The sequence below is a fragment of the Cucumis melo genome, chromosome 9 (genome assembly GCF_025177605.1).
Source record: "Cucumis melo cultivar AY chromosome 9, USDA_Cmelo_AY_1.0, whole genome shotgun sequence".
Lineage (NCBI taxonomy): Eukaryota > Viridiplantae > Streptophyta > Magnoliopsida > Cucurbitales > Cucurbitaceae > Cucumis > Cucumis melo.
Window position 1 is genome coordinate 15791117 of NC_066865.1, and position 72089 is coordinate 15863205.

Below are 72089 nucleotides of genomic sequence, written 5' to 3' on the forward strand. Positions count from 1 at the left end.
AATAATATATATATACACACAAACTCACCGTGGGTTATAACTCACATAAATTAAATTTTATTTTATTTTTTTGTTTTAAAAGATAATAAGTGAATTAATATAGTAACGAAGAATTAAAGGAATTAAAATCAAATAAAAGGACTGACCCAACAATGTTCTAGTTTCCATCAAGTTGAAACTTAAGGATAAGCTTACCATCTCACTCTCCCTATTTCAAAAGTCATTGTTAAACTTAGACATAAACTCAGCAATTTCACCGCCTCGGTCCTTCCAAGGTCATTGTTGAACATAAACTTAAAATTAGAAATATTTTTGCAGTAATAAATAATTAACTGGTGAACAAATGATAAACGAGATGTCTACTAGAAAAGCTAGCAAAGTACCCGTAAAGCAAGGTTTAATCCACCAAATTCTTCGTGATCAAAATACATTTACTATAAAAGAAAATTGAATGAATTTTTTTTTAAATAATTAATTCAAGATGAAATAGACAAACTTCATTATATTCTTTGCCAATCTAAAATAGTTATAAACCGTATAATTCAGTAATCATTAAAGTTGAAAAGGTGAAAATGTGGTAAAAGCATGAAAGTCAACATAATCAAGGTAAAAGACAAAATATCTCAAAAAAATTTCAAAAAATAAATATTTAGCTAAATACTTCTCCTGACAAACACTAATGATATTTTAGAGAATTATTATAGGAGTTAAGACCTTACATTTGCTTTTATCAGGTGATTGAACTCGGCAAACAAGTTCACCTTGTGTTTCCTCTTCGCTAATCATCATAGAATAAAAATGAGCACATTGTTTCTCAACCTATAAAAATTACATAAACCTATATAAGCATTCGTTGAATATGAAAAGTTGGAACCAATCACAAATTGCCATGTCATTTACTAAAATATTTGTATTTGGGATTAACTAAAAATTGACATGCGTTCTAAATTAAATTTAAAGACAAATTGGACAATTCTAATGATGTCACATGTCTTTATTATGACAATTGGATCAAATTAATTATTTTGGTTCAATTAAATATTATTTACTTTAGCTAAAATTCAATTGAGTCAAAAAAATAAGCTCTCTATAAATAAAGAAATTCTCTTCATTTGTGAGAGTGAGAAATTTTTTACTCTAGAAGGTCTAGAGAGAATTCTCCCAAAGAGCTAGAAGACTCCCCAATTGCTGAAGTCGACCACCCTCGAAAATTGAAGCTCCTTTAAAGATACAAGATTTATTCCAAAACTCCAACTTCAAGAACATCACGTGCTCCACTCGTTTCCTCAAATCAAAGCATAAGCGTCCAGCCGAGAGAGAACCAGAGGATCAAAATCTAGAGATCGAACCACATCACATCAAATTAACATAAATACAATATCAACACACGTTCAACTCCACGAATCAAATTTCTCCAGAAATCTCGTGTGAACAAATTGGCACGTCCAGTGGGACATATCTACCTCTCATCTCTCTCATCATCCAAATCTACAAAAAAATCAATGGCATCAAAGAAGGTTGCATCCAAATCTTTTGTTGCAAACGAGTCTTACATAGAACCTATCACCCTCAGTCGTTTTAAAGGAATCACCCAGGAGCAGGATCAAGGTTCTGCCATCGCGCAGAGCATTCTTAAGCAATTGATGGAGTCTCCTAAAGCTGAGATTGTCATTAAGAAAAATCCTTTGCATGGTAATTCTGATTCTACCTCTAGCAAGTCAAAGAAGGAAGCACACCCTAACGTGATATATGTCATAATGGTTGATATAACGACCGAGGCTGCCATGGAGTAGATGGAGAGAAAAATTACCCTCACGATGAAGGTTATGGAGGAGCGAGACCATGAAATCACAGCTTTAAGAGAGCAGATGCGGATTCATGAAACAATTGAGTCGAGTCAAACTCCTATTGTTAAAGCCAGTGATAAAGAGAAGAATGTGGTGCAAGAAAACCAACCACAACAACAATCAACATCTGTTGCTTCTCTCTAAGTTCAGCAGCTACAGGATATGATCGCGAGTTCTATTAAAGCTCAGTATGGAGGACGGCCGCAAATTTCTTTCATGTACCCTAAGCCGTACACCAATAGAATCGATAAGTTGAGAATGTCGCTTGGGTACCAACCTACTAAATTTCAGCAGTTCGAGGGAAAAGGCAACCCAAAGCAGCAGATTACCCACTTCGTCGAAACATGCAAGAATGCTGGATCAAAAGGAGACCATCTTGTCAGATAGTTCGTTTGGAGTCTGAAAGAAAATGCTTTCGAACGGTACACCGACCTAGAGCCGAAAGTCATTGATAGGTGGAAACAACTAGAAAATGAGTTTCTCAACCGTTTCTACATGACCAGATGCACCATAACCATGATGAAGCTTATAAACACGAAACAACGAAAGGGAGAGCTAGTCATCGACTACATCAGCCGATGGAGGGCTCTGAGTCTTAACTGCAAAGAGTGACTCACCGAACTGTCGACTATAGAAATGTGCACCCAAGGCATGAACTAGGGACTCCTTTACATTTTGCAAGAAATAAAGCCACGCACATTTGAAGAGTTAGCAACTCTCGCTCATATGATATGGAATTGAGCATTGCCAGTAGAGGAGCTAAGGATTTTTCCGTTCCTGAAGTAAGAAAAGATAAGAAGGAGACCAGGGGTGCTGACAAGACAGTGAAGAGCACCGTGAAGGAATCTATGGTCGTAAACACGACCCCACTGAAGTTCTCTAAAAGAAAAGAAGTGAGAGCTGAAAAGAAGAATGATGGAAGCAAGAGACGACGTCTGACTTTAAAAGAAAGACAAGAAAAATTTTACCCGTTTCCTGATTCAGATATTGCAGACATGCTAGAGCAACTGATCCAACTGCTAAAATGTAAGCAACCTAAGCAAGTAGGAAAGGTACGTAGATGATCCCAACTTCTGCAAGTATCATTGACTTATCAGTCACCCAAAAGAGAAATGTTTTATGTTGAAAGAGCTAATTCTAAGCTTAGCTCGTGAGAAAAAGATAGAGCTGACTTGGAGGAGGTGGCTAAAAAAAATCATGGTGCATTGACGATAATGTTAGAGGCTCCTTCATCAAGATTGATTTTTAAGCAAAGGGAAAGCTTGGTTCAGTTCGGGACCTTTGAGCCTATAGTTGTCCAATTCTATCAGGAAGTTGCACTCGAGGATTCTCATGTAAAAGAAAGATCAATCGAAGAAGACAATGAAGGGTGGATCGTTGTGACACGTCGAATGAAAAGAAAGTCGACTCTTACCCAAAAAGAGTCCTCCTTCTATAGAAATTATAGAAGACGAAATAAGGCTCAAAAGAATAAGAAGAAGAAGAAGACTCGAAAGCCTAAGCTCGTGCACGAGGAAGACAAGGATTTCCCTCAACCTCAGCGTTTAGTAACCATGGCAGACTTGTTTCCAACAAGATTCCTTTGTGATCATCAGGATGAAAACCCAGAAGTCATTACATGTCATACTATTAACGCGACAGAGGAGGAAAGCATCCCATCAAGATCACTAGAGGAGGAGGGAATGTCAAAAAATCTATCGAGGTTCAATATGGATGATCTGCTATCACTTCCTCAAGAAACCAAAACCATCCTTATTAATGCATTGTTAAATTCAGGAGCATCAAGTTCGAGTACTCCAACTGTGGCATACGAGAGTACTCCTTATTGCATGTCCATAGACTTCTCATATGAGGATTTACTGTTGGGATCTAAACTTCATAATAGACCCTTGTATGTTTCTGGATATTGTTGAGAACAGAGAGTCGACCAGATTCTCATCAATAATAGATCAGCTGTCAACATAATGTCGAAGTCGACAATGAGGTAATTAGGCATCTTGATGGACGAACTCTCAAAGAGCAAGCTGTAATCCAAAGTTTCAACTAGGGCAACCAAAGAGTAATAGGTATGATACGCTTAAAACTCATAATTGGTGACCTAAAGGCTAGCGCATTGTTTCATGTTATTGATTCAAGGACCACTTATAAGTTGTTACTCGGTCGTTCTTGGATTCATGGAAATTGAGTAGTAACATCAACACTGCATCAGTGCTTTAAATTTTATCAAGATGACGTAAAGAAGGTTGAAGCCAACTCTAACCCGTTCTTAGAGGTTGAGTCTCACTTTGCAGATGCAAAGTTTTATTTGAAGAATGATAATACCCTATAAGTCGTGCCTGTAGAAATTCCTCTTGTAAACAAAGAAGATAATTTACAGCTGAAATTACTTGCAAGCAAGGAACCACATAAAAGTACATGAACCTGTAACTCTAGAAGGGGTGAGGCATCCATGAGCACCATAAAAAGTATGATCTTGATGGATGAGAAGATGATCTTGATGGATGAGAAGACTTCAAACCTACCGATTTTGCATTATGTCCTTTTGTCGAGACGCAAGAAAGACGAGTTACCATTCGTAGAGTCCCTAAAAGGCTTGAAGGTTGGTGATATCGAAGTTCTAAGAGAAAACTTCACTACACCGCTTACCAAAATAACAAAGCAAGAAATAAAGATAGACTTGATGGAAGCAAACTTGCCCCAAAGGTGGACGTAAGACGGATTCGACCCTAGGGCTTACAAATTGATGGTAAAAGCAGGTTATGACTTCACAGCTTACACTAAGTTTAAAAGCTTGAAAATTCACGAACAACCTGAGCTCTCATCATCCCAAAAGAAGATGTTACGAGAAGGACATGTTATACCCGTGTCAAGAAAATGACTCGGATACAAGTCGTCAGAGCCAATCCGTATAACTAGAAAGGGGAAAGAAAAAGTGGTTGACAGCAACCATATAACTATAGAGAAGGTTGATAATATGGAAGAAAAAGAAGGTGACAGTTAGATAACCTCAGCATTTGACCAAATTAGACCGCATGTTTCACGCACCTTAGTATTTGAAAGACTAAGCATGATAGAGATAGAAAGAAAATGTCACCAGTCAACATCTAGCCCTGATCGACGATTGGCCTTTCAAAGGCTAACTACAACCTTTAGAAAAGAGAAAAGCACATGTCAAGCCCTGACGACTACAAGACCATCAGCCTTCGAAAGGCTAAGCGTGGTTAAAAAGAAAAATGTACAAACACCCCATGCTCTAATTTTTAATCGCCATGGGGATGGAGGCCCACATGTCAAGACTAGTTCTAGTATAGATACAAAGAAGGAATCAACATCTCGCGTGTCATTTTGTCACCGCATTAAGCATACAAACGTCGAGAATTACCATGGTAGGAGTTTCCTTGTGAGGTAAAGGGAGAGAGAGAAATTCGTAGCAAGGTTCCTTCCCAAATGAAAAGAAAAACTTTTGTTACTCTTAATACAAGTCAAGGTTCATTAAAGGTGAAAAGGCACGATGTTATACTAACTAATCTTGAAAAGGAAAGCTCATAACAAGGAGAAGGTGAAACCTCATATCATCACATCACCATTATTGAGGAATCAGAGATTGAAACTCCTGAAGAAGATGCGGAAGATGTCCCACAAAGTTTAGAGGATGGTGGCTAATCTACCGTAGATGAGCTAAAAGAGGTAAACATTGGTACAATAGAGGAACCATGCCCAACTTTCATTAGTGCATCTCTCTCTAGTGAAGAGAAGGATAAGTACATGAGTTTTCTCACAGAATACAAGTAAATGCCAGGACTTGATCCAAAAGTAGCAGTCTATCATCTCGCAATCAAACCAGGGTATCGGCCGATTAAGCAAGCGCAACGACATTTTCAATTAGAGCTTATTCCCTAGATCGAGGTTGAAGTCAACAAGTTGATTGAAGTAGGATTTATTCATGAGGTCAAATATCTAACATGGATAAGAAACATTGTCCCTGTTAGAAAAAAGAACGGGCAGCTTCGTGTTTGTGTAGACTTTCGTGACCTAAATAATGCATGCCCTAAGGATGATTTTCCTTTGTCCATCACATAAATCATGGTTGATGTAACTATTGGACACGAGGCACTGTCCTTTCTAGATGGGTCGTCTGGATATAACCAAATACGAATGGCCTTTTCAGATGAAGAAATGACAGCTTTCAAGACTCTAAAGGGAATATATGGTTACAAGGTGATGCCCTTTGGATTGAAAAATGTTGGTTCCACTTATCAACGTGCTATGCAAAAAGTGTTTGATGATATGCTACATAAGTATGTCGAGTGCTATGTTAATGACCTTGTGGTCAAATCAAAGAGACGACAAGACCATTTGAAAGATCTAAAAATTGTGTTTGACCACTTGCGAAAATATCAACTGAGGATGAACCCTCTCAAATGCACGTTCGGTGTGACTTCAGAAAAGTTTCTTGGCTTCATTGATGGAAAGGTTTGACTGTGTGATGCTGGAGCATGTCCCTAGAACAGAAAATAAGAGGGCGAATGCATTGACAAATTTGGTCACTACCTTGACAATGCCAGATGACGTAACTCTGAATATACCACTTTGTCAACGATAGATTATGCTTCCAATTGTGTCAAAATGTCAAGAAGTGAACATGACGAAATCTCATTTGATTGATGAAGAAGATTGGTGTCAATCCATTATAGAATATCTTAAACATGAAAAGCTTCCAAAGGATTCTCGTCATAAAATTGAGGTACGAAGAAGAGCTTCACACTTTATTTATTACAAAGGAACCTTATATCATCGTTCTCTTGAAGGACTCTTTCTTCGATGTCTTAGAAAGGAAGAATCAATAAAAGCTCTAAAGGAAGCGCATACAGTCGTCTATGGAGCACATCAATCGAGACCAAAGCTTCAATTTTAGTTGAGAAGAATGGGCTATTATTGACCTAAGCTGGTTCAAGATTTAATAGACTATGCAAAGAAATGCGAGGCTTGTCAATACCATGCAAACTTCATACATCAACCTCTAGAGCCTCTACATCCAACTGTGACTTCCTGGTCGTTCGAGGCTTGGGGACTTGATCTGGTTAGCTCTATTACACCAAAATCATCAACAGGACATTCTTATATCCTTACAGTAATAGATTATTTCTCAAAGTGGGCTGAGACCATTTCCTTGAGAGAGACCAAGAAAGAGAACTTGGCAGACTTTATTTGTACACACATCATCTATCGATACGATATTTCTCATTGGATTGTGACAGATAATGGAAGGAAATTCTCCAATAGCATGATATAAAAATTATGTGAAAAATTAAAGTTCAAGCAATACAAGTCATCCATGTACAACACAACTACGAATGACCTAGCAAAAGCATTCAACAAAACATTGTGCAATCTTTTGAAAAACAATTATCTTCAAGTCGAAGAGGGATTGACAAAAAAGGATCGATGAAGCATTGTGGGTTTATCTAAGTTTTTGGTAAATTAGAAAATATAGAGGAAATGGTGGGTCTATAAGTTCCTAGTAGAAAATGCATACCTCAAGAGGTGAAATGAAAAGATTGTATCAATAACTCATGTATATGTGCTTCAAATTATAAAATAAATCAATATATGCAGACCTTATTCATCATGCCAAATACAGAGAACCTGTAATAAGAAATATTATTGGTTTAGTTTCCTTCAGAGCAACACTGATGTGTAAGTTCTTAAGTCACCCGTTTTTTTTTTTTTTTTTTTTTTTTTTGCTCTTCCATTGTCCATATTGCAAATGATGTTTAGCTAATGATTCAAACAACAAAAGAAAATAAATATTAAACAGATAAATATAGATCGTTTTGCAGTACCTTATCCACATGAAAAAGACAAGAAAATGGAAAAAGTAACTCTAGAAAATGAGAAAACTTGGATGATTCATCTACTATTTATTTTAATAAATTATGTGGTAATGCACAATAAAATACTCAAATAGTATCATATTTAATTAATGTTTTCTTGTTCATTCGATAATCAATTAACCAAGTTAATATGTTCACAGAATCACATGTTGAAATAGTTTGAAAACGAGAAGTAGAATCACCATCTCTGCAGGCTCTAAGTCTTCTTACAATACATAATTGAACTTGTAGCTATAAATATAAGAGATGCAAAAAAAGTGAGAAAAATTTGTATAAGTTATCAAGTAACATAACAAATTCTCTCTTTGATGTTTAATCCATCATCCACTCATGTTACTCGTTGGTATATACCAGTCTGCATAGCAAGAGATTGAGGGTAAACCAATAAATGAACTACTGTACTTAGAGAGTCAAAAGAGTTGGGATCAAAGTAGCCTGTTTAGAACTAAAAGTTTTTCCTTATCCTAAAGAATGAAGATTGCAACATTCAAACATTTTCCATAGTTAATGAAAATCAAACAATAGTTTTGTGCTTGATACCTGTGCCAATCCTATTCATAGTTGAAAATCAAACAACAATATTCAAATATTTTTGTATATATAACTCACATTGATATATAAGTATATAATACCAAAAATCAAATAGCAATCACAACGTAAGTACTACTTAATCTCTAGCCAAAATATAAACTAAGGAAACCCAAATTCAAACTCATGTGGATAAATCTTTACACTCCTCGATCTCTTCAAATTCCAATAAAATCACATCATGAGCTAATGGAAGCTAATAGAATCAAATCCTATATTTAATTTTCTGGCACAAACAAATATAAATATTATGTACATCTCGTTGATGGAATGTGATAGCATATAATCTAATAAATTGATAAAACTTTCATCACCAAAATCATATTTATCATTGCAATCATAAGCATAAGCAATTTCATTACCAAAATCATCTTTTATCATTTCGCTCGAGAAATAAGCAAGAACTCCCAAAGATTTTCAAGCTTTCGTAATTCTTGCATCCTCAAATTTGAAGAACCCATCCTCGAATTAAATTGGCCAAGGTGAATTACTTTGAACGATTCCATAGTTTAGGTCTTAGTTTTTAGTTTAATTTTTTAGTTTTTAAGTTCAAAATTTGAGGTGGATGGAAAACTCTAAGTTTTGATGCTCTGATTTAGTTATTGTTAAGTTAATTTGGAATGGTTTTAAAGTTTTCATGAACTCTTTGAAAAATCTCAACTTTTTCATGAATCTTGGTCCGTGCAGATGATGAATCCCGATCGAGATTTATGACTTTGTCCCGAACTTCGTTGAAGGAGTTCTAAGATCATATGAGTTTCACATGCATTTTGCAGGGTAATCTCGGGACAGATTTTCCTTAAGATTTAACAGAGATTACAACACAGAATGGATGCAAAACCCTAATCTCATGGTATCCCGATGCAATCTTGGCTGAGTTTTATTACTTATTCATGTAATCTCGCTCAAGACTGCCACAAGATTTTTCCGAGATTCATCACAAATACTGATTTACATGTGTTTTATTTTTCTTGCAGATGTCTCTTGTCACAAAGATCAATTCTAAGGACTTTTTCTTGGCTAACCTCATATGTTGTTCGCACTTAGCAAAGACAGTGTCGAACATAAAAAATAAGCTTACATCTAAGCAATTATACATGTTCAAGAAAAACATTTTTGGGTGATGAGGACGAAGTGTATTGAGTGACGGGGCCAGTGAACATGAAACAACATTTGGATGATGTTTGCAATGGACATCAAGCATTGCAAGATGAACATCTTTGACTCTATGCCCAACTACATTAACAATTCCATTGTTGCCCCATCCTCCTTACCATTGCGCATGTCATTCTCTCCCTTTGTATAGCGATTGGTCTAGCAAGCACCAAATCACATTTCAAGAATCGACTTTGGAGAATGAAAAGGAGCAAGGAAGTTCTACAAAGTGGGAAGTCCTTGGATTGTGTAATTTTTTGCGCCAAGTTCGTTGAATGTGTTGCAGTTGATGGTCCACTTAGTTGTTTAAATAAAAAGCACATGACACTGTTTAGACAACAATACGTCGTCGAGTTATGGGCGAATAATTTTTTTTGGATTGATTAATTTTTTTTACATGTGTTTCTGAATATGTTGTAAATTTATTGTAACCAATTGAACCTTCTAATTCTTTCATTCTTGTGATGAAATAAAGCACGTGTTGTAATAAATGAGTCTCTTAAATTCATTCTTCTTAAATTTATTCATCCAATCAATGACCATATTAAATTCATTCTTGCAATTACTACCTATTAAAATGCCTTGTACATAATCTCAGAATGCATATCTCGTTGCAATGGTAACCCGAGAAACTTGCATCAAGATCTATTATTTATTGCTTTAGAGTATATAACTCGTGGCATCGTTGTCTAGAGATGCCTCGAGTTTAGACAACGATGCCACGAGTTTTAAATAAGGAATTCATAGAAATCATTTCTATAAGATTACTTTAGAGTATACAACTCAGACAACATTGCTCTAGGATGCTACAAGATTAGGATTTCACATGTATTTTGTGTGGTAATCTCGCTACCGATCTTGGGAAATCGATTTGAAAAATTCCTACAAAATTCTGGTGAAACTCATCAGATATCGAAACTTCTTCAACGAATTTCAGGGAAAATTTATGAATCGGTCAACATTTATCATCTGCACTTACCAAGATTCATGAAACAAGCTGAGATTCTTTAAGGATTTCACAATAAGCAATAACATAAACCTAAATTAACCCAACACCTCAATAATAACTACATCAGATTTTTCATTTGTCTCAAATTTCAACCTAAAAATCTATAAACATAAACTAAACAACTAAGAACATAAAATAAAAAACTAAAAACAAAGTAACTCACCTTGTTTTGAATTTTGAGAAGTAAGAATCAGGAAAATTCAAAAATTTTGGGAGGGTTCTTGCTTAGTTCTCTGCTGAAATGAGAAACATTTTGAGGGTTTAGCGTGTTTTGTGAGAATATCAAACGGTTGGTATCTCAAGGGTATTTCAATCATTTGCTATATCACTTTATTTTCAAATTTTAAATAAAAAATGCACTATCTCGATGATGCACTCGGCCAAGAGAGACCGAAAAATTTCATTGAAATATATTTTCAAATTTTGAAAAGAATCTCGGGGATTGATCTTGACTGAGATTGACCAAGAAAAACAAAATTACGTGTTTTCAAAATCGTGCTATTTTTGAAATATAAAACCAAAATGATGCTAGTTTTGTCAATTTTCCATGGAAAACCAATGTATCTATAGATTTTGTACCATACAAAGTTCAAACTTTGGAAAACGAAACGTTCGTGAGGAAGAAGCATTGATGAGTTAAAACCATTCAGTGCAAAATACTATTATGTACATTGTATAGACTTTGGTACTACAAATGACTGGAGAAGGAGAAGCGTCAATATGGCCGCTTTGTATGGTTGGCTTGGTTTTATTAAATGATACTATTCAGCTTCGTTGATCGTCAAACTGCATCCGAGCATACGAACCGAGTCCAAAACGAACCACACCTATTGCTTTCGAGCGATTTAATCGATTTGGTTAGGTTTTACTTGCACCCCTACCTCAACGTGGATAGGGAAGAGAGCCAATTTGTTTATGTCATATAATTAATTCCTTCTCAATTATTCAAATATGAAAACCATAATTAATTATAATACAAAAATAAAATTGAAAACAAATTTAGAAGAAAACTACACAGTGAATTGAAAAAAAAAATAAATTAAAAGAAGATCCAGAATAAAACAAACCCAATCAATTTTAAATCCAGTTCTATTATTAATTAAACCATTTTTTTTTCAAATCTTCTATATATATATATATATATATATATATATATATATATATACCCAATATTCCAATTGAATTATCTTAAAATAATTACTCAATTTAGCATTTAAAATCGTTTGATATAACCTAAATAATTCAAGATAATCAAAGTCAGAATTACCTTAAAATTTGGGATGTCACAATATCAAAATAAAAAAGATCGGTCTAAATAGAAAAAAGCAGCTAAAGCCAAATATAGCTCACTATAAAAAATAGTGTGAAGTCACATGATATAAAGTGAGACTTGTTGCACAGAGATTCTCGCAAAGACCTATAGTAATTGTAAGTAGATATATACATTGTCTCATAGTGGATGCAAGAACATCGAGATATCTAATTGGTGATGCTATTTATGAAAAACTTGATCTACAATTTATAGATGTAGTCACAAAATATTTATACGTATATCTAGATAATGACATTTATATGAGGATCCTCGAATGACTAAAGATACCAAAATCATATAATTTAGATGTTAAAGAATCATATAATTTAGATGTTAAAGAATTATATTCGCTTAAATTACAGGATCCTTGTATAGATAAAAAAAAAAGTCCATACAAATATGGTAAAATTGTCTCAGTGAATTTTTGTTGAAAGATTGGGCATAAAAATAACCAAATTTGTCCATGTAATTTCGTAAGAAAATCATAGTTAATGTTTGTATTGTTGTTGTATATATTGATGACTTATTAATGTAACTATCATAAAGAGCTCTTAAATGCAGAATAAAATCTTTCGAAAGAATTTGAGAAGAAAGGTTTCAATTTTTTTTTTTTTTTTTGTCTTAGACTATAAATTTAGTATTTAACATATGAGATATTTATTTATCAGTCAAGTTATATATAGAAGATTTTAAAAGATCATACATCGACAAAGCACACAAATCATTTTAATGAGGTAGTTTGATCATTGGATGTGGAAGGAAAAAAAACACATCTTGACATTGAGAAGAGAATGGAAGGACTACTTGAGGATGTACTGTATATGCTACCACCTACTTTCGTATGTCCTTATTTAAAATAAAAAGTTAGGAAAATTACATCAGATGAAAAAAAAATTAGAAAAAAAGCAATCTATAACACTTTTTTTTTTTTTTTTTTTGCATATTGCAAATATGAAAAGTAATTAGATATATCATACGTCTATCCGAGGGCTATCAAAGGGCAATCAGAGGGTTGTTCACTTTTAAATCTGCTACTTTTGCAATTTAGAAAATGTAGTGACATTGGCCTACTACCATAAATTTTTTTGTTATTTTTGCAAACGCCCCATAAATTTAATTATTAGTTTAATTTTAGGGAAATTTTCATAAATATAACAAATCACTAAAATACTTACGACCCGTGTAACAAAGCCTATGAAATTAACCATTTTTAAATATTCCAAGTTTGCTTTCCATATTCTCATATTCGCTGCGATTTCTTTATATCATCTTTCTTCTTTTTCTTCCTTTGCGATTTCTTCCATCGCCTTTATTATTTTCTTCTTCTTTTTTTACGTCTTCTTTTTCTCTTCTTTTTTTTCCGTCGTTTAGGTTTGGGTAACCAAATCCAAACGATCGTGTACAAATAATAGTCAAATCTAAAAGATTGTATTTCTAAATTCTTGAAAAAAATCGTTTAGATTAGAGAAGCCAAATCTAAATGATCGTGTAAAAAAAATAAACGATCGTGTAGACAAATCTAAACGATCATGTATAAAAGAATTAAAAATCGTTTAGCCAAATTTAAACGATTGTGTACCAAAGAATATTGAAAATATAAACAAGCGTGTACTAAAATAATAGCTAAATCTAAATGATTGTATTCGAAATATATTACGCACATTATTGACGAACATTTTTGGTATTTAGAATTGTGGACCTATGGGCTTTTTCTCGAAATTGTTAAATATTTTTTTTCTTTGTTATATTTTTTAGGAAACCTCTTAATTTTATCCTAATTTTGCTAATTTTAATTTCTATGACTTTTTACCTTCATTAATTTTTTAAAAATAAATGTTTGTTAAACAATTTTTTTTTTTTTACTTTTTCTGGGCAATTTACTTGAAAGTAACTAAATTGATGAGTTAGAATAATTAGTTTAGTTTTAAAAAATAGAAAATAAATTTAAAAAATAAGAATTAGAATTAGGTTATATTTTTAAATTTGGTTCATTTTTTCTGAATTTTTTTAAATAATGTAATTTTAAAAACTAATGTTAAAAATAAGTTTATTCGAAAAGTATTGTAAAAACTAGATAAGTACATGACTTCGCTAAATCGTGGACCGGGTCTATGACTTTGCTCAAATCGTAGATCGAGTCTACAACTTCGGGTCGGAGTCGTGTACCAAGTCTACGACTTGTGACTGGAGTCGTGTAACGGGTACACGACTTTCGTACCTGACGAACCAGATGGCAGTCAATAGTAACGTTGATTGCCAATTTTGTCGTCTAGCGCAAAAGTCGTGTTCCAGGTACACGACTTCCCCTCTTTAATAACCCTAGTTTTCTCCCATTCTACCTCATTCTTCCAAAAATTTTCCCTTCCTTTCTGTTCTCCTCTCTTCTCTTCGACCGACTCCATCTCCTTCCCTTGCTCCTCTTATCTTCTCTTCTCTGCTTCATCTTAAACTCCATTTTCTTCAGCCCATTCTTCCACTCTATTTTCATTCTATTAAACTCCATTTTATCCACCTTGTTCTTCTTCTACTATATTTTCATTCTCTTCAACTCCATCTCCATTTATCTTCAACTTGTCATTTTAGTTAGGTATATTTATTTAATTTTATTTAATTTTTATTATGTTGTTTTTTTTTTTGTTAAATTTCTTTTGATTTTGGTTGCTGTTGGTTTCCCCAAATCCTCCATTTTTCCTTTGTCACAAAGGTACATATAAATTTACTAAACCTATTGGGTTATATTTGTTATTTACTTTTATTATTTTTAGAAAAATTATTTAAATTTAGGTATATTATTTAAATTTAGATATAATAATTAGATGTTTATGTTTTTAGGTTGGTAAGGGACAAATAACCAAAATAATGTTCTTTTTCAAACTTATTACCAAAATACTGTTCTTTTCAAACTTATTACCAAAATGTGGCTTTTAAAAATAGAAAAGAGGGCGAGTTTTCAAGACTCGCCCTCATGTATTTAAATAAAAAAAAAGGAAAAAAAGAAAAGAGGGCGAGTTTTGAAACTCGCCCTCATAAAAGAAATAATTGAGGAGCCCTTTTGTATTTAGAAAAGAAAAAACGAAAATAGGGCAAGTCTTTCAAGACTCACCCATCTAGCTCCCCGTGACCCCTGCTGCGCGCCAGAAAAAGGAGGGGTGGAGATGGATCGTGGCAGAAAAAGGAGGGGTGGAGGTGATGGTGGGCAGAAAAATCGACGGTAGAGATGATTCCCATGACAATTTAAATTGGTGATTTTTCTTCTTCTCCTTCGCATATCCTCCATTCTTCTTCTACAAAAAAAAAAATATCCTCTCTTCTTCTCCTCTCAACTTCCTCTCGGGTGTTTTAGAAAAGAATTCATCTTATCAAATATATTTCATTCTCCATCATATCTTTCATTATCTTCCTCTTCCACAAATCTAGGTATGTAATTTATTTGTAAATGTAACTTTTATTTGAATATATTATTGTATTATATTATCAAATTTTGTGTTATTGTTGAATTTATTTAATATGTATGTTTAGTTTACCAAAATCATTAACTTGATATTTTTATCCCCTAAAACAAAAGCATACTTGCATTAATCAAATACGGTGCCACGTAGGCTAAAATTAAATAAATAGGATAATCCTTCTATGTTAAACGTAACAACCAAATTGGCATATTCCTAGAGAAAGAAAATGAGATGTCTTGAAGACAGATTTTTTAACAAATAATCCTAAATCTCAGATACGCACTTCAGAAAATATTAAAATGGTCTGTAAGATCCAATAAGCATGAAGTACAATCATATGATCGATCTGAAGACGTATTTCATGTAAAAACTGGACGTCACAAATTAAATTCTAAAGGAGGAAATATCTAAATATTGAGGCTAAGTGCTTCTGAGCGGTACTGTTAGTGTAACAAGTGGCAAACCTTTGGTATTCCATGCTCGCATTTTATGGCGGTTTGTTAACGGTTTAACATGAACTATGAAGACTTTGTTGAGGACTATTATAAAATATCAACTTACGTTGCATGCTATGCGCCTCAGTTTCAACCTGTACCGCATGAAGATTATTGGATCACACCTACAAGTATGCCTGTCTTACTGCCAGATCCATCGTTGTTGAGAAAATCAGGTAGACCAAAGACTTCACGTTATCACAACGAGATGGATTGGACAGAACAAAGTGCTCAACAACGATGCTCATTTAGTAGCCAACTTGGTCATAACCGACGGTCGTGTACTTTGTTAAGGAGACAAGCACCTGATAGTTAGACATCTTTCTTTAATGCCATTGATTTGTACTTTTTTTGTGTAGATAATGGCATTAAACCGAGGACCAATTGATCCGGACGTTTTATATGATCAGAACATTCACCAATTAGAAACTGTGTGGGATGATCGTAATACGCCCGAGATAAACTGTAGACGACGTGAGGCAGTTGTCCAACGTACTATCCCACTACACCGCAACATACTTCCACTGCTACGTGCTTCAAGATTTTATGGGCTTGCCAGATTGGGGTTCATCCAGTTAGACTGGCATTTGATCACTGCACTTCTGGAGAGATGGAGACCGGAGACGCATACATTTCACATGCCAGTTGGAGAGTGCATAATTACGTTGCAGGATGTAGAAGTTTTGGTGGGATTACCAGCTGATAACGAGCCCGTTATCGGTCAGATGCATGATGATTGGTTGCATGTTTGTCAAGAGTTACTTGTTGTGATCCCACCTCCTGAACAAATTAGGGGGCAGAGATTGAGTTTAACATGGTTGGGGGCAGAGTTTCATGAATTGGCTAACGATGTCGATGAGGAAACTATCACACGTTATGCACGGGCATATATTTTACAGTTGATGGGTGGGAGTATTTTCGCAGATAAATCAACTCGTTATGTGCACATAATGTTCCTACCATTCTTAGCTAATCTATACCACACGGGGCGATATTCTTAGGGTGGAGCCTGTTTGGCATGGTTGTATAGACAATTATGCAAGGCATCCAAACAAGGTGTTCGTGAAATAGCTGAGCCACTAATATTATTACAAATATGGGCTTGGGAACGATTCCCAATAGTGGCTCCGCAACTCCTACATGTCAATGCTAATCAATTACACGGTCGAGCTTATGGTTCAAGGTATGCTATTTCAATTTAATTTAGATTAACAGTAACTTTTTATACGTAGTTCAATTAAAATCTAAAATATTAGTTCAACAATACAGATGGAGAGATCAATTTTGTGTGGCAAGATCGGCTACACATGTAGTCTCTCAGTATAGGTACATGTTTGATCTTCTTCAACCTAGTCAGGTACGTCATCCTGAACTTCAAATTCAAGTTCCATATTTTTTTTAAGTTCTCAGTATAGGTACGTTATTTGTTTCATACAATTTGTTTCATATTGTCTGGGAGCCGTACAAAACTGTCATAGATAGCTTGCCACATTTTTGTACAAACGGTCACGACATATGGCGGACGATTAGTCCTCTCATATGTTTCTACATTGGTGAGTTGCATCATCCTGATAGAGTACTTAGACAGTTCAATATTCAATAAGCTGTTCCACGTGACTGTAATACTAAACCACTGTTGCACAACATTGACCTGAGGACTGCTGATTGGTCAGATAGAGTTGCTCATTTAGTGATGCGATGGCATAATCGCAGAAGGTTTACTGCTACGGGACCTCCAATTGAGCTATTTGATATGAATGTAACTCAAGAATACATCCATTGGTACAAAAACATTAGCAAGCTCTATATCACTCAACCGGGAGCTGCTATGAGTCATCTGGTATACATTTAAAAATTGTATAGTTGTTTTTAGTGAAAATTTATTTTCAATGATTTCTAATTCATTTTAATATTTTACAGAGATCGAACAATATTAGACTTTGAAATGTTGCAGATGATCCACAATAGGTTCTAAAAATATGCAACGATAACGAGCAGTACATGGAGAACATCCACTATATGTACGATGTCCCTATTGTACCTGCTCCAGTTCAGAGGAGACGTCCTTTAGTGCAAGAGCCCGATCAATTGGAAGAAGTTGACCAACACGGGAAAGAAGTGCCTCCCATGACACAGACACAGACACAAAGCGAGCATAGTTATGTTAGTCCAGTAATGATGATGGCAACATTTGGAACGACATATTATGATTCAGGAGTCGGTCAATCGTCAGACTTTGGAATAGAATATTACAATTCAGAGGCAGGTCAATCATCAACGGACTTTGGGCAACAATATTATGATTTAGGAAGTTATCCATCGTCTTCATACATGCATGGTCACGGGCGTGGTCGTGGAGAACATAATGAATATTTGTACTCCGAAGTGCCTGCAGCGATACCCGAGTAATCAGATGAGCAACAACAACAAGAGAATCATGAGGAAATACAACAACAAAGAGTTCAAAGTCGACGACGACAACAGCTAGAAATCGTCGACGTCCAGGTTGTGGAACACATTGATTTTTTTTTTTTTTTTAATGAAAATTGTTAAATTATTGTATTAAACATTTTGATTCATATTAAATTATTTTACAATCAAAAGCACTTACTATAAATTTATGGCCTCCAATTAATAGACAAATATATTTTGATTTTTTGTATGGTGAAGAGATACATGCAGAGTATACCAGATCATCTAAGTTTATAATACGAAATCCAAAACGAGCCAAAAAAGAATTAGAAATTTCCAAGGTTTTGATTAATTTCTAATTCTTCAAGGTTTTCATTCATATGTTGAACGATAAAAATATATATTTTTCTATTGAATATATACATATGTATGGTGCAATTAATAATAATTTATAATTTTGACTTAATTGGATGAGCTAATAATAGACACAATCCACTTGTTGATTGGCAAAATAAAAGTGCTATATATTCATTACAATGTTCCAAATATTAATTCTAACATACATCAATTCTCATATTCTCACGTATTATTCTTTTTATATATCTCCACTTTTTCAAATCACGTATTTTCTACCTTTTTTTTTTTAACTATACAAGGGTGGGTTTTGAAGACTCGCCCTAGTGTGCAAATTTTTTTTTTAATATACAAAGACTCGCCCTAGTGCTCAATTTTTTTTTTAATATACAAGGGCGAGTCTTAAGATCTTAAGACTCGCCCTTGGCCTTAAAATCATGAGGGCGAGTTTTAAATCATGAGGGCGAGTTTTTAAAAAAAATTAAAAAAAGGCATATTTTGGTAATAAGTTTGAAAAGAACAGTATTTTGGTAATAAGTTTGAAAAAGAACATTGTTTTGGTTATTTGTCCGTTGGTAAGTAGGTAGTTGGTTTATAATAATGAGTTGGTTTAATAATAATAATTGTGTGTTAAGATTTTAATTCAAAGCAACCAAAAATGATTATAATAATTTGTTTCATGAAATGATATTTTTATTAGTTATGTACTGTTTTAATTAATGTTCTATATATAATGAAAACACATTAGAATATTATTGGAATAGTTTGATATGTAATTCCAATGATAAAAAAGAAAAAGAACTTTTTGGTTTCTTTTTGGTTTAATAATAATAATAAAAATAATAAACATAAGCATAAACATAAACATAATAATAATAATAATTGGGGTGATGTATTTCTGATGGTGATATTCATATTTAACAACTAATTAAATATGTCGTTGCGACCTGAAGTTTTAGTTATTCTTAAACTTGTTAATCATGGAGATAGTGATATAGATGAAGAAGTTGATGAACTATTTGGTAATGAAGAAAATATGGAAGAAGAGAATGAAAGGATCCCTTCTGAGATATTTACACAGATAGATTGGGACATTGCAAATTCTGTTTGTGAACAAGGGTCTACATTGGCAAATGGGGATGAATCTGTAGACACATCCCGTTTAATTCAGAAGGAAATGTTATTTGACTACAAGGAAGATCTTCAGTTAGCCGTAAAAAAGTATTGTGTGACACAACACTACGAAATTGTTGTAGTCGAATCGAACTAGAATATTTGGTCTATTTGATGTAAACAATGGAGTAATGGTCGTAACTAGAGGTTACATAGAAGTAGGTGTAAGAGTCACGGATTGTTTGAAATCAGTTGGTTGGAAGGAGAGCACTCATGTATATACTCAAACCTAATACAAGATCACTCATAGCTAGATTCTAATTTCATGAGTGTCGAAATTCAAAACATAATAAGAGCTTATCCTAGTGTCATTGTGTCTGTGCTTGTGGAAATGATAAAACAACAGTACGGTTACATTGTTAAGTACAGACGGGTGTAGCAAGCGAAGAGGAAAGCCCTGATTGTCGTTTTTGGTGATTGAGAGAAATTGTACAACAAGCTCCCATATTGGTTGAGTGTCGTAGTACATTATAATTTGAGAACTCGAGTTGATTGTTTTTTCTTCCATCTAATGTACCAGGGACAACCATTTTTGGAAGAGTTTTCTGCATTGGTCCTACAACAGAAGGGTTCAAATATTGTAGGTCATTAATTCAGATCGACGAAACCCATTTGTATGGAAAGTATAAAGGCAAAATGTTAACTGCCCTATCTATCGATGTAAATGGTCATATATTTCCTCTTGCATTTGCTATTGTGAAAGGGAAAAATACGTCCAATTGGTCATAGTTTCTTTATGCATTACGCCAGTACATTACTAATCGAGATGGTATTTGCTTGATCTCCAACAAGCATAGGGCATTCTTTCTGCCATTAATAATGAGGAGATAGGTTGGAGTGAACTCAAGCATTCCATCGATATTGTCTTCGTCATGTTGCTAGCAACTTCAATAATAAATACAAATCGAAACAACTAAAAGATTTGGTGTTTAGGGCAGGTAATCAACACCAAAGGCGTAAATTTATAAGAACCATAAAAGAACTAAAGCAATTGAACCCAGAGTTTCTTGAGTTCTTTGAAGATATTGACCTACAAAAATGAACTCAATCTCACGATAATGGGTATCAATATGGTTGGATGACAAGTAACGCAGCTGAATGTATGAATGAGGTATTTAAAAGAAGCTCGTATGTTACCCATCACTTCTTTGGTTAGATTAACATTTTATCACACAATTCTGTATTTCGAACATCGAAGAGATGAGATAAGTGAAGTAGTTGAACGTGGCGAATTTATACAGAATATGGAAGGGAAAGCTAAGGATGTGGGAAAAACGGGTTTCTGTACATTCAGTGACATCGATTAATAGAGAAACCCAAAGGTTTGAAGTTCACACGGGTATGAGTATGACTTCTCCATATAAAGGCCAGCATACACAGGTAGTGAGTTTGATGGAAAAGACCTATTCATTCAACAAGAGGCAATCATTTAAGATACCATGCTCCCATGTAATTGCCGTTTGTAATTACATGCACTTGACGTATGCAGCATACATTGATGAATGCTACTTGATGTCGAACTTAAAAGGATGTTATGCCGGTCGATTCCATCCAATCCAACACCCAGACAATTGGCCCGAGTTATCATTCATCGAAGTTCGCCCAAATGCAGACTTACTTAAAGGACTCGGTCAACCAAGAACTACCAGGATCCATAATGAAATGGATTGGAAATAGTCTAGTCAATCACTTAGATGCACTCTTTATAAAGTAGGACACAACAGACGTACTTGTTCTCAACGTGCATCTTCTTCTTCAAAACATTGATTTGTATATTCTTAGACTTTAGGAAGGTTTAATTAACTGCTTTTATGTAAATTGTTTGATCTAATTTTAGGAACATTTGTTGTTTTAGGATGTATTATAGGATTTTATGATGTAATTGTTTGATGTAATAGCTTCTATGTAATTTCATGAAGGTTTAATGAACTACTTCTATATTTTTATATATACGTTTGTATAGACATTGATAATAAATGTAAACATTATGACTAAAATTGTAGTGGATTCATGTATACTAAATTAGGGTTTAATGTATATTTTTGTTTTAGTGCATTTATATAATTATATAATGGTCTTACTTTTCTTCTTCATGTAATTAACGAAATCTTTTTTATATTATTTACATAATGGATCCTGGTCCAGTTGATGATAGTCATCTATATCTACAGGTGACCCATAGATCACAGACTATATGGGATACCTCCTCCACCGTCGTGTTGAGTTGTCGAAGGAGAGAGGCAGCATCTCAACGCACCATCCCCTTCAACCAGCGTATTGCACCATACTAAAGGCTGCTGGATTCCTAGGGTTTTCCAGGTTGGGTCCATGCAGTTAGATTGGCATTTGATTACTGCACTGGTCGAGCATTGGAGACCAGAGACCCACACATTTCTCATGCCTTGTGGGGAGTGCACGATCACGCTGAAGGATGTTGAAGTGAAGTTGAGGCTACCAGTGGATGGGAAGCCTCTGACAGGATCATTAAGGTATAACTGGAAGGTTATCTACGAGGATTTATTGGGAGTTGTACTGCCTAATATGAAGGGTCATCGATTGAGTCTTCCCATGGTTGGCAAAATAGTTTGAAGAATTTCCACCAGATGCTGACGTTGTGAGCGTTTAGAGATACGCTCGTGCGTACATCATGCAGTTGATTGGGGGGCTTTCTTTTTGTCGATAAGTCAAACACCTTGGCCCATTGTATGTTTCTTCAATTCATATTCGATTTCGACTAGGCTGGTACGTATGCGTGGGGCGCTGCGACCTTCGCATGGTTGTATAGGAAACTCTGTCAAGCGAGTCATGCACAGTCCTTAAAGATCGCTGGCCTATTAATGCTGCTACAGGTATGAGCATACGGCAGATTCCCCATTATAGCACCACAGAGAATGCTGCAGCATTCAGATGGTCGACCTTTGAGTTTCAAGTACTATTTCATATACATGTTGTTTTTTTAATAAAATTTCTACTATCTATAATTTATTAATGGTTTATTTCACAAATGGATGAAGTGGTGCTCTATATGCATCTGAACAGTCAGCAAATATGTTACTGACATATCAATGGACATTTGATCGGGTGAGGTAGTCTCAGGTAGTAAAATATTATACAAACGTTCTATAGTTCTATTTTTTGTTGCCTACTAAAATTTGTTTTTTCAACAGATTAATTGGACACCGTACACGTCCAACATTATGGCATCGCTTCCTCTTAGATGTCGTAGTGGTCAAGCGGTGTAGACTTACATGAGTCCATTGATTTGTTTTCATCTGGTCGAGAAGCATCAACCAGATCGCGTGTTGCGACAATTTAATATGTTGCAAATTCCACCAACGATTGGTTTCACAGATCCAAGCCTGCATCAAATAGATTTGAAGGGTAGCATGATCAGGATTGGTGTTGGATTCACTGAAACATATCGGGATGTGGAATTTGCGATATAATTTTTGAGTTAAAGCACCCATCACAGGCCAACTGATGGTATTAGAGAACTATTTTCTCTGGGACAAGTCGATTACCAGACGCTTCATCACCCAAGAGGGCACTTTCTATGATTACATGGTAAGAATTTAATATTCTTTATTTTATACATTTAATAATAATAAAACATTAATTTGGTTTGTATTACTTGCAATCTTTCAGTATCATTTTGTTGACGAAGTACAAGCTTTCTCCGTGGAACACGATATAGAAGCTTTGGAAAACATATGTGACAGAACTACAGGAGTCGTAGAACAAATTATTCAACAAACCTGACGACTCAATGTTGTCGACACAGATCGTAGACGCATGCGACGCAGTTGACAATGACAAGGCGATGATGTCGTAGAGGGTGATGAAGATAATTGAAAGTTTGTAAATTAATTTCGAATTCTTGTTAATTTCAATTTAAAATGTGTAAGACATTGTTAATTAATTACTTAAATGTCTAACTTTTTTTTAAAGTATGACAGTTTTTTTACTAAGAAATTAGATACTTATAATTATAATATGAGTTTCGAAAGAAAAAAACATACACTTATTTGAAATTAAAACTCTTGATAACTTACACCTTACACGAACAATTTCTCTCAATCCAATTGAAATTTAGAACATATCGTTTATGGACTTCTCGATGCATCAATTACACCAAGATTATATTAAAATCTTGATAAAGAAAATTAACATACATTTTTCTAAACATAATTGATTTTGAAAAAAAAATTGTAAACATACAAGATTCAGTTTTTATATACTAATAATAATAAGAAGAAGAAGAATCATCAAAACATAATAATAATAATAATAATTATTATTATAATAACTAAAGAAGTCGTGTACCTAGTATACGACTTCCATACACTCATTCCACGTCGGACGGTCAAATGGTCCAAGTGTTGATGTGGAAGTCGTGTACCCAAATCACCTTATTTTTTACAATAGTTTGCCCAAAGACTTTATATTTGTCATTTCTTCCCAACCTACTCTATTTTTGTCAATAGTTTGAAAACAATTATATTTTTAAAAATTACCTCCTTTTTTCTTTGAGCTAATTTTTGGGTTTTTGAAGAAACTTTTTGTCAATTGATTTACCAAAATTTCTTGGTTACTCTTCAACAAGAGACCGATGATTAGCTAAAAGAAAGTATATATATAATAAATAAATAAATAATAAACAAATGCATCTCTTTCAAGAAACTCACTTCTATAATATAATTAGATTCAAACTAACCATTTAAACTTTTCTTTAATATCAACATTTCTGAACATTTATTTTTAATAATGTATTTTTAAAAAATATTGTTAAAATTCGGTTTGAAGGTAAACTATTGACAAAAATAGAGCAATTTGGGCAAAATCGTGTACCCAGTACATGATTTTGCTTGGAAGTCGTAGACGGGGTCCACGACTTCAATGCGTGGACCCTATAGTTTTCTTTTCTTCCATTATTTAATATATATATATATATATATATATATATATATATATATATATATATATATATATATATATATATATATATATTTAATATAGTATGGACCCACACCTTTTTAACATATTTAATATATATATAAATTCAATATTTAATATATTGTGGACCCCATACCTTATTTTTAAAATAATTAATATATATATATATATATATATATATATATATTTAATAATTAATATATATTAAATATTCAAATATTCAAATTTCAATTTTATCTTTTTTATTAAATATTTTTTAAAATTCTAATTTTCAATTTTTAAAAATAAATTTTTTCATTAATTATCTTTCCAAATTTCAAATAGCAACCTTCAATTTTTTTAAAAAGGATATATATTAACAAAATATGTTATTAAATATTTAAATTCCCAAATTTCAATTTTAAAAAATATCTTTCCTTATTAAATATTTCAAAATTCTAATTTTCAATTTTAAAAAATGGTCTTTCCAATTTTCAAATTCCAATCTCTATAAATTCTTATATATTTTCGATCTCTAAATATATTTTTGAAAATTAAAATTTGAAGATTTAAATATTTATTAACATATTTTGTTAATATATATCTTTTTTAAAAAAATTGAAGATTGGTATTTGAAATTGGAAAGATATTAAATAAGAAAATGTATTTTTAAAAGTTGAAAATTGGAATTTGAAAAAATATTTAATAAAAAATATATTTTTTAAAATTGAAATTTGAAATTTTGAATATTTAATATATATATATATATATATATATATATATATATATTAATGATTAAATATATATATTAATTATCTTAAAAATAAAATGTGGGATCCACAATATATTAAATATTAAATTTATATATATATTAAATATGTTAAAAAGGTGTGGGGTCCCCGCTATATTAAATAATTGGAGAAAAGAAAGCTGTGGAGTGCTCGAATTAAGCAAAGTCGTGTGTACGGGTACACGATTTTGCCCAAATTACTCTATTTTTGTCAATAGTTTGCCTTCAACCCTATTTTTGACAATATTTTCGAAATATACATTATTAAAAAAAAAAAGATTCCAACATTTCTCTAATTCTCTTTTGAAATCTGACCTTATTTTTGAACCAAATATTTTAATATTATCTACTTAAATCAAACAACAATTAATGATCAAAATAAATTCATTAACTAAGCTGTTTTAAATTATTATTATTAAAAAATATAGCTAAAACAATTGTGTGGACTATTGAAATGTGCTAAAATTATAATTAAAAACATAAAAGTAATTAGTAAAGATATGGTCCAAGAAGAAGGGGAGGATCATAAGGATTATACATAGAAAGCATAGATAGTGTTAGCCATGTCGTTAACAAAATCTTTGTACTGTATCCAGCTCTTAATTTTGGTCTTCCATCTCTTTTCTGGATATTAATTGTTAACATTCTTGTCTTTTTCTTATCTTTATATTTGAAAATTCCCCTATTTAATTAATATTTCTTCCCAAATATTTTAACAAATCACAACACAATGGACAAAGATAAACACATTTTTAACTTCTACTTAATTCATTCCATCTTTGTTAAATTTCCTTTTTCCATACAAAGAAGTTATTAAAAAATTATATCAATTTACAACTATATTTTTAATTATATCAATTAAAATAGTAAACATCAGACATAGTTTAATTAAGCAATTTCCTTTAATGGAAAATAAATTTTTAGTTGCATAATTTAAAAAATAGTTCTAAATGATTTATATGTTAAATGTGATCATTAGTTGACTAACGAAAAAATGACGTGACACTAAAATAGCAATTATTCTAATAATTTTGTATTCATTTATGTTGCTTTATTTTATTTTCTTTCGTCTTTCTTTTCCAACTCTCTATTTTAAAGGTTTCTTAATTCTTCTCCTACATCTATCTATTTTTGTTGTATGTTTAGATCTTTTTTAGATAACAAACAACATTTGGTGATACTAAGATTATGGTTTTAGAAAAATATAACACAAAGATAAAAGTAGGTTTGATAAAAGAAGATAAGAAATATCAAAATATCCATGGAAGACGAAGCAGTGAAGGAAAGTTAACATCTTTACAATCTCAGTTATGTATTCTCAATCTCAACTTAATGACAATTTTCTTCAAAATTCATAGGTAAATTGAAATCTAAATACTTATATCATAAAGTGATAAAAATAGCTGGGCAGCAACTCTAAGCATGCAACAAAAATGGTACCAGTTCAAAATATATCTACACAGAGGAGAAGGAATCTTTGGGACCATTTAAAACTATTTTCCAAACCTTGGAGGCGCTCAAGTATCACATTTGAAATCTTGCGGACCAAATAGACAATAACAAACTTTAGATATCAAAAATGCATTTTGCCCTTTCTTTTATAGAGGTTGGAGGTTCGGTCTCTCACTTCATAATTGTTGTACTAGAAAAAAAGTAAATAAAATAAATTAACTACTAATTGTATCTATCTAATCCTTCTAAATTTTAAGATAAAAAATGATATGCACAAATTACAAAAATCGCCCCTAAGTAGGGTGATAGTTACAATTACATCCTCAAATTACGCTCTCTAACTTAAATGTAAATTGGGTAAATTTGGGTAAACTTAAATGTTACAAAAATCACCCCTAAGGGCAATGTTTTCAATGGTCCTTTTGAAAGTTAGAAAAACCGTTTTTGTTTTGGATCGTCGGCAAAATGCACGTGTAGGTGCAGCACGTGCATGTTATTTTATAAAATACCAAAATACTCACATTCGCGGACTATAATTATTCCAATATATGCACTCTTATCAGAAGTCTCTCAAATATGATTAATTTGTATTATGCATTTATAAATCTATAATTCATTTTAATGTATTAGAGAGATATAGCAAATCTCTATCGTAACATCTTCCTAATATGTCGAGACCTAACAAATTGGCCGAAGATTTTAACAATTTTATTCAATTTTTTTAATTTCATAATAAACATACTATTATTTTTTACTTGTCGCTAAATTTCAACCTTTGTTTTTATTTCAAAATAACATTAATTGGTTGAATCTCATCTCTTAATAATTTAGAAATTAAAATTAGTTTCATATTAGATCTTAATTTATTTTTTAAATTTGAATTTCTAACTCATAGTCAATCTGTCTTTATCTCGTCGACTGATCAATATATTGTAATGAACCCTAAAATTTTAAGAGTCTTGTTCAATGGTAGACGGGATGATAACAACCTTTATCATAACTTCCATTTAATTGATTGAAGTGTATGTTTCATTGAACACATCTTTCAACTAGTTTGTTTATTTAATTAAATCTTAACTTTTTTTCCTCTTTCGGATATTTAATTTGTCAACTTACATTGTATCGTGATGGTTGCAGCAACACTAATGTTATTACTGTTGTCGAAGACAAATATGTGTCATAGTTGTTGATGTCCTTTCTTTCCGATTCCTCCGATGATGATGTTTTTGTTGTCATTGACCATGTTCCATCTTGTTCCTCAAATCCAATATAATTTAAAGGTATGTACAAATCCGATACCTCATTAGGCTTGATTATTTTTTTTTTTTATTACCATTTTAGCTAGATTTTTCTTTTGGAATATTCATGAATTTTTTGTGGCAATACTTATGATGAAGGAAGGAAGAAAAATGGAAGAGGGAGAATCGAAAAACAAAAATAAAAAATAAAGATCACTGTAGCGGGTTTGAAAAATGGAGATGAAGGTTCTGATTTTGATTGAACAATTATGTAGACATAATTATGTTTCATCATTTATTAAAGTCTAATTATATTTTATTTTAGTTCAAGAAAGTAGCATGGACTCTATGTATATAGGAGTGTTTTTTGTTTTTGCAAATGCTTATATATTGTATTTTTTTTTCGTTTTGCTATTTTTGAAAAAAGAACGGTTTTGCTATTTCTAAAAATGACAACTCTAAAAATGTTATTCTCCTGGTTGAACTAAAAATTTAGGTCAAATTGGACCTTTAAACTTGTTCAAAAGCCCAATCATTACGGTTGAATGTTTGAAGAGTATAATTGTAACAATGATTATACTTTTGCCTTGGTTGAATCGTTATACTTTTATCTTGGTTTTTACGATTCACCCAAAAATATTTACAACTTCGATTAAATTTAGGAGGATTCTTTGAACGTATGTTTTCAAAAGAAATTTTCATTGAGAATTGAAATAAAATGTTTTATTGATAAAATTATTAGCTGAAACAGTTACTTGTCCAAACCAAACATAATGTATAATAGAGTAAAATAGCATCAACTATTATGATTAGTTCATCGCACTTGAAATATAGTAGGTTAAATTTCTAAGATCCTTCCCAATAAACTTTTACCATAAAATTTAAAATTTAAAAATAGTTGTATGGAAAACTAAGAGATGCTTGATTATTTAAATCTACATACCGATGGTACTAAAAAAACTGAAATGAAAGAGAGTTCAAAATGTAGGCCAAGGAATAATCTTCGATACAACCAAAGTCAATAACAACAATACACAAACAATGACTTGGTGAATCTTTGAAACACAACCAACAACATGGTTTTCAATTACAAAGAAACAAAGAATACTCGTAATCCACAATCCAATGTGAAATTTAAAATGATGGATGCAAAGCCAAGGTAATTTATAACAGAGATATAAATTCAATGAATCAAGAATTTTATGTTCAAACTAGTTCTATAATAAGCTGTCAGCATTTCTTCTTGATAAACTTGCCAGATTCAAGGTGGAAGAGGAACCATGATTGAATCAGCTGAGTAAAATTGCTGAGAAACACTACTCTCCACATCATAAAACTTGTCATTGCTCATCTCTTGATCTTTAAGTAAAATCAAATGATATATTTCGTTGATCCGACTTGTCACCTTCCCCATTGAAGGTCGACTATCCGGGTGTGGCGCTGTACATAACATGGCAAGATGCAGAAGTTGAACCATTTCATCCAAGCCATTCTTGTATTCTAACAGCTCCTCGTCGAACACTTCAGCAGTCTTCTTCTCCTCGACTTTCGAGTGCACCCATCGTGGTAGGTCTACGCCATCGTCGTTGAACATTGCCGAGTTCGGAGCCTTCCCTGTTAGAAGCTCTAGAATTACTATGCCAAAACTGTAAACATCTGCTTTAAGGGACACTTTTCGAGGATCAGTGACTTCAGGGGCACGGTAGGTTGCAACATGGTTTGGAGTGGATGCAGGACTTGCAATCTGAATGAGACCGAAGTCAGAGACACAAGCTGTATGGGACCTGTTGAGGAGAATGTTTGAAGACTTTATATTGCCATGAGAGGTTGGAGGTCGTCGAGAATGTAGATACGTAATCCCCTGAGCAGCAGCAAGCGCAATGCCAGCCCTTGCTTCCCATTTTAATGAAGTCCTACTAGGATCTTTGTTGCCTGTCCATATACATTATAAACAAGCTATCAACCAAAAGCACTAAGTTGCATCAGAAAGAAAGCCAGCAAAAGATAATCAGCAGACATACAAAAAAACATCTTGTGAAAAGTATTGGTGTGATTTAATCAAAACTTTTACAATCTACACTAATTTGGAACCAACGTTATGTTTATAAAGGACAATGAAAACTTAATTTTGATAAGAAAAAATGTTAACAGTAAGGATTAAATCATTACAAATTGTAAAGTATAAACAGTAAATCATTGCTTATAAAAGTTTAGTAACTAAATCATTTCGAAGTAGTCAGCACCAAAAAGAGTTTTTTCTAACCAAAGTTGCTGAAAAGTAAAACAATAGTTAATGTGCAAATGCCCAAATGGAAGCCTAATGTTTGTAATTTCCCAGAGATAGAGAAAAGAAAAGAAACTGACCATGTAAATGTACAGATAAGCTTCCCATGGAGATATGATCAGAAAGCAGAAGCTTCTCATCTCTGCCATAATAGTAACCCTTAATAGGAACTAAGTTTTGATGATTCATCATCCCCAAGCTTTCAATCTTCTCCTTGAATTCCTCTTCTGAAACTTTGACATCTCTTAACCTCTTAACCACCACAGTTATCCCCACATCCAAAGCTGCCTTATAAGTAGACCCAAAACTCCCTTTCCCCAACACCTCTGCTGAAGCTTTCAACAGTTCTTCCAAGTCAAACACCATTTCTCCTTTCCTACAGAATACCAAGTTCCTCTCATTCCCGCCTCCTTTATTTCCTCCCACCACAGTCTCCACCTCCGACGACAGTCTCCCCGAGGTTGTCGCCGTCGTCTGAGCATCATTCGGCCGATTAATCCTAATCGCCCTTCGACACAAATAGAACAAAATCAGAACAATGATAAAAAATGCAATCAAACTTCCAATGACAATACCGGCGATTGTTCCAGCAGATAATTTCTTCTTCTCGCCACCGTCGCAAGGGCTCAGTGGCTTCCCGCAGAGGGAGTTGCCGTTGAAGGCACTGGCTGGTTGATTGGAAAATTGAGAAGGGATTGAGCCGTTGAGACCATTGAAAGAAACATTGAGAGCGTTGAGTGAGGGAATGTTCAAATCAGGAATAAATCCCTCGAGTTGATTCTCTTCCAAATTGAGAACCTGTAAGTTCGTGAGATTATTGAAACCTAATGGAACCGGCCCAACGAACTTGTTGTGGGCCAAATTCAGACGAACAAGACTACGAATACTGAACAGAACCGGAGGAATCTCGCCGGAAAATGAATTCCATTGCAAGTACAGATTCCGGAGGGAGCGGAGGTTTGCAAAATCAGAGGGAATAGAACCTGAAAGCATGTTAGAACGAAGAGATAGGATTTGAAGTTGAGTCAAATTTCCCAGCCCTAACGGAAGTTGCCCGACAAGACCAACGCCAGGAAGCCGCAGTTCAGTAACCCTCCCGCCGCCGCAAGTAACACCAAGCCATGAACATGGATTATTATCAGAGAGGTTCCAATAGCGAGTCCGGCTCAAAACACCCATGGCCTTCTGAAGCGCCACCAACGCCGCCATGTCGGAGGCAAGGTCAAGCTCTGCTTCTGCTACAGAAAAGAAGATTAAAACAAGAAACAGCATGGATGAAAAACAGAGCCGGTGGTGATTCCGGCGCGCCATTGACGGCGAAGAAGAAGAAAATAGAGGGTAATCCGTGGAAATCGAAGATGAGAAGAAAAGGGGTAGATGGGTTTTGTGAAATGAAGATAATGAAGAGGAATATGGAAGTCAACAAGGGAATCAGAGAGAAGAAGGGTGAGCACCATTGTACAAAAACGTGTTGGGGTTGAAGTTGAAGGGTACAAAGACATTGGTTGACTGAGTAAAAATGGAAATTCAGAGAGAAAGATGATATGAAGAAGATTCTCAGGCATTTATGGAAACATCACAGATTTCTTCCAAAGGTGGGCCTCTCCGATCAAACAACATTGTCGTCCAATATATAACCTACGCTTTAGGGCCTTTAGGCTGACCATTCTTTTCTTCAAATATCAATTTATATCTTTTAATTTTGAGTATAACAATTTCTTTCATGTCTTACCCAAAATTTCTTTCAAATTTTTTAGTGTTCGGACTAGCTTGAACATATCTTAATTAACCTTTGCTTAGATATATCTCAATTAACCTTCTAAAGAGATTGAGCTAATTTCACTTGGTTTGAGATATAGAAGTCCTAAAACTTGATACCTTAGACAATATATGCAAATATGTTGACAAAACCAGTCATATGCTCAAAATTCAGAAATGCTTCGTGCTTATCGGCTTTGGCCTAGCAGAAAAAGCTTATTGGCTTTCAAGGTGGAGATTTGTAGATTTTGAAATCAACAATTTAAAATCAAATATTATACATTTTTCTTTTGAGTGTTGTAACTAAATCTTCCTCCGTATATAAAAAGAGATTTAGGAGAGATTTGTTTGAAGATAGTGATTTAGAGAGAAATTGTAATCATCTGCGATTTTCTTCAAGATTCATCTCTTTCCAATAGATGTAGGCTACTATTGGCCAAACCACATAAAATCCATCATGTTCTTCCTTCTCCTTTGCATGTTATTTTTCATTTTTTGAGAATTGGCTGCCATTAGAGAGAGTTTGAGAGTTTGAGAGCTTAGTGGGGTACTTTGCTTCTTTTGAAAATACAGAAAGTGGAAGTGACTGAGAGAAAAGATCATTACCTTGCGTGTACCAATTCCTCAAGTACGTGTGGCCTTTTCAAAATCACTGCCATTTGGTATGCTTAGATTATATTATATTCTTTTGGCCTATTTTAAGTTCAATAAAAGCTCAACAAGTTTTGTGTGTTTTAAATCCAGAATTTTATTCAACTTATTGTTTTTAATATGAAATAACAAAGATGGTGGATATATGTCAGAGAAAAATAAAAAACCAGTCGAAGAAAATTTGAAGATTGGGTGTGGGGCTAAATTTGAAAGGAGGGGTTTTTGTTGGAGACGAGCAATGTGTAAACGAAAGCGAAAGAGAGATACCGATGAATGAAAAGAGAAGGTGACGGGAGTAAGAGGACAGAGAGAGAAAGAAATTACTTCTCTGAGGAAGCAAATAAGGGCATGTTGTTTCTGTTTTGCCTTTTTTTTTTTTTAAGAAATTGCGGTGGTCCGTAACTTTCTTGTTTGTTGTTCAAAAAAAGAGTAGAAATGGAGCATTTTATAAGGAATTATTGGGAACAAAAGTTTCTTCTTTCCGTTTCTCAATTATTTCTATTCATTTTTTTTTCCTTAATCATTTTTACAGTTTTTCTAAATTATTTTTATTAGTCTCCTTTTCTTTTTTTCAATTATTTTTATTAGTTTCCGCTTCCTTTTTCTCAATTATTTTTTTATGGGTTTCCTTTTTCTTTTTCTCAACTCCCAACATGTCTTCCTCTTTCTCTCATCATCTTTTTCGACACGTCGTCTTCCTCTTTGCCATCCTTTCCAAGCCAAACTCTTCCTCTTCGCCAGATCCAAAGTTTTTGCCTGTCCTCTTCCCTGGATCCATAGTTTTAGTCTTCCATTTTGTACGGATTTGGGTTTTCGTTGTGGATTTTTCTCTAAAGTATCATAGATAATAGAGTTAAATGTTAACTTATGTTTTGTTTTGTTTATTTTAATTCTGAATATCGAGAACATAATAACTTGCTCTAAAATTAATATTACATTTTAGATGTCACAAATATCCATGAAGTTGAAATTGATGGATTAAGAAGCGAGTTGACACCATCTAAGAAAAATAGTCCGACGATAAATGATATTGTCAATCAAATTTGGACAACATTTAAAGAATAGATACAATTTTATGTTTATGTTATTATTTTTATTTGTTCACCGATACTTTTTTGTTTTAAATGAATAATGTTTTGATAATTTTACTTTTTATGTTTAATGAAGGACATATTTTTTTTAATGTGAATAAAATAACATAAGTAAAATAGAAAATAAATCTCGAAGAAAATCAGGTAACAAGAAACAGTTATCAAACACATATTTTGTTTCGGTATCTTTTTTTTTTCAAGAAACAAGAAACAAAAATAGTTATCAAACACATTCTTGTTTCTTGTTCTAAGAAAGAAGAAATAGAAAAAAGGAAACAAGAACGTTACCAAACGGGCCCTAAGTGAATAAGAGATAGAATGAGGAGAGAACGGGAAGAGGAGAGAAAACAGAGATGGAGAGGAGAGATAAAAGAAAGTATTAAAAATTAAAAGTTTTTCCACGTCATTTGCCACGTCAGTAGTTATTATTCTTTTTATTTAAATGTAAGGGATCTTTTCAAAAATATAACAAAGTGAGAAAATATTTACACTGTATATAACAATTCTAAAAACGAAAAAAGTCCACGAGCCTATAATGAAAAATACTAAAAATGCTCTGTCAATAATATATTTGGTACAACGTGTGTAATATATTTGGTACACGATCGTTTAGATTTGACTATTTTTTCAATTATATCGTTTAATTTAGATTTGACTATTTTTTCAATTATATCGTTTAATTTAGTTAGACGATTGTTTAATTGGGTTACACGGTCGTTTAGATTTGGTTACACAATCGTCCAAATCTAAATGATTTTTTTTTTCAAAATTTGGTATACGATCGTTTAGATTTTGCTAAAAGATTTTTTTCAATGTTCTTTTGGTACACGATCGTTTAAATTTGTTTAGTTTATTTTTTTCAAGATTCTTTGGTACCCAATTGTTTAGATTTGGCTAAACGTTTTTTTTATAATTCTTTTAGAATGATTTTTTTTTAAGATTCACACAGTGAAATCCCCAAATCTAAACGAGGAGGAAAAGAAGAAAGAAGATGCACGCAGCGAAAAATAAAAAAGAAAGACGAAGAAAGAAATCAGATTTGATTATCCAAATCCAAACGACATTAAAAAAGAGAAGAAAAAGAAGAAAGACTATGCACACAGCGAAAAAAAGAGAAAAAAAGAAGACGATAGAAAGAAGTCAGATTTGGGACGTAAAAAAGAAGAAGAAAATAAGAAAGACGATTCGCAGAAAAAAAAAAAAGAACAATAAAAGAAGAAAGACGATGAGAAGAAAAATGAAAGGACAAACCTGAAATATTTAAAAAATGGCTAACTGTATAGACTTTGTTATAATAACTAAATATTTTAATAATTTGTTATATTTATGAAAGTTTCCCTAAATTCAATGAAAGCGAGACCTTTTTATTATGAAAATTTTAAATTAAAATTGAATATTATTAAATGTTCATAACCTTTCTAGATTACAAATTCATCCATTAACCTTCCTATCAATCTCCATAATTTTCTTGTCCCTTCTTTATTTTTTATTTTCTAACTATTATTCTTATAACCTATAAACAGAGGTTGTAAAGATCATTTGTGAACAAACAACAGTTGAGTTCAATTGTCTTTTTTACTTCCTCTTTTCTTTTTTTTGTTTTGTTTCTTTGTTCTTTATTTTATAATATGTTATCAACATGAGTCTAACCACTTTAAAAATTGATTTTGATTCATGTTAAAGACCCACCAGAATCTTCTCTACAGTTTTGAGGTATTTAGAATTTCGTTCAAATACGTTGAGTATTTTAATTTTGGTGATTCTGTCCTATGTATGTATTTGGTGTATTCACCATTTATCTTCTCCCCACCATCATTCATCTTTCTTGAATTTAAACATAAAGTTCAAAGAATGTGGGTACTATATATATTTTAATCATATATGTAAGTTATGTATTTGCAAATTGATTGTTAAAATATATTTAATATTATACTTTACATTTGACTTAATCAAATTGTAAAACTCATTTAACATTTTATGTGAGCATTGCAACTAAAATCTTGAGTTGTGGATTGAAAGGCGAAAATCTTTTTAGAATTGTTACTTTGTATTTAAGTGAATTAGACCTTTATTTGTCTCCAAGTTTCTCAATCATATTGAATTTTTTTTTGGTATATTCTTGTTTGGATTCCAAACCTCATTCTCTTAAAATTTACTTTTTATTAATCAAGCTTATTGACATATTTGTGTGGGTCTTCATCACAATCATTTTGGATTGATGATAAGCATTTCATGAATTATAAATAATAGCATTTCATGAATTATGGATAATATATATATATATATATATATATATATATATTTATTTATTGTTGAGGAATAAAATTTATGAAACTGAAAATAGCCTTACTTTGAGTGATCCAAAATAGAAAATATATTGAAAATTAAGTATTTCTTGACTTTAAGTTTAGTTAAATCTTATAGATGTCAAATATGCTATATCATTTTAGATGTGTGTTTTAAATAATGTTATTTATAAGATTAAGGTAGTAAATCATGCCATATTTTTAAATATATAATTCTCATATTTAAAATATTTGATTGAGATGTTTTATGCTTATTATATATATTGAAAGTAAAGTTAGGATATTTGTTTTCTTACTTGAATTGTATTTTCTTAGCAAAATTTGTGGTAATATTTCTTTCATTTTTTAAACATGAGAATAAATATTCAATACTATCTTTAATTTTATTTGTTTGTTATGCTTATATATTGAAATTTATTTGATTTTTTAATATTTAAGTTGTTCTCATGGAGCTTTGTGAGTCTTAAATTTTTTTTATATATACTGATTATATATATTTGATTAAATTTTTTTTTATATATACTGATTATATATATTTGATTAAATTCCCCCATGTTAAAGTTTATGAAAGTTATATATAATAGTTAATTACTTCTTAAACTCAATTTTGATTTATATAATACACCTAAAGTTGTATAATCAATTAGTGTTCATTGTTTTTGTCTTGCATTTGTAGTTGCACATATCAAAACATATTTGCTCTTGCAACAACAATTTGAGAGACAAAATTTGAACCATTGTATTAGATATTGAGCATATGTTTCTGTAAAAAAAAAATGATAGATTTCGATCAAATAATTTAATAACATTCCTCAAAGTGAATGTTACAATATTTAGTAAGATCAAAATTATGATAAAGAAGATGTGTATTTATTAGATTACAAGAACCATACATATTTATATGAGAATTTTATTTTTCAAATGTGCAATGCAAAAGATACAATAATCTTGTACTTTTCATACACTAAGAGTCAATTTGAAAAATTAAAATCCTTAGTGATGAAAAGGAGAACGATGTATGAAATCAAACTTTGTGAACTTATAATTTGTATCTCCCGAAGAGATCATAAATTTCATTTTAACCTTTGGAATATGATATTATTTGGATGTCACAAATTACTTACAATCTTCTTAATAGATGATTATATTTTTTTATGCATTTGTATATGAATGAAATATTTGGATTTCTTTTGAATCTCTTGAAGAGAATAAGAATAATTAATATTTATGTGTTGCATATAGTACATCTACATATATTATACTTAAAAGTAAAGTCTCGATTAAAGATTTTGGAAAAAAATTATTATTTTACCCAAAGGAACAAAATTTACAATTGATATACTTTACTATCTTTGTAAATTTAACAAAGAGAAGTTTAGAAAATTGGGAAGATATAGGTTGTATTTGATATCATCTAGAGAGATAATAAGAATAATATATGATATGCATAGATTATATATAATCTTCAGTAGGTAGTGCATATAAAAAATTTGTCTACTTTTACTTTTAAATTATATTACACACACATTCGTGTAATTGATATGTATATTTAACAATGAACCTAAAGCTCATTGGTCCAAATATAATTTTAATTAACATGAGAGTTATTTTGGGTCAATAATGAAATTAATGATTGAAAATATAAATTGAGATCTATTGAAGAACTAGAAGATTCTTTCATGTAATAAATTGTCAAGGTCTCTTGTTATCAAGAGGTTAATTATCAAACTCTCACTAATGAAATTTGAAATTTTTTCATGCTTTTGGAAGATATTCATGGTTTATTAATTCTTGTTGGCACATTTTGTTGATGGTCAAAGATATACTTACTATTCTGTTTTGAGAGTGCCAGTGAGTTTGCATCCCAAACATTGATAATTGATGGAGATAAGTGAATAAACATCTTGTAGCTTATGTCTGAATAGAAAAGCTTCTAAATCTGTATGAGATCATGTTAAGATGATGGAACAATTAAACCTCGAATGGATGATATATTTACTATGCACTTTGTTAGTTATCATTAATAAAATAATGTTTCCAGCATTAGTGGAGAAATTAAGGAAATGTTGGAAAAATAAATTGAATGAAATACATAAGTGTTAGAAATAGTGGGTTTAGACCTTGATGAAAGCCCATGGTAGTTAAGATTTTACTTTGCCTTATTTTTTTATTCTTTTAATTAGGCTTGTGTTGCCTATAAATTTTTCCACTTTTGTACCTTTATGATTATCAAAAAATAGTAGAACAAAATATCGTAGTTTTTCTTTCAATACTTGGGTTTTCACGTAAATTTGAGTGTTCTTTGTCTCTACTTTCAATATGGTAACAGAGTGAGACATTAAACAAATCCTAGACAACATAATTAGTAATGAAAATCAAATAGAGGAGATAGCTGTCAGTTTTAATGTCATCGTTGTCGCGCACTATCGATACTCGGATCAGTGTTGCCGTGGATGAATGGTTCAGCTGCCTTCAGATGATGCTAACCAATGCAATCCTATTGATTCTATCGTCATTCGCATGGCCATGCATCACTGTCAAACCTACATGCGCCGATCCATCCTTATTAGATAGTGCCTACCATCCCATCTATGCAACCCTCTTCTTCATCCGCGACCTCTATTGCTCCCCATGCCCTAATTCATGTACTGCCACCACCACTTCTATCGTCTAATCTGTATGCCCTACCACCAAATGACCTTAGTTATCATCCTGATATTAAGAATCTTCAAATTCATTCAACATTTGAGGTTGGTAAATCTTCAGCACATTCCAACCCTAACGTGCAAGCTTCCTCGGGAATAGCTCAATAGTAACTGAAAGGGATTCAACAACAGATTGCAGTAATTGAGGCTACCTTAGGGACGACATCTAACACTCCTTTACCAATATTTGTTAAGAATTCAGTAACTTCATACCCCACTTTATCCTCTTCTTATGTGACTAATACAGTGTCACAGTTTATAGGATATCATCTTTTAGGGAGAAAGTTGAATGACAATAATTGTTTCTCATAGTTTTAGTCAGTGAAAATGGTCCTTGAAGGATGACATAAATTTGATTTTCTGACAAGGAAAATACCTCATCCTCTACTGGGCGACCCACAAGAACGATACTGGAAGATAGAGGACTCTCTTTGTCAATTGATATTGATCAACAGTATAGAACCTCAGATTAGCAAGCCATTACTATATGCTACAACAACCAAAGATATTTGGGACACGACCCAAACACCCTACTCCAAAATTCAAAATGACTCTCTCCTATACATGCTAAGGAAGTAGGTTCATGAATGCAAGCAGGGAATCATGGATGTCACATCCATTTTTAATAAGCTTTCTCTTATTTGACATGAAATGAATTTATACAAAGAACTAATATGGAGCAGTCCCAGTGATGGTTTGCAATACTCTAGAATTGAAGAGATTGACGGGATTTATGACTTTCTTCCTGGTATTAATCCTAAGTTTGATGTAGTTCATGGGATGTATATTAGGCCAAACGAATTCCTCCCTGATGGAAGTCTGTTTTGATATTCGCCTCGACGAGGATCGCACAAATGCTACGAGTATTTTGACAACTCCTACTGTTAACTCTACTACTTTTAATGTGAGTTCCTCTATCAATAGCATTGACGAGCATAATGGAAATCCAATTCCTATCTGTGAGCATTGTAAAAAATAATGGCATACCGAAGAACAGTGTTGGAAGTTACATGGTCGTCCCATAGGAGATAAGAAACACCCTCCCAACAACAAACAAAGCATAGATCAGGCATATGTGAGTGAGTCTACTGGACATTCTCAACCACCTGATCCACATGGAAAGCAGACTGATCCCAATTAGGTATACCTTATCCCTTTGATCTTATTTTTGTTAATGAGAAGAACCCCTAGATTATGGATTCTGGCACTACATAGCATTTAACTAGTTCCTCTAAACATTTTGTGTCTTATATTTTATGTGTTGGCAATGAAATAATTAGAATTGCAGAGGGCTCTTTGGTCCCTATTGCTGGGAAGGGAAAGATTTCTTCTTGTGCAGGACTTTCCTTATATAATATTTTACATGTGCTCAGAATTTCTTATGATTTGCTTTCTATAAGCAAGATTACTCATAAATTGAATTGCAAATCAGTGTACTTATCTAATTTTGTCTCTTTTCATGACTTGAGTTAGGGGAAGATGATTGACACTACCCAACATAGTAGGGGACTTTACCTCTTTGTGAAGACACCTCTTCTAGCAACATTTCTAGGTCTAATATTTTATCTTCCTATTTTACTACTTTTGAACAAGATGTATGAGGTTTGATAGAGAAACCTAGACGAATTAATACATAAGAATAATATTTAGTGACATCCATTGATAGAGAAACCTAGACGTTTGAGGTCCACACGAGTATAAGTATGATTTCTCCGTACAAAGGCCAAAACACACAGGTTGTAAGTTTAATGGAAGAGACTTGTTCTTGCAACAAGTGACAGTAATTTAAGATTCCATGTTCACATATAATTGTAGTTGGTAATTACATGCATTTGACATACATACCTTATATTGATAAATGCTATTTGTTGTCGAACTTCAAGCATTGTTATGACGGTCGATTCCATCCGATCAAACACCTAGACTATTGGCCAAAGTTATCATTCACTGAAGTTTGCCCAAATGTGGACTTACTTAAAGGACTCGGTCGACCAAGAACTACTAGGATCCATAATAAAATGGATCGAAAAGATTTTGGTCAATCACTTAGATGCACGCTCTGTAAAGTAGGACATAATAGACGTACTTGTTCTCAACGTGCTTCTTCTTCTTCAAGACACTGATGTGTATATTTTAGAGAATTGGAATTATTAATGTACTACTTTTATGTAATTATTTGATTTTATTGTTTGATGGATATCTTAGGGTTTGATGTATACTTTAGTTTTAGTGGATTGATATGTAAATTTGAAAGCTAAATTCGTACTATTGTATTGTGTAATTAAATAATTTTATGCTTTTGAAATTTTGTTTCATAAATTGACATGTAATAATTTTTATTCATTACTTTTATGTAGTTGAACTTTCTTTTTCATGTTATTACTGAAATACATCTATGTTATTAGTGAAATAATTTTTAGGTTATTTGCACAATGGACACGGTCAGATTGATCCTATCCAGCTATACCTACAACTGTCCCATCACTCACAGTATGTGTGGGATACCTCCTCCACAATTGTCTTGAGTTGTTAGAGGAGAGAGGCAGTTGTCCAATGCTTAATCCTTTCCGATCAGTGGATTATGCCATACTTAGAGGCTGGTGGATTTCTTGGGGTTTTCCAGATAGGATTCATGCAGTTGGATTGTCACTTGATCACTATTTTGGTCAGTGTTAGAGACTTGAGACCCACATCTTTCATATGCCTTGTGGGGAATGGACGATCATATTACAAGATGTTGCAATCCAATTGGGGTTTACCAGTGGATGGTGAGTTTACTAGGATTGTTGGCTTATAACTAGAAGAAAGTTTGGGAAGATTTCTTAAAAGTTTTACCGTCTGACATGAAAGGTCAACGGTTGAGTCTTCCATGGTTGGCAGAACAATTCACAGAATTACCACCAGATGCTGATGTTATGAGTATTCAAAGATACGCTCGTGCATACATTAAGCTGCTAATTGGAGGCAATCTGTTTACTAACAAATCAAACACCCTGGTCCATTGTATGTTTATTTCGCTTTTAAGCAATTTCGACCGTACGTATGCTTGGGGAGTTGCATGCCTCACATGGTTGTATAGGAAATTGTGTTGAGCTAGTAATGCACAGTTTTTAGAGATTGCTGGCCCATTAATGTTGCTGCAAGTGTGGGCATATGACAGATTCCATATTGTTGCACCATAAATAGCACTATAGATTCCATTGGTCAGCCTTTGAGTTTTAGGTATTATTTTATGTATATATTATTTTTTAAATAAAATTTGCACTATCTATAACTTATTATTAATTTCTTTCACATATTAGACGGAGCGATACTCTACCTTTATCAAAAACAGGTAGAAATATGTTGTTGACGTACCAAATGATATTTGATCGACTGATACACTCTCAGGTAGTAAAATATTATACGAATGTTGTCTAGGTATATTTTTTGTTGCTTACTTATGTTTGTTTTTTTAACAGATTAATTGGACATCATACACGACCGACATTATGACATTGCTTCATGATCGATGTCATAATGGTCAAGTGGTGGAGACTTACGTAGGTCCTATGATTTACTTTCATATCGTTGAGAAGCATCGGCCAAACCATGTGTTGCATGCAAAAGTTTGGTATGCTGCAAATGCTATCAGATTTTAGCTTCACAGGCCTGACCCTACACCAAATTGATTTAAGAGGCAAGCACAATCAAGATTGGCATAGGATTCATGCAGACCATATAGAAATGTGGCATTTGCGAAATAATTTTCGTGTAGAAGCAATAGCAACATACAAGACGACATAACTATTTTCCCTAATATTCGTTGACTATTAGACGCTTATTATTATTGCATGGTAAGAATTTTAGTATCATTTGTTTTATAAATTTAATACAAGCATGCACACTTTTTAGTTAAATTATTTGCAATCGTTCAGAATAATTTTGTTCAAGACGTACATGCTTACTCCATGGAAAACAATTTACAAGATTTGAGCTCAATGTGTGACCAAACCATGGAAAATATAGAACAAATTATTCAACAGACTCGACGACTCAATGTTGCCGACACAAGTCGTAGATGCATTCGACATAGAAGACGACGACAAGACGATGATGTCGTAGAAGGAGATGAAGAAAATCCTTAGTTTGTAAATCAAAAATTTAATTCGTATAAATTTCAATTTTAAATATAGAATTATATGAAAATGCACTTTTATTTGCACAAAAGCTATGACTATACTACAAACTTAAGTAATGCTTCAAAGTTTAATAAATTTATAAGTGTAATAAACTTATCCATTCCAAAAAAAAAAAAGAATATTGAAGGTGTTAAGAACTTATTGGACACAAAACACAAAATTAAAAGTTCAATAATCAATTAGATATACCTTTTAAACTTCAAAAAACTTATAGAATACAATTGTAAAAGGCGAGCGTGCGTGTGTATAAGAGAACTTATTGGACACAAAATTATAGGTGTTAATAGGAGAAGTTCCAAATTCATATAGTTCAATGCATTTTATGGAAGGAGATGATGAAATTTCATCATGGACACACCTATTTGTGCGTGTATATAAAGAAAAAAGATACTTCAATGAGGATAAATTATGAGAATAATGCTTTTTTTCAAACAATTTACCAAAATAATGTTCTTTCAAAACTTATTACGAAAATGTTGTTGTTTTTTTTTTTTTTTAATAGGGCGAGTCTTCAAGACTCGCCCTTCTATATTTTTTTTTTATAAAAGACAGAGGGTGAGACAGAGGGCGAGTCTTCAAAAAGAAAAAAGTAGAAAAGAGGGCGAGTCTTGAAAACTCGCCCTCATTCATTTTTTTTTAAAAAAAAAAAGAAAAGAGTGCATGCAACCCGTGACCAAAGTGGCAGGAAAAGCATGTCACGCCACGCCACGCCACGCCAGAGAACACTGAGAAGAAGGATGGTCACCTGAAAAAGGAGGAAAAGAAGGAGAAAAATGAAGGGTTGAGATTGGATGGTGGCAGAAAATCCTATGGTGTAGAGGATTTTGCTAACCATTTAAATCTACCATTCTTCTTCTTCTTCTTCACATATCCTCCCTTCTTCTTCTCCTTCACGAAAAATTTCTCCCTTCTTCTTCTCCTCTCAACCTCCTTTCGGGTATTACTTCAACAATACAGATGGAGAGATCAATTTTGTGTGACAAGATCGGCTACACATGTAGTCTCTCAGTATAGGTACATGTTTGATCTTCTTCAACCTAGTCAGGTACGTCATGCTGAACTTCAATTTCAAGTTCCATATTTTTTTAAGTTCTCAGTATAGGTACGTTATTTGTTTCATACAATTTGTTTCAGATTGTCTGGGAGCCATACAAAACTGTCATAGATAGTTTGCCACATTTTTGTACAAACGGTCACAACATATGGCGGACGATTAGTCCTCTCATATGTTTCTACATTGGTGAGTGGCATCATCCTGATAGAGTACTTAGACAGTTCGGTATTCAACAAGTTGTTCCACGTGACTGTAATACTGAACCACTGTTGCACAACATTGACCTGAGGACTGCTGATTGGTCAGATAGAGTTGCTCATTTAGTGATGTGATGGCATAATCGCAGAAGGTTTACTGCTACGGGACCTCCAATTGAGCAGTTTGATATGGATGTAACTCAAGAAAACATCCATTGGTACAAAAACATTAGCAAGCTCTATATCACCCAACCGGGAGCTGCTATGAGTCATCTGGTATACATTTAAAAATTGTATAGTTGTTTTTAGTGTTAATTTATTTTCAATGATTTCTAATTCATTTTAATATTTTACAGAGATCAAACAATATTAGACTTCGGAATGTTGCAGATGATCCACAACAGGTTCTAAATATATGCAACGATAACGAGCAGTATATGGAGAACATCCACTATATGTACGATGTCCCTATTGTACCTGCTCCTGTTCAGAGGAGACGTCCTCTAGTGCAAGAGCCCGATCAATTGGAAGAAGTTGACCAACACGGGGAAGAAGTGCCTCCAATGACACAGGCACAAAGCGAGCATAATTACATTAGTCCAGTAATGATGATGCCAACATTTGGAACGACATATTATGATTCAGGAGTCGGTCAATCGTCAGACTTTGGAAGAGGATATTACAATTCAGAGGCAGGTCAATCATCAACGGACTTTGGGCAACAATACTATGATTTAGGGTGCGATCCATCGTCTTCATACATGCATGGTCACGGGCGTGGTCGTGGAGAACATAATGAATATTTGTACTACGAAGTGCCTGCAGCGGTACCCGAGCAATTAAATGAGCTACAGCAACAAGAGAATGCAGCAGTACCCGGGCAATCAGATGAGCAACAACAACAAGAGAATCAGGAGGAAATACAACAACAGAGAGTTCAAAGTCGACGACGACAACCAGCTAGAAATCGTCGACGTCCAGGTTGTGGAACACATTGATTTTTTTTCCTTTGAATGAAAATTGTTAAATTATTGTATTAAACATTTTGATTCATATTTAATTATTTTACAATCAAAAGTACTTACTACAAATTTACGGCCTCCAATTAATAGAAAAATATATTTTAATTTTTTGTATGGTGAAGAGTGCATGGAGAGTATACCAGATCATCTAAGTTTATAATACGAAATCCAAAACGAGCCAAAAAAGAATTATAAATTTTCAAGGTTTTGATTAAATCCTAATTCTTCAAGATTTTCATTCACATGTTGAACGACAAATATATATTTTTCTATTGAATATATACATATGTAAGATTCAATTAATAACGATTTATAATTTTGACTTAATTGAATGGGCTAAATAATAGACACAACCCACTTGTTGAATAGCAATAAAAAGTTCTATTTATTCATTACAATCTTCCAAATATTAATTCCAACATACATACCAAATTTTCTACATTTTTTTAGCCTTTTTTTAGCCGAGTCTTGTGCAATTTTTTCTTTTTTTTTTTTTGATATAGGGCGAGTCTTAAGACTCGCCCTACTTGAATTTTTTTTTAAAAATATAGAAGGGCGAGTCTTGAAGACTCGCCCTACTTGAACTTCTTACTAAAACAACAAGTGAAGACTCGCCCTATTAAAAAAAATTAAAAAAAAAAAAAGAGCAACAATTTGGTAATAAGTTTGCAAACAACCTTATTTTGGTAATAAGTTTGCAAAATAACATTATTTTGGTTAATGGTCCCTTCAATGAAAGGTTAGTATGTGAGAAACTCATAATAAAATTATAAAAAAGTTAATTAATTAATTAAAATCAACAGAGAAAGTGTTGTAATTTGTAAAAAATAAAAAACTTTGTGTGAAACCGTAGGATTTGAAAGGATTTCAAATCAATTGTGATTTTAAATAAATTTCCAGGTTTGGATGTAAAACAAAATCAATGAATTTAAAATCAATTATAATTTCAAATCTCGTAATTTTGATTAAAAAAAATTCTCATTTCTAATTTAGTCGGGTTTGTTGGAATTTCAAAGCTTCGTTAATTCAGTTTTTTTTAAAATATGTTTCTTTTTTAAATTTAAAAAAGTCTGTGTAATGAGTACACAACTTCATTAATCTAAGTCACATTCAACGTGGATCAAACTGGTCAAAATAGGCTGACATAAATGAATGGAAGTCTGGTATCCAATACACGACTTCTTTCTTTGCCCATTTACCCCATTTATATCATTTCTTTCCAAACTACACTATTTTTATAAATATTTTTCAAAAATACCATATTTGTGAAATAGATCTAATTTTAGAAAAAAGAAAAAAAAATATGGCAACGAAAAGTATTCTCATATTTGGAGAATTTCAAGAGTTGGAAACATAATCCCTAGACCCTATTATTATATTCTTAACTTCTACGCCCATTGCACTTTGTTCTTTTTCCTAATCATCTTCTCACATTAAATACTCAATTCATTTTTCTTTTAAAATTAATTGAGTTTATAAGTTAGCTTTTATAAACTCATTCTAAGTGTGGTGGCCTATCTTTTCGTTCTTAACATCACAACCAAATGCACATATTCTTACAAACTTCAACAAAGACCTTAATTTTTCCCAAATCATAGTCATTTGGTATTGAAATTTATATAATTTTATGGTTAATTATGATTTTTTTTGCTATTCTACATAAAAAAGACTTTATTTGAGAAATGACAACATAGTAGTAAGTAAAAGTTCGGATATTTGGCCCAATAAAATAGAAATTATTAGGAAGTTGTGAACTTCACTTTTTGTTTGGTCTAAAAAGTTTGTGGGTCTTTTCGTTGAAAACATCGATTTTATACCTTATGAACCAAAAAAAAAAAAAAAAAACAATAAAACTTATACTTTGGGTCCTAGGGACTTCATAATTTGGTTGGAGCTTATTATTCCACTTTTAATTACAAATAACCAAATAGATATTATTTCAACCATACGATATATCTATCTTTTTATCATAATTGACACGTTATAGGTGAAATATTGCTAACAAATGAACTCAAAATAATTATAATAATTAGCACTTATCACATTAGAATAACTTTTCAAATTAAAATTTATAATTTCTTAAACAAGACACGTGTACAAATAAATAAATTGAGGCATGGTCTTGTGAATTTAAATTTTTTAGTATAATAATTATAAAGATAAGATTGGTCATATTAATTATAAAATATGAATTGTTATTTGATTCATAAACATGATATTAAAAAGTAAAGAAATAAGAGAGGTACAGAAATTCTCATGAATCTCCTTTGGATTGATCCAATTAATTAAGCCTCAAATTCAGTGTTGGGAAAGCAATTCCAAGATTTGGTTCTCATTAGACGGAAACTTGGCTCTCTAGGAATTGTCAATGGTCTTTTTGATCTGTAAAAAAAAAAATTGAAATAGAATATTAAAAACTAGGTATATTTTCATTCAACTTTCTAAATTAAATGGAGATGCACCTTATCTTCAAATTTTGTATATTTACTTCTATTCATATAGATGAAAATAAAATTCTTTTTCTACTTTTTTTTCTAGTACAAATTGATCAAATGTGGAGATTTGATTTCTAGACCTAGTATTTTGATCTCAACGTACATTGACGTCAGTTGAATTAAAATTTTGTTGATATAACTTGAATTCAAAATAAAAAACAATTCAAATCTATCAATAATTTAAAAAAAATTAAATAATTCATTTAATTTTAGTTTATTTTGATATTATTTTTATTTCATCACGTTGATTCTATATATACTTTCATTTTCATTTTTATTTTTCAACTTTTCTTCGTACATGATTTACACAAAATTGACCTTGATGCACATGTTGTTGACTAGTATAAGTTGTACCACGAAACTCGTGGATATGGCACATTATTTTATGTTCTAAGTTTGTCATAAATTTTAAATATAAAAAATATTTTAAATAATGTTTTCTAATTTGGCTTATTTTGTACATGTAATTTGAAAAATCAATTCAAATAAGGAAGAAAATTGAAACATAGAATTTGGAAAATCATCCAAAATTATTTGCAAAAATAGTTCGAAATTTTAACAATTTCAATTCACCTAAATTATTCACATGTTTGTTAGTTTGAAATTGAAAAATCCTTTTATGCATCAAATGTCTACCTTCATGCAAAATTCGAAGTAGGATTTTACCATTTTCAACAACAACATTAAAATAATATTACTTCTATATAATGGTATATATTTCAAACTAAGGTAAAAGAGAAGTATATATATATATATATATATAAGAAAAAATGAAGGTGTAGAAAATGGAGAAAAAGAAAGAATAAGAGGATGGAGGGTTTGGGTTACCTTTGAGGAGAAAAGGGTTTGTCAAAAAAAGGCATTAACTGAGCTTTGGGAATCATTTCTTTTCTTAGCAAACGAATCTCTTCCTCTTCTATCATCTGCTTCATTTTCACCCAAAATCTCTTTAATTAAATGCCCTTCAAATTATTACTATTATTATTATCATTTATTTATTTATTTATTTATTTATTTATTTTTCTTCTTCTAAAAAGCTCTCAAAATAATAATAATAAAAATAAAAAAAAAAAAAAAGAAAAAGAAAGAAACCTTGTGCAATTGTTCTTTTTGTTTCTTCTGCTGTTCTATCACAAATAATTTTGTTGCTACCTGAAATATTCCCAATATACCAATTAATTTAATTAACAACACAATTATATTTTCCTTCTTCTTTTTTTTTTTTTTTTTAATTTTAGCTCAACAGTTATACTAGCTAGCTTTTTTCTTTTTTTCTTTTTTTTTTCTTTTCTCTTTTTCTTTTTTGGGTATATGCTATGCTACCCATGAGTTTCTCACATCACTCCACACTTGTGAATTAAAAAGGGAACAAAAAAAAAATACTTAAACTAGTATTTGAACAAATAATTAAACTTTAATAAAAAAATATACCCATTGCATTTTGCCATTTATGTGACAAAAAAAATGCAATTACACATTAAGGTAGATATTTGACTAATCGCGTTTTTCCTTTTCATCGATTCACATTTTAGATTGACAAACTATTTACCTTTCATTAAATAAGATAAAAAATTTATTATATTTGATTTATTTATGATGTATAAATATTTTGTCAAATATTTTATTTTTGACAATAAATAAAAAGAATCCAACTAAAAGAATGTTTATGATAAAATATTCTCCTACAAATATATTGATTGCATAAAGATAGGTTGCAACTCAAAGAACATCCATTTTCTTAAGGACAATTGCAAATATATAACAGAATTTATAGACATGCCAAAACTTAGATTCAACTTTCATAGATTTTATTGGTCTACTAGTGATAGAATCAATTGCTAATAGGAATCTATCATTAGTATATTTTCTATATCTACAATTCTTTTAAGATTGTTATTCATTGCGATTTTATCATTTTTTCTTATCCATAAGCTGCTAATAGTTGTCTTAATAAGAACTTTGCTTTTTATATTAAAAATAGGATAATTATAGCAAATAACACAATTTAGGAAATAAACTCAAAGTATAGTACAATGATAAGATATTTGTAAAAATAGCAAATGTTGATTAGTCAATTGGTAAAAAATTTTAAAATGTCAAGTCTATCTTTTAGGGGTTATCATTGATAATCAATATCAATGATATCAATTGATAGAACATTTCTTAAATTGAAAATTGTTACCATCTATCAATGATCTAGTTATAGCAGTTACCAGTTGCTATCAATGACAGCTTAATTTTGAGAAAATTGAGAATGAAACTTTTGGAATGGTGGCAGATAAAACATTATCATCTTCAGTAGCTTGAGTGATAACAACTTATAACATAAATGATAGCTTTTAATTTGAAAAATTTAGGTCCAGAGTGATAGTTGAACATAACATTTTTTGCATTTCACTCATTTTTATGCTATGCATTTTTTTCTTTTTTTAATTTTAAAAATATATAGGAATTTGTTTGTAATTATCTAAGTATGGTCAAAAACATTGGTTCCTAAATAAAAAGATATTTATTTTATTAACCAAAAAATGTGGTCACTTGAACCTAGTTTGTAATAATTTAGTCCAAAATATTTTAAAATTTGCACTCTTAACCATCGTAATAGTTTAATTAGTCTTGCTTTGAAGAATCTTTATCAAAGCTAAGTCTTAATCATTCTAACTTATCGACTTATATTCTTCTAGTTTATAAATACATTAGATAAAAGTTGATGAGCGATAAAAAATTTAATAGATTTTTCTATATTTTGTAAATAATTTAAAATCTTTGTTATATTTAATTTAATTTGAAAATACCCTAGAGTTTATCTTAATAATTTTATCAATTTACAAAAGTTAGAAAAACCATATTAAATCTTAACGATAAAATTGTTCACCACAGTGATTATATCACGAGACTAAGACAAAAAAAGATATTTTTACAAAATTAAAAACCATTAAAAACTAAAACTCAAATTGTTACTTTCATTAAAATACATGTATTAGAAGTATGGTTTTTAACATTTCTTTAATTACTAGTTCACAGTTAATGGTTCTAATCATAATAGGTATCTGTTTAATTCTAATTATTGTATAACTTACCATTAAATATGCTATTTCAAATGCCTTTTTTTAACCGTCTTCCTTATTTTTCTATTCATTCTATCTTCATATTTTGTTTATTATTTTTAATTTAGATTAAAAAAATCGGCATCACAAACTTATAATCTAGATTAAATTAGTTTGCACCTAAAACACAAACTATAATAACCGTGTTAAAACCCAAACACGCTCCCTTAGTTCTATACTGTAGATCCATTAAATTTTTGCCATAATAGATTTGCGTCAATTCAACTTCAAATAAGGTAAGGGTCTAATAAAGGCTTCCATATAATAGTTATTCCAAACAGGCTCGAAGATAACATCAAATAATATAGTTACCGAATAGTTGAACATTGCACGTTTGATGGCCCTTTGTTCGGTGTGCAATTTGAAATCATGTGGCCTTGTGTTTTCTTTGATCATAACCTTTATTCATATATGAAATCTCACCAAAGTTATAAATAGTTAACTCCGAATCTTGGAGACACATAAATATTCAAATGTTCATGAAATGTCCCATTTGATAACCAATCTTGCGTTCTGCTTTTAGTTTTTATCTATAAACATCTATTTCACCTCTCTACATTTTTTATAAGTTTTTTGTTATATACATTTTACCAAAACAAAACTTGTTTTTCTTTTAAATTTTAACTAAAAAAATCAACTCTTCTAATTAAAAAAAAAATGAGGAAATAGATTTAATTTTGAAAACAAAAAACAAACAATTAAATGGTTATCAAACGAGATAGATAGTGTTCAAACTAGACCAAGAAAAGTTGAACCTCCGTTCACACTATTTGGTATCGGGTGATACACAAATAATTTCTTACCATGAATTAATGTAAACAATATAAGTCAGAAATTTATAATTTCTGATTCTAGAGATAGATATTTTACCTTGGGTTTGTTGCAAAACTTCTCTTTGATATCATCACTCTAAATATAGGATCAAAATAATTAAAAAGTGCTCATTAGAAAGTAGTTGAAGATTTAAATCCATCCTTTCTTTCTTTAACAAAATGTTCAACACACATTATATATAACTCAACCAAAAAGTTAGGTTTCAGCTGTCATCTTTAAACCTCATATATCCGAAAATTTCTAATACATTTTTTTTCCATACTAAACTCCATTTATTGCTTCTCACATATGAAGCTTTTAAGAATTATTTATAAATTCTCCCCTCCCCACATATTTGTGAAACAAAAATCAAAAAATCGATCATGCCAAAGAGATAAAAGGAAAGGCTATTCTCGATCATTAACCACTCACTTAATCAACTACACTAAAAAAAATCATCACTATATATAAATAATATATTTTGTCAATTAAACAATCACTACATATAAAATTAATTTGACGGTGAGAACGAAACCAACATGAGTTTAGTTCAACGGTATTTAACACCGTCTTTGTCCTAAAGATCTCCCACACTGCAATTGTGGTACAAAATTATAGAACTATAAGATTGATTTGAGAAGACAGAGGCAAATTACTAAACCTTTATAGGAACTACTTTCACTTGAGGCATCTCCAATTTTAATGAGAGCTATGAGATTTAGAACAAGAAGCGCAAAGAAAGAATGTTGATGAATGGCATAGAAATGGAAGTGAGGTGATATATATATATATATATATATATATATATATATATACATATACATACATATATATAGCTTGTGAAGGAGGGAAAAATGAAAAGGCAAAGTAAAATATGTGTGGGGTAGAACATCACCACCATGGGTAGAAATTTATGCAATATATTACAAATTTACAACAAACCCTTCTGATTAAGTCTCCCTCTTATACAATTTTTGTTTCCCTTTTATATGAATCTTCACATCTTCTCTCTACCAACAAAACTTCTTTACTTAGTTTTTATTTGTGATTTCTTTTTTAAGTAACATTAATTAAACATATATGATATATTTTCTATATTTTCAATAGAGAATTTTCACTTTTCAAGAGAAATTCGAATAGAGGATTTGAAGGTTTGTTAAATCATCGATTGACTTGAGAGCTTAATTAAGTTGTTAGGTTGAATAAGGAAAAAAATCAATATTAATTAAAGAGGAAAAAACGACTTCTTGCTTTGATACTATATATATTAAATTATCGATTAACCTAAAAACTTAAATGAGTATGATTGAGTTATGCTCAAATTGTCAAATATGTGACTACAACCATACCAATTATGGATTACAACCTAGATATTCATTTATTATAACGTAGAAGATCTGTGTCTCAGTAGTAGTAATAATAATAAAAATAAGGGGGCTTTTTAAGGGGCAACTAGATAAATGACAAAATTTCAAGTTTACTTTGTAAAATTAATAAAAATCTATTTTAATTAATTATAAAAATGAAAAAAAAAACTAAAAACTGAAATAATAAAAGCTTACAAATAGGACTTAAATGCCCTCTCCTAGTACAAATGACACCTTCTAAAATAAAATAATTGTGAAAAAAAGAAGTACACCATAATTAAAACGCAATCCCAAAACATCAACCAAATCTTTTAAATTTTTCCTAAAAAAAACCCAAAAAATTCAAAACCCTAAAATCCCTCCCAAAATCTTTTCATCTTCTTCAGTCGTGAGCCCTTCTTTTTTAAGAGAAGGTTTTCGACCCGTCGTTTTTCAGCTTTTCATCTTCTTCAGTTTTTTCATCTTCTTCAGTCAATCATTTTGTAGAGAAGGTTTTCAACCCACCGTTTGTCGAACATCATTTTTCACCATCATGGACTCTTCTTCGTTTAACGTTCAACGTTCTCATGACAGGTTAGGTACTAATGAACTATAGTAGTGATTATCATCTCTCAAACGGAGGCGACGAGGATGTGTAGCCCAGGTTGATTGAATTTTAGAGACATCTAGTCAAAGGAGTGTGTGCAGTCCTACCACGATGGGTTCATTTGACACAAATTAGTTCTGATGCGAACTGTTTGGTTGTTGAGTACAATGAGTGTGGTGAATGAATTGATGAAATGCAACTCAAATGGTGAGTTATATCGGGACATGCACTTGAAACAACATTCAGGTATGGCATACTTCTTTTATTCTTAAATATAATATAGTGAGATATGACGTTATTTTTATATATGTTATTTTATCATTTTTAGAAATCATTTGTAACAAATCCAAAATCCAAGAAATATATTATGAAAAAAAGCTGGAAGTGCATTCTGAAATTTTAGGAGTATTTATGTAAAAATATGATTACTTCTCAAAATGGCCAAAGAAATGCTTAAGTTAAAGACTTTGAAGAGAACTGGAGAAACAAGCTTACGTGCACACTTTGGATGCAATCAGAATATTAGTGAGAAATAACTGATCTCAACGTCCATCCATCACACAAAAAAAATTGATTTGGTAAACATTATGTTTTAATTCAATTTTATAAATTGTATTTCTTCATGATTTATTCAACATTGATGATAAATTGAGCATAAATATAATTTTTTAGGGGAGATCATGTAGTACTGCTGTTGGAAAAGTTGATAACATTATTGCAGCAGGAACTGTTTTCGAAAGAATAAGTGCAGATGAAGTAGTTTTTGGAGTACAACTTGAAGCGGGGGATATGTGTGGGTTCTCGTTGAACTTTCAAGTGATAGTCATTTTCCACTGCCCATGCCCATTGTTGGAAGCATTTATTCTGTACACGATGCAATTGGTTCATATGTTCCATGACCAAAACATCTTATACTTATAGAACAACAAAAAAAGTAAAGTTTTAATTTCAAAATATGCATTTTTGCATTAGCATGTTTTCATTTGAATTTTTTACATTCTTTTTATAGACATCTAGTAAAAAATCTCGTGAAATCAAAACTTTTGAAGGGAAAAAAATCGAAAATGAATGAATTAAAACTACCAACGACTAAGATTCGTGTTGAGGCATGTAAAACATGATATGAAAGATGAATATTTTACTATCTCAGTTAATACTGAAGAGATTTTTGGGTATAGATTCAATTGAAACGTGATGAAAGACAACATTAAACAACTTTTTCTGATGAAAGAACTAGTTCTTTCATTGATCTTGAGTTATATGATGTAAGTGCACAAATTCAAAATTTTATTTTTGGTATTTTAGATGCATATTTCTAATCTTAGAAGTTTTTTTTTTTTTTTTTTTTTTTTTTTTTTTTTTTTTTTTTTTTTTTTTTAATGTTAGATGCTTATATGAATATGACCCAAGTATTTTTTAGGAATATGCATTCATGAATCCTGGAAAAATTTTAAAAGGTTCAGGTAGTGACGAACATAAAGCTCGATCTCTGTGCAATAGATTGGTATTGATTCAAGAATAAACTATTGATATGTTCGTTTAATTGCAGGTAAGTTAGAAAACAAATATTGTTATTTTTCTTATGTTTTTTAATTATAAATTTATTTTATTAACTTGATTGAAATATTATTATATAGATATCATTGGATATTATTTATTATCTCACTACGGACGAATACGATGTATGCACTAGATTCATTAATACATGGTTAGTGTTCAAGATGAGTTAAAATCTACGTAAGTATTTAACAGTTATTTCATATTAAGTGTATATTTATTATGTAAATTGTAGTTTGCTATACTTTTTTATTCATTTTAATTCAAAGTCTTAAGAATGTTTTGTGTTGAAACAAACACAAAAGTTCAACCTCTTACTTGGGTTTCTGTTAAGGTATGAGTAGTTAAATTCCAAGTAAATGAAAAAATGTGTTTGGTTTAAATATATTTTTTATTTTAAAATGTGTTTTGAATATATATGTGCATATAGTATGCTCAATAGTCAGGCAGTACAAAATGTAGGTACTATATGTGATGTAAGACAAAAGAGCGTCACAATTATAGACGTGATATGCATTTAATTTCTTGCACCATCTCTAGCTTATAGCTATTATTCTTACACTTAGTACAATCTAGTTATTAAATTATATTTATTTCATTTACAATTGACGAGATAAGCACCTTACACTCAATCTGAATTGGATGTGATGAGAGTTAAGTAGTGTAACTTTCTAGGATGCTACATATGATACATATTTTTTATTTCAATGAACTGGTAGTTTTTATATTGATAGTTTAAGTATCTCATGATACGATGTCAATTTCGGTAGGGTTATGTCTTATATGATTCTAATTGTTAGATATTGTTTTTTTTTTTTTTTTGTAGAAACATTGATTTACAGTTGATCAATGAAAATTAGCTAGTTTATTTTATGGATATCTAGTAATTTTATGAAATACATGTTACTTGCATTTCAATTATATGGTCTAATGGTATAGATTTCACATTTGTGATTGTTGAGAATTTTCATGAATTGTTTTGGTTTATTGAGAAACTAGTCATTCTCACGATCTGGGCACAATAAGTCTTTTATCTCAAAGACCTAAAAAATGGCACCAGTTGGAAAGTTGTTCAAGTGCTCCAAAAAAAAAATGTATATGCATGGGATGTGCTCAAAGTGGAAGATGTTGAGAATAAATAGTTAGAAATATTGGAAATTATAGTCAGACATCATGTGGATGAGGACATTGAGAAGGACACTCTGTGTAGAGTTAACGCTGATCATACAGTGGTGGAAAGACCAGTTGTTCGACATCTCGTTGATAACTTCATAAATGATGACGAACAATTATCTCCTCAAAATGGATCAGGCGACGACAAATCATGACAAACCACGTATCCACGTATTTCTTTAATTTTTTTTAAACTTAATTTCAAATGTTTTCATTTGTTTAATTTTAGTTTTTGTGTCCACAGGTACTATGACACATCATTCCCCAACAGTTTTCATGAGTGAGATGATTTGTTCCAGGAGTTAGACATATACACTCACACGTGATTCTAGGTGGGTCACACTTCAGGTTAGTCTCATTACTTGGATAGCACTTTATAAGTTTGCTTGAGTTTGCATTAATACTATTTTTCCCTTAGATGGCTCTATACCCACTCGTAAGACATGTGAGCACTCCCAAAACATGGAGTTGGAGAAATACATCCACAAACATGAAAAAAATACCAACATCCATCACACTAGGAGTAGAGAAGTCAATCTCTCTACATGTTGTTCGGTTCAGCAACACTATCGGTGTTGCCGTGAGAGATGCATTTATAGTTTAATGCCTTAAGTTTGCAGATGTTCCACCAGAATATATTAATATTGTTAAGGGCACTTTACAAGTAAGTTTATAGCTTACATCTTAACCTGCATATACATAAACCTAATTTATTTGTTCTTTCCTTTATAGCTCTCTTTCGTGCTTGATTTCATAGATCATACACTTAATAGATTCGTTGAACATCAAATGTTAACATCTTTCAAAGAATACAGAGGAGACTTGCACAAACATTTTAAGAAATGTGGCAACTCTAAGCAAGCACGTGTCAAACCACCTACTAGATTGAAGAATCGTTTGGAAGATTGACATGCGACCATTATCTAAGTCAACTATTTCAGGTAATTTACATCTTTTAATGTATCATTATTGCATTATAAGTACTTGCGTAGGAGCAATCATGTATCATTTACATCTTCTAGTAATGTTACTTCATGTTTCATTTTTGTTGTTAGCATGAAAGAGCAATCAAGGACTAACAAGATGAATATAAGGAAACAACCATACAATCATAGTAGCACGTCCAAGTCATTCCTATACGGACAATCTGAGCTTAGTGAACAACAAGGTGAACCGGTGAGACGTGTAGAGATATTCAAATAAACCCACGTCAATAACAGTAGCCAATTTGTGAATCAAGCAACTGAGGATGCGCATGTAAGGTTATTAGGCATTGTGGTTTATTTTCTAATATAGTTGAGTGTACAGATTAACTATTTGTGGGCAAAATCAAATCCTCGAGTTACTATCGACACCCACTCCATAAGGTTGTAGTTTGATCATGGAGTGAATTCAGGGGGGGAGGGGGACTTAAATGTCACTTTGAAGGTTTCAATGTAATTGTTATGTTTTAGGTGGTACGCCGAAGTGAGTTTATGTGTAAGGAGTCAAGATTTAGTGGTTCTATTTTTACATTTGTACATAGAAAGAGTCAAAGTTGAGAAGTTTGGTTGTTATGGAGTAGTTTGATCATGGAGTGAGTTTGAGGAGGGGAGGGGCTTAAACATCACTTTCAAGGTCTCAATATCGTTGTTACCTTGGGCGTGGGTCACGTCAAAGTTAGTTTTTATGTAAGAAGTTCGCATTCTACAAAGAGTCAAAGTTGTTACATTTAGTTCTTATAGGATAGGTTGATGTTGGAATGACTTCTATGAGTTGTTATGGATGGTAATTAAGTTGATCATGGAGATAAGTTTGATTATTGTTAATGAAAAGGTATTTGGTTTTAGGTATCCATTTTGGTTTATTTGAAGTTTAAACAATGTATTTTACTTTCATGTGATTGTAGGTGTAGACTTGTTCGAAGATGACTTTGGCGATGAGAGATGATGTATTTTTCTTTTTTTTATGTATTGTTTCAAACGAACATTGTAAGTCTTTTTTTTTTTATGAAATATAGTTCTAATTTTGTAACTTATACTAATTTGGTATTTCAATGTAGTTATTAATTTTGTGTTTGTTTTATTGGAAAATTTTATTGAATTTAAATCGAACCAGAACTCAAAAAAGTACCTCAAATTACAAAAAAATGAAGATAATAATTGAAAAAATTATTTCCCAATGCAAAAAGACGTCAAAAGTTTTGGCTCACGTCTGACACTTCTAGTAGGCGTTGGGATAGAGCCACTCTAATGTCGTACTTAAGAGCGTCGAGAGGTCATTACTCTCGACGAGCTTCATTACAAGACCTCCTCTCTCGACACGTTTCTTCTGATCCGTCATCTGACTGACCTCTATGCGTTCGAGAGATTCTTTTCCGTCACTTTTTGATATATGTCCCGAAAAATGCATCGGGAGAGCAAAAAATTATTACAGTGTAATTCTGTGATATATGGAAGGGAGTACGTTGATGCAATTTTGTATGACCACCATGTGATCCTTTAGTAGTTCTTTTTTTTTTTTTTTTTTTTGTCGTGACATTGATATCATGATATGATCAAGATAAAAGTTTTATCTTTGTGCATTATGTTTGTATGTATAGTAAATAATGTCAAATGGGTCAAGTGAGAGAATGTTAGATTTATTTAAATATAATAATAGTATTAACGTAGCTTATGTGCATATGTTGTCATATCTTTTGGGCCTCTTATTTTATTAGGTTCATTAAGTAAAAATATAATACGCTAATTAAATACTCTGATGAAATGTGTCTATATAAAGAACCCTAGGGATTGATAATAGCTGTGCGGTTATTTTCTTCCTCATCAAGAAAGAAACACAATCCCTTAGAATACCATTCATGGATAAGGTACCCTAGAGAGATTTGTCCTCTTTGTAGTTAGTTTCTTCCCTATCGAGAAAGAGAGAAACACAATCTCTTAGAAGACCATTCATGGATAAGGTATCCTAGAGATTGATCCTCTTTGTAGTTATTTTCTTCTCTATCGAAAAAGAGAGAAACACAATCTCTTAGAAGACCATTCACGAACAAGGTATGTTATTATAATCAAATTAAATTTAGGGTGAAAATCATTTTCAAATATTTTGACATATATTATTTTATACAATATCAAGGTTTTATTGTATAATCACACAAATGAAACTTACATTTCCAAGATTCAATGCAAAAGAGAGATGTTGGGCACTCTATCCAAGGTGGTTGCGATTAATCATCGTTTTAACTCACTTAGGAACTCTATCTTGAAGCATATAAAACCCCTCTTTACTTTACTAGTAGAGTGTGACAATCTCCACAAAATTACAGAGTACTATTTAAGAAAAAAGGTTTGTACCTGGTGTTGTTGTAGAGCATGGCATACGAAATTCTAAGGGGGTGTTTGGGGTTAGGGTTTGGGCTGTGGGGTTGGGTTAGCCCAACCCTAACCCCCGTTTGGGCCCAATGTTAAGGAAACCCTAGTGTTAGGGTTTCCTTAACACGATTTCATTTCTCCTTCGAACGCCGATAACGCGTGTTCGTGAATCCGGTTTCCTCCTTCAGCGCAATCCGTCTTCGATTCATTCTCAAACCGATTTCATTTCGTCCTTCAGCGCAATCCGTCTTCGATTTTTCGTTGAAATCGATTTCATCTTCTTCTCAACATCAAATTCCTCGATTCGATTCATCCTCAAACCGATTTCATTTCGTCCTTCAGCGCAATCCGTTTTCGATTTTTCGTTGAAATCGATTTCATCTTCTTCTCAACATCAAAGTCCTCGATATTTTTCCTTTTTCTTTGTTTCTGTCATTTCCCGCATGGAAACCACGAACCGTTTCGTCTTCTACCTCATGTCTTCTAGGGTTTCTGTAGATTTTACTAATGTCCGGTCGATTTTTGTTTTCTTCCTTTCATCCTCTAATACACTCGTTCCGAAAGGGTTTCTCCCTCAATTTTTGTATGGTTTCTGTTCCTAATATTTTGTCCGGTCGATTAGGGTTTTTTCCGTGGAAATCCTTTAATCCATTCGATGGTTTCGTCTTCTCCCTCGATTAAACCATTATGCCCTTGCGTTTTCGCGATGAAACCGGATTTCGTGACGCCGAATCTCTCTCTAAATCTCTCTCATCCGTCTCTCTCACTCCGAAAGGGCTTCTATGTTCGTTGAAGCCGACGAATTCGTTGGCTCCGAACACGATTTCCTTTTTGGAATCGTGGCTTTTGGCTCCTTGAAACCTTCTTGCCGCCGTGGTGTTCTGTATGCTCTCGGGTCCTTCGATTGGCAATAGGACAGATTCTTCACGTACCCATTGGAGCTTGGTAGGGAGGTTTGGAGTTCTCAATCCACTTTTTTTTAAAGCCGATGATGAGTAATATTTTTTGCTGAATTGCTGAATTGTTCTCTATTGTTTACCTCTATTGTTGTAATACTCTTACAATTGTTGAGTTCATGATGAGTTCAAATTTCTGTACAATTGTTGAGCTCTATTGTTGTAATACTCTTACAATTGTTGTTACCTATGTCTTCTGTATTGTTTTGTCCGGCCATGATGAGTTCAAATTTCTGTAATACTCTTACAATTGTTGTTTTTTGTTTACAATTGTTTTAGTATTAGCTCTCTGTGTACAAATGTTTAATTTCAAATTTGTTACATTAATTTTCAATTCTTCTATTGTTCTGTATATGTATTCTTTCTATGGATTTTTAGTCTATGGATTTTTATGCTCTCTATTGTTCTGTATATGGATTTTTAGTATATGGATTCTTTCTATCTATTGTTCTGTATATGCTCTCTGTTGTCTCTTCCATGTATTTTTAGTCTATGGATTTGACTTCACATTTCCTTACTAAATTAATTTCACTCTTCTATTCTATTTAATTGTTCTGTTACAAAATATATTTTAATCTTCTCTGTATTCTTTCTGCCCAGTGTTGTCTCTTCTTCCTTTCTGTCAAGTGTTGTCTCTTCCATGTTTTTGTAGGGTATGCTTCTGTTATAGGTTTTAGTATATAGGCTTTGACTATGCTATGCTTTATGTCAGTTGGTCTTTATATTTTTGTTGACCTCCCTCTAAGTCCTATCAACTTGCCCCATCTTTCCCCTATATATTGGCACCTTTCCTCTTTTCATTCACTGCATTCTTCTTCCTCTTTGTATCATCTCTGTGCTTTTAAGTTACATTCTGTAAGTTCTCTTCTTCTTTACTGTTACCATGTGTCTTTTGTACCCTCTATGTGCTTGTAACTTATCTTTTGTATTCATTACCGTTACCATGTACGTTGTCTCTTCCATGTCTTTTTAGTCTATGGTTTTTGCTATATGTTTTCTATACATTTCTGTCCTTTATTTATTTTCCTATAACTATGATGAATCTTGTTTTTACGGTTTCCCGATTCAATCTTCATTTGGAGTTAAATTTATCGTCCTAAAAAGGTATGTATATTTAATTTTTTTTTCATACGTTTTCTATTGTGTTTTAATTAGAAATAATAATCATATTCTTTTCTTATGTAGGACGTTGCGACGAAGGAGTTCGAAATTATTTGAAGAGGTACTCTTGTAATAGCCGTTTGTAGGCTTTGATAATGTATTTTTTTTTTCGTTTATTTCCGGTTTTGTATAATTTTATAATAAACATTTTGTATATAGAACATTCGGGTTAATTTGTTACATAATGTATCCTTTTAATTTTCTGTTTTTTAACAATTTTTTTTTCTATATAGTAATAAAGTTTGTACAAATGTGTTTGACGCTTTCAAAATTTAGTACACACGTTCCAACGTTTAATCACATTTTTTTTTTCGTAATTTATTCCAAACCGTTTTAAACATAAATTATAACTTTTATTTTTCTACCAACAAATAATTACAAAGTGTAATAAAAACTATTGTATATAGAATTCATAGTTCGTGGCCAAAACTTGTAAGAACTATAAAATGGACATAGTTTGAGAAAATAGAGATAAAAAATATTTTGTATTTTGTTAATTTATATTTCAAGATCAAATGTTGAGATTAGTAATTATGAGGAATATAGAAGTCATAAAAAAATTCCTATACATTCTAAATAATTAGGTTATGTAGCATATTGTGAAATAATTAGGTTAAAAAAAAAATATACATTGAAAATACGTTTTTTCCTAAAAAGAAAAAATAAAATACGTTATGTAGCATATTGTGACGTTAAAGAAAGAAAAAATGTTGGTGATTTTCAAACTTTTTTCCCATTTTCGATTATAATGTTCTTAAGCCTCATTTTAATAAATACCAATTTTTATATTTAATTTCAAAGTAATGAAACTTCAATTTTTTATAAAGTTATTTTATTCTCACACATTTGTATGAAATTGTATTTTAACAACAAAGTTATTAATATGTTTTGACCACATACTTTTTTATTTTATTTTTACCTTATTTATGTTTCGTTCAATTTTGTTTTCCAACAAATTTCATTTCTATTTTTAAAATACTTATTTTACAACTAAAATAGATTGTAAAAATTGTTGAAATAACCTTCTTTATTGTTTGGATTTCAATTGTTCAAATAATCTAATTTTTTTGTTCTATGTTTATAGTTTTACTAAATAGGGATATTACTAAGTTTACATATTTTTTTACAATATATCGATATTGTACTAATTTTAAATAGTACATGTTTTTAGGGAACTTTACATACATTGTAATGGATGAACAAACACTTATTGGAGTTCTAACTGCATTCACGTTGGCCCAACGTCAGATTTTACTAACGTTGGAGCTATTAATGAACAACAATAAGCGTCTCCCACATACACCGCCCGATACACGCCATAGAATTAGGGAGCTTGCTTACTTTCGCATGATACACGAGTCAGATCTTGTGTGTCGGCAAAGCACGCGGATGGATAGGCGAACATTCGCAATTCTATGCCATTTACTTAGAAATGTCGCTGGTCTTTCTTTAACTGAAATTGTCGATGTTGAGGAAATGGTAGCAATGTTCTTGCACGTCCTCGCTCATGACGTGAAGAACCGCGTCATACAACGAGAATTTGTACGCTCCGGTGAGACAGTATCTCGACATTTCAACATCGTATTGTTGGCTGTTCTTCGACTGTACGAGGAGTTGATAAAAAGACCTGTTCCGGTAACAAGTAACTGCAATGATCAACGTTGGAAGTGTTTCGAGGTGGGCATCCTACAAGTTCACTATAATTGACCTTTAGGTACATCGCAGTTAATTCATTGTGTTCCTTTCAACCTGCAGAACTGCCTTGGCGCGTTAGACGGGACGTACATAAAGGTGAACGTCCCCGCAGGAGATCGGCCTACTTTCAGAACGCGTAAGGGGGAAATTGCCACAAACGTTCTTGGGGTCTGTGACACGAAAGGGGATTTCGTTTATGTCCTCGCCGGTTGGGAAGGATCTGCAGCAGACTCGCGGATCCTACGTGATGCGATTTCACGAGAAAATGGACTACAAGTGCCAAAGGGTATATCATGTTTATAATAAAACACCGTCGCTTCTTACTTACCTATTTAAAGTTCATAAACAAACCATTTAATAACAGGATATTATTATCTGTGCGATGCTGGATATCCAAACGCGGAGGGGTTTCTCGCCCCGTACAGAGGCCAGCGGTACCATTTGCAAGAGTGGCGTGGTGCTGCAAATGCGCCAACAAATGCAAAGGAGTACTTCAACATGAAGCACTCCTCGGCAAGGAATGTTATTGAGCGCGCGTTCGGTGTTCTAAAGGGTCGTTGGGCCATTCTTCGTGGAAAATCGTATTATCCCCTGCAAGTCCAGTGTCGCACCATTCTAGCATGTGCGTTGCTTCACAATTTGATCAACAGGGAAATGACATATTGCGACGACGTTGAGGACGAGGACGAGGGGGACTCCACGTACGCAACGACCACCGCTTCAGAAGACATTCAGTACATTGAGACAACAAACGAGTGGTCTCAGTGGCGCGACAACCTAGCCGCATCGATGTTCACCGATTGGCAGTTCCGTAACGCTTAGCTAAGACATATTTAGATAACAAGTTTTTTATGACTTCGTCGCAATTCTATCGTCTCTAACATGTACTGTAAAAACTAATATGGGCTGTTGCATATGTATTGTACGCGTGCCATAATTTGTATCATGCCTATTTTACTTTGGAGTTTAATGGTGAAATTACTTATTTACTGCATGTATTTTTTCTAATTTCTGATTCTCAGTATGTCAACCTCAAATCGTGCACCGAGACATGTTTGGACGAGGGAGGAGGAGGGGACTCTTGTCGAATGTTTAATGGAGCTAGTGTCAATGGGGGGCTGGAAATCAGATAATGGTACATTTCGGCCAGGATACCTTGCGCAGTTGGTACGCATGATGGCAGAGAAACTACCTGGATGTCAGGTACGAGCAACAACTGTAATTGATTGTAGGATCAAGACACTTAAGCGAACGTTCCAGGCCATTGCCGAAATGCGGGGCCCAGCGTGCAGTGGCTTTGGGTGGAACGATGAAGAGAAATGCATTGTTGCGGAGAAGGAATTATTCGATAATTGGGTTAGGGTATGGAATATAATTTAAACGTCACACAACGTTAACAATTTACATTTAGTAAACAATTTTTAAATTAGTACTCATACGTCATATTTTTTTCTGCCCGCAGTCGCATCCTGCAGCGAAAGGACTCCTGAACAAACCATTCCCGTATTACGACGAGCTTACATATGTATTTGGTCGGGATAGGGCGACCGGTCGGTTCGCTGAGACATTTGCGGACGTGGGGTCTAACGAGCCAGGTGGCGGATATGACAGATTTGATATGGGGGATGGAAACGAGGACTTCCCGCCCGTGTACAGCCAGGGAGTTGACATCTCGCAGGACGATGTACGTGCATCCCGACCTTCTCGCGCTTCAGATGGTAGGACCGGATCAAGTGGATCGAAGAGGAAGAGGGGAAGTCAGCGAGACTTCGAGCTTGAAGCGATACATGTGGCGCTCGACCAAACAAACGAGCAACTCAGGGAGATTGCGCAGTGGCCAGCACGCAACCTTGCAAATGACAACCACGTGCGCACGGAATTTTTCCGCATATTGCGTGAGATGCCAGAACTTACGAGTTTGGATAGGGCGTTATTGCAAAGGCATCTTTTGTCTCGTATGGACGACCTCCGGGGTTTCGTACTCATGCCTGAGGATGAAAGGGAGGGCTTCTGTAGAGTCCTCCTACGAGACATAGAGAGATAGTTTCTGTTTGTAGTGACCTGTGTTGCTTATTATTTCGTTACGTATTTTTCTGTATCATGTATTCGATGGTTTATGCATTTTGTATTGTCAAGAACTTCTTTTGTTCATTCCTAATGTTTATTTTAAATGAAAGAAACTAGTCAGAATTTTCGAAAAGCGTTATAACGGCTATTTATATAGGTTTAAAATTGGATGACTTCGCTATCGGCCATTCGAAATATTGAATAATTTTTTTATCTTTATAAGAAATTAATTGTAATAAATTTATCACAATATGTTCAGAAATGAATTTTAATTTGGCCAACTGTATATATTAATTTAATAACATTACACATACAACAAATAAAATAGGAGAATAATACGGATTCGAGGATTTCGTAAAAAAATATGCATTAATTTTTTTATGATATTTACAATTGAATTTAAAAATATTATACAACATAAAAAATTAATTAACCCACCCCATTTAACAATTTTCCCAAATAAAATTTATCACAAAATCCACATAAACCTACCCACTTAACCCTTCCCCCAAACACATTTTATCATAAAATTCCCATAAAACTACCCACCTAACCCTTCCCCCAAACACATTTTATAATAAAATCCCCATTAAACTACCCACCTAACCCTTCCCCCAAACACATCTTATCATAAAATCCCCATTAATCCTCCCCACCTAACCCTTCCCCCAAACACATTTTATCATAAAATCCCCATTAACTCTTCCCACCTAACCCTTCCCCCAAACACATATTATCATAAAACTACCTTTTTAAACCCTTCCCCCAAACAAGGGTTATGATAAAACTAGGTTTAACTTAACACTAGTTTTATCTTAACACTAACCCTTCCCTAAATCAACCCTTCCCCCAAACGCACCCTAAATGATCGGCAACCTAACAGTGTTCGAGCTTGTTTGGATCGATCACTTTTTCTCAAACCTATTTTCAAACAGGTTGTCAACACTCTTTGAAAAGCAGCAAAGCCGATTTCAAGACTAATAAACACTTCTGCTTTAACCTATTTGATTTTATGTCTAACATTGATTTCATGCTTGTACTGGAATTTGAGGAAAAATTAATTGTTGGTAAATTAGGAATTAAGATTGGAAGGCGGTTTCCGGATAAAAACACTTCATCATTCACTTTCAATTTTGAATTAGGACTTCAAACTCAAATCTAACTTATACTTCTAACTATATATTGTCATTGTTATTATAAATATATATTGTTTGATTCATGCATTTTGGAGGGTGTTACGTTTTGGCGGTATTAACCGTTCATCATTGTTAATTAGTTTAAGCTGCAATCCTTGCCAATAAATAAAGATTTTCCTCGACTTAATTTACCTCTTCTTTCTTAACTATTTATGTATAGTTATTGATAGCTATTTCTTGTTTTCTCTTTTATTTTTGGATTTCTCCCCTATATTTTCCTTGTCTTATAGTTTAAATATAATTTAGGACAAAATGCATTTTTGGTTTTAAACCTCTGCATTATTATATTTAGATTTAAAGTGTATGTTCTATTTTGTGTCCAAAGTTTCACAAATAATATAGTCCCATGTTGATGTTAGTATATTGAATAATTGGTTGGAAAATCAATTAAAAATAAAGATAAGTTATTTAAAAAAAAATATAAATGCTTTAAGAAAAAACACCTCTTTGAACCGTGAAGGAGTTGTAACTTATTGCTTTGTTCTTCATCTACCGGTGGTTATCATCTCCTGTTCGTCGTCAGATCAAAATTCCATAAAAAGGGTGTGAGGATTAGAACCCCCAAACTAGGAAAGAAAAGTAAGAGAGATGTGAGTTAACGTAATTTTACAATTATTTTAGAATTGAAACTAGAACACAAGTCGATTATGGTGGGATGCAACCCACGCACACAGTCACCAACGGTGCAAACCAAACACATCCTGAGGGCATCTCCATCCTACAGCTTTAAAGCTTCCCAATCACGTTTGCAATACAAACAAGTCCAAACCATTTCTTTTTTCAAGGTTCATATTACCACTAAATCCTTTGTATTCGATATCTCAACAATTTTTTTCAAGATCTAATATTTTTCAAGACCTTTTATAATTGTTAGATTTGGTTGGGTATGCGATCTTGAACAATCAAATAACAATTTGAAGAAAATAAAAGAAAAATAGATCTTTTATATTTTGTACACAATCCGGAACCAAATAACTTTTAAAAAAATAAAAGAAAAATTGTAGTAGAGAAAAAGAAAATAAAAATTGCAAGAGAGAAAAGGAGATAATAGAAATGAATGAAATATTTAAAAAAAATGGTCGACTTTATAGACTTTTTGATTTTGTTATAAATATTTTGTCGTGTGTTATATTTATGAAAATTTACTTACTTTTAATTGATTTTCCAATTAAGTTGATACAATTCACATGTTATCCAATATAATTAGCATTTCACATCATTGCATAATGGTCTAATAAACATTCTGTTAATTTAAAGTTAAGTCATGGACCTTACCACTTATATATAAGTAAACATGAGGAACAAAATTGTTTGTTTTAAAATTTTAAAGACCATATAGATATAAACTTCAAACTTTATCAACTAGATATGCATTTTTTTCCAATAATTTAATTATATGAAATATAAACAACACACAAGATTCTTCTTCAACATGACATTAAAATGTAAAAAAAAATAATATACTTTATAAAATACAAATCAATCTCAATTAACAACGATAAAATCATTATTTGGTTTCTCACTTGAACTTAATCTGCAAATGTTACTCAAATTTAACGTGCAATATTAATTCTCAATCGATTCGTTCACTATAAATAATGTTGATTTAAATGGAACTCAAATATATTATTCTACAAATTTTATTGTTGTTAAATACTAAAAAGTAAAACTTAGCTTGATGAATATTTTAATTGTAACTTAAAGTACTTTCCATGGTTTTAAAAAATTACCCCATATTTAAATAAAAGAAAAAACTGTTTAAAACTAAGTTTGATTCTTAAAAAGTAGGAACAATATTGTGAAATCGCCACAGCTTAACATGAACTTTTCTTTTTTTATAAAACACAAAAAAAAAATGTCTAACATGAACATATAATAGAGTTAAGTGTGATAATAAGATATCTACTTGAAAGTTCAAACCTGCATATGTTTGTTTAAAAGTTAAAGAAGTTAAAGAAATAAAACATTCATTTTCATAAAAATAACAATTTAGTCATTTGTAATTTTACATTTTGTAACACAATTTAGCCCTTATTACAAAATATATTATTATGATTTAACTAAATTTATTCTCCATATGGATTGATAAACACAATAATATAATATTCAATATATACCAAATACTTAATAATTAATGTAACCATTTTTTTAGGTGTAAACTACATTAATTTGGTTCATTCCGAAGCACATTTGTCAGCATGCAAGCTCTTGTATGGCATTACTAACAGCATGTAAAAGGTGGGGAATCTTATAAACTTCTTTGGTATTTATATCCTCTCAACCTGGAAAAATGAAAGGGAATTTCTCTCCCTTTGCTTCTAGGTTTAGGCCCACAAATCATCTCTAACAATCTCTACATTTCATAATTTTCTTTTTTTCTTTTTTTTCTTTTTTTTTTTTCCTTTTGAGACTTTTGAGAAAAAAAAAACTATTTCTATCTCCAAAATAAATACATATTTCTGTATTTTTCTTTAGCCTAATCTCTACATTTCAGAATATTCATATTTTTCCATTTTGAAAAAATACAATAAGCTTTATTTATTTATAATATACTAAATGTGTATTATATTGTAATGGACGAATAATAATTAATTTAAGTGAAATTTAGAGTGAAGAAAGAAGAAAGGAGAATTGGGTGTTTTGAGAAGAAATGAGAAAGAGTTTGAAGGGAGAAAATTGGGAGAATAAGAGATGTGAAAGTAAATTAGAAGAAGGTTGAAGAGGGAGTGTTAAAAATGATGAAGCAAAATTAGCTTTACAACAACACTACAGAAGACATGAAACCTGAAGTAAGGATGTCGTACTTCATTATCGCACGCTTCCTTACAGATTTCTATTTCTATCTTCTTTTTTTTTTCTTTTTTCTTTTTATTTAACCATCCTCTTTTTCAAACATTAACAAAATTCGTAAAGTTGTTGAGCATGTAGTTTTTTCTTTTCTTTTCTTTTTTTTTTTAATTATCAAATTTTATATTATCATTTTATTATTTTTATCTTACATCTCTCCTACGTTATATTATAAGAAAATTTTCATAAATATAACAAACTACTAAAATATTTTCGGTCACTTTAACAAAATTCATAGAATTAGCCATTTTTTAAATATTTTAGGTTTGTTTTTTCGTCTTTCTTCTCCTGCTCGCTGTAATTTTTGCGATTTTTTTCTATTGTTTTTCTTCCTTTCCTCTTTTTTTTCGATGCGATTTCTAATTTACATCGTCTTTCTTCTTTTCCTCTTTTTTTTACGTTGTTTAAATTAGGGTAACCAAATCAAAAAGATTAAAGAATTTTGAAAAAAATCATCTAGATTGAAGTAGTCAAATCTAAACGTTTGTGTAAAAAAAATAAACAATCGTGTACCAAAATTTTTTTTTTTTTAAAGAATCGTTTAGCCAAATCTAAATGATCATGTGCTAAAGAACCTTGAAAAAATAAACGACCGTAAATAAATCTAAACGATCGTGTACCAAAAGAATCTTAAAAATATTCGTTTAGCCGAATCTAAAGAATCGTGTACCAAATTTTGGAAAAAAAATCGTTTAGACGCCAAATCTAAACAATCATGTAGTCAAATTTAAACGAACAAATCTAAACGATCGTAGTTGACGGGGCATTTTGATATTTTTTCATTGTGGGCTGTAGACCTGTGGACTTTTTCTATTTTCGGAATTGTTCTATACAATGTAAATATTTTGCCGCTTTGTTATATTTTTTAAAAGACATTTATATTATATTAAGATTTTAAATAGGAAAATTGCATCAGGTGACAAAAAAATTTAGAAAAAAATCATTCATAGCACATTTTTTTTTCATATTGCGAATATGACAAATATAACAACGGCTACTAGACGGCTATCAAAAGATTATCGGTTTTTAAATTTGTTACTTTTACAATTTAAAAAATGTATTGACATGTGCCCTATTATTATTATTATTTTTTTTTTTCCATATCTCTATTTTTTTTTCTTTTTGATTTATTATCAAATTTACTGTAATAATAAGAGTTTTCTATTTTTATAGAAGGAAAATAAATTCCTTTGAATCAAAGAAGCATACAAGGAAAACATGATCTTCAACATCTATGTCCCAAATATTTTAAATATCCCAACAATGTGTGCAACTAATTTTATATTATTGTAAATTAACCTAAAATAATATATGGGTAGATTTTTTTATTTAATTATTTTTATTTGTATTTCTCATGTTAGATATTATTAAAATTACTTAATAAACTTTACAATCCTTTGTTATTAACATTTCACACACATAAAATTGATCTTGAGAAGATTTTTATCAACCTGCAGATAACTAGTTATTTTAAAAGCTTAAAGAAAAATCTATAAGTCTAAATGTATTTCTTTTCTTTTCAAGGAATTAGACAAATTGGATTCCTTTTGTTCTAAGAACACTTTTTTCCTCATTTTTCTTTTCATTTTCTTTCGAGAATTTTGGATATTGGTTTCTATTTTCTTGCGTTAGGTGGAATTGTAGTTAGAAAGTGTTTCCAAAAGTTAAATTATTATTGATATTATTTTTGAAAGTACAAAAAGTTTGAAATTTTATGGTTTGAATCTTTTGGTTTCTTAGAATAGACCTTTATTTTAGTATGGGGAAACAAACATTTATTTATTTATTTATTTATTTTGTTGGACATTATTTACTCTAAGCTTCAATTCATTGCGTGAGAATGTAGTATATTTTTATACCTATGCCAAAATTCTATACCAAATATTTAACTTTTTTTTTTTCCTGTCTTTTCCTCGAACATGACAAAATATTCCAACTTTTTTTTATTAAAGATGTCTAACTTTCTTGGAGAGTTGGACACTTCCTAGGTATCAACCCTAATGGAGCCATAAGAAAGGGGTGAGAAAAAAAGGGTCTTCAAAACCTAAAAGGATGATTACATTGTTCATCCATTTTAAACGGTAAAATTGTAGAAATATAACAAAATATTATAGATTGCGATAAATTTTATTATCTATGTCATAACTATTTATGTCTAGTCAATGATTGAAAGTAAGTATTTAATGAAAAAATCATGTTAAAATTGTAAAATAGTAAAATCGAGGAACAAAGATGTAACATCCCGAGTTTAGGAGAGAGATATCACATCTAATGAGAGGATCTTGAAGACATGAAAGTAAGATTAAGAAATATTTTAAATAATTAAAAGTTATTACCTATACCAACAAAGTGCACCTTCCTTATCGAGCCC

General features: G+C 31.9%; 3 protein-coding genes and 1 long non-coding RNA gene across 5 annotated transcripts; 1 reads left to right on the forward strand and 3 right to left on the reverse strand.

Moving 5' to 3' along the window:
* Nucleotides 1-15086: 15086 nt before the first annotated feature.
* On the forward strand, nt 15087-45417 carry LOC127151032 (uncharacterized). Of its 2 annotated transcripts, none has more exons than XM_051090268.1 (5): nt 15087-15222; nt 16108-16931; nt 17018-17301; nt 44436-44602; nt 44683-45417. In XM_051090268.1, the coding sequence occupies exons 4-5, from the start codon at nt 44516-44518 to the stop codon at nt 45322-45324; spliced, it is 729 nt and encodes a 242-aa protein (XP_050946225.1). In that variant the 5' UTR covers nt 15087-15222; nt 16108-16931; nt 17018-17301; nt 44436-44515; the 3' UTR covers nt 45325-45417. The 2 variants fall into 2 exon arrangements, with proteins under 2 accessions (XP_050946225.1, XP_050946224.1); XM_051090267.1 differs by having other exon boundaries at nt 15093-15222; nt 15837-16931.
* On the reverse strand, nt 29083-31997 carry LOC103501363 (probable inactive receptor kinase At3g02880). The gene is made up of 2 exons (XM_008464931.3): nt 30464-31997; nt 29083-30031 (listed from the first exon to the last, which is right to left on the reverse strand). The coding sequence occupies exons 1-2, from the start codon at nt 31692-31694 to the stop codon at nt 29361-29363; spliced, it is 1902 nt and encodes a 633-aa protein (XP_008463153.1). The 5' UTR covers nt 31695-31997; the 3' UTR covers nt 29083-29360.
* A 2216-nt stretch (nt 45418-47633) lies between the features above and the next one.
* On the reverse strand, nt 47634-51346 carry LOC127150864 (microtubule-destabilizing protein 60-like). The gene is made up of 4 exons (XM_051089556.1): nt 51263-51346; nt 48936-48995; nt 48672-48766; nt 47634-47730 (listed from the first exon to the last, which is right to left on the reverse strand). Exons 1-4 carry the CDS (start codon nt 51344-51346, stop codon nt 47634-47636), a joined length of 336 nt encoding a protein of 111 aa, XP_050945513.1.
* A 14698-nt stretch (nt 51347-66044) lies between these two features.
* Nucleotides 66045-66533, reverse strand: LOC127151033 (uncharacterized). Its single transcript, XR_007823711.1, has 2 exons — nt 66332-66533; nt 66045-66224 (listed from the first exon to the last, which is right to left on the reverse strand). It is a non-coding gene; the product is annotated as an uncharacterized LOC127151033 (long non-coding RNA).
* Between the last annotated feature and the right edge of the window lie 5556 nt (nt 66534-72089).

Excerpts from the sequence above, each read along its gene's own strand:
- LOC103501363 (XM_008464931.3), bottom strand. The coding sequence starts at position 31,694 with ATGGCGCGCCGGAATCACCACCGGCTCTGTTTTTCATCCATGCTGTTT. Across the intron at positions 30,032-30,463 it reads CTTATCTGTACATTTACATG|GCAACAAAGATCCTAGTAGG; the intron begins GTCAGTTTCTTT and ends GTATATGGACAG.
- LOC127151032 (XM_051090268.1), top strand. The coding sequence starts at position 44,516 with ATGGATGTAACTCAAGAAAACATCCATTGGTACAAAAACATTAGCAAG. Across the intron at positions 44,603-44,682 it reads GAGCTGCTATGAGTCATCTG|AGATCAAACAATATTAGACT; the intron begins GTATACATTTAA and ends AATATTTTACAG.
- LOC127150864 (XM_051089556.1), bottom strand. The coding sequence starts at position 51,346 with ATGATCAAAGAAAACACAAGGCCACATGATTTCAAATTGCACACCGAA. Across the intron at positions 48,996-51,262 it reads GTGCAATGTTCAACTATTCG|GTAGCAACAAAATTATTTGT; the intron begins GTAACTATATTA and ends GGAATATTTCAG. Across the intron at positions 47,731-48,671 it reads AAACCCTTTTCTCCTCAAAG|ATCAAAAAGACCATTGACAA; the intron begins GTAACCCAAACC and ends TTTTTTTTACAG.